Below are 72,089 nucleotides of genomic sequence, written 5' to 3'. Positions count from 1 at the left end.
TTTGCAAAGTGATATTTGGAAGAACACAGAGGGCTATGGTGAAAAAGAAAATATCCTCAGATACACACTGGAAAGAAGCTTTCTGAGAAACTGCTTTGTGTTCTATGAATTCGTCTCACAGAGTTACAGCTTTCCCCTCAAGAGGCCGTTCGCTAAGACGGTTCTTGTGGAATTTGCAAAGTGACATTTTGAAGCCCTTAGAGGGATATGGTAAAATAGAATTTATCCTCCGATAAAAACTGGAAAGAAGCTTTCTGAGAAACTGCTTTGTGATGTGTGACTTCCAATCACTAATTTACAGCTGTATTTCTTCGTGTAGATTGCTGGCCTTATTTCTGTGGAATCTGAGGACTGATATTTCAGATCCCTTTGAAGTCTGAAGGGCCAAAGGAAATATCCTCCGACAAAAATAAGAAAGAAGCTTTCTGAGAAACTTCTTTGTGTTCTGTGTTTTCATCGCACAGAGTTACAGCTTTCCCCTCAGGAAGCCTTTCGCTAAGACTGTTCTTGTGAAATTTGCAAAGTGATATTTGAAAGCCCATGGAGAGCTATGTTGAAAAAGAAAATATCCTCAGATAAAACCTGGAAAGAACCTTTCTGAGAATCTGCTTTCTGTACTGTTAATTCATCTCACAGAGTTACAGCTTCCCCTCAAGAAGCCCTTCGCTAAGACTGTTCTTGTGGAATCTGCAAAGTGATATTTGGAAGCCCTTAGAGGGCTATGGTGAAAAAGAAAATGTCCTCCGTTAAAAATTAGAATGAAGCTTTCTGAGAAATGTCTTTGTGATGTGTGACTTCCACTCACTGAATTCCAGCTGTATTCTTGGTTTGTTTGCTAGCCTTATTTCTGTGGAATGTGAGAACTGATATTTCGGATCCCTTTGAAGACTAAAGGAGCAAAGGAAATAACTTTCGATAAAAATGAGAAAGAAGCTTTCTGAGAATCTTCTTTGTGATCTGTGAATTAATCTCACAGAGTTACAGCTTTACACTCAATAAGTCTTTCGCTAAGACTGTTCTTCTGGAGTTTGCAAAGTGATATTTGAAAGCCCATGGAGAGCTATGGTGAAAAAGAAAATATTCTCAGATAAAACCTTGAAAAAAGCTTTCTGAGAAACTGCTTTGTGTTCTATTAATTCATCTCACAGAGTTACAGCTTTCCGCTCAAGAAGCCATTCGCTAAGACTGTTCTTGTGGAATTTGCAAAGTGATATTCGGAGGCCCTTAGAGAGCTATGGTGAAAAAGAAATTATCCTCCGATAAAAACTGGAAAGAAGTTTTCTGAGAAACTGCTTTGTGATGTGTGACTTCCACTCATTGACTTACAGCTGTATTTCTTGGTGTTGTTTGCTGGCCTTTTTTCTGTGTAATCTGAGAACTGATAATTCGGATCCCTTTGAAGACTATAGGGACAAAGGAAATATCCTCCGATAAAAATGAGAAAGAAGCTTTCTGAGAAACTTCTTTGTGTTCTTTGAATTCATCGCACAGAGATACAGCTTTCCCCTCAGGAAGCCTTTCACAAGATTGTTCTTGTGGATTTTGCAAAGTGATATTTGTAAGCCATTGGATAGCTATGGTGAAAAAGGAAATATCCTCAGATAAAAACTGGAAAGAAGCTTTCTGAGAAACTGCTTTGTGTTCAGTTAATTGATCTCACAGATTTACAGCTTTCCCCTCAAGAAGCCCTTCGCTAAGACTGTTCTTGTGGAACTTGCAAAGTGATATTTGGAAGCCCTTAGAGGGCTATGGTGAAAAAGTAAATATCCTCCGATAAAAATTGGAAAGACGCTTTCTGAGAAACTGCTTTGTGATGTGTGACTTCCATTCACTGAGTTACAGCTGTATATCATGGTGTAGATTGCTGGCCTTATTTCTGTGGAATATGAGAACTGATATTTTGGAACCCTTTGAAGACTATACGGCCAAAGGAAATATCCTCCGATAAAAATGAGAAAGAAGCTTTCCGAGAAACTTATTTGTGTTCTGTGAATTCATCTCACAGAGTTACAGCTTTCCCCTCAGAAAGCCTTTCGCTAAGACTCTTCTTTTGTAATTTAAAAAGTGATATTTGGAAGCCATTGGAGGGCAATGGTAAAGAAGAAAATATCCTCAGTTCAAAACTATAAAGAAGCTTTCTTAGAAACGTCTTTGTGTTCTGTTAATTGATTTCACAGAGTTACAGCTTTCTCGTCATAAACCGTTCATTAAGACTCTTCTTGTGCAATTTGCAAAGTGATATTTGGAAGAACATAGAGGGCTATGGTGAAAAAGAAAATATCTTCAGATACAAACTGGAAAGAAGCTTTCTGAGAAACTGCTTTGTGTTCTGTTAATTCGTCTCACACAGTTACAGCTTTCCCCTCAAGAAGCCGTTCAGTAAGACGGTTCTTGTGGAATTTGCAAAGTGATATTTTGAAGCTCTTAGAGGGCTACGGTGAAATAGAATGTATCCTCCGATAAAAACTGGAAAGAAGCTCTCTGAGAAATTGCTTTGTGATGTGTGACTTCCAATCACTAACTTACAGCTGTGTTTCTTCATGTAGATTGCTGGCCTTATTTCTGTGGAATCTGAGGACTGATATTTCGGATCCCTTTGAAGACAATAGGGCCAAAGGAAATATCCTCCGACAAAAATAAGTAAGAAACTTTCTGAGAAACTTCTTTGTGTTCTGTGTATTCATTTCACAGAGTTACAGCATTCCTCTCAGGAAGCCTTTCGCTAAGACTGTTCTTGTGAAATTTGCAAAGTGATATTTGAAAGCCCATTGAGAGCTATGTTGAAAAAGAAAATATCCTCAGATAAAACCTGGAAAGAACCTTTCTGAGAATCTGCTTTCTGTACTGTTAATTCATCTCAGAGATTTACAGCTTCCCCTCAAGAATCCCTTCGCTAAGACTGTTCTTGTGGAATTTGCAAAGTGATATTTGGAAGCCCTTAGAGGGCTATGGTGAAAAAGAGAATGTCCTCCGTAAAAAATTAGAAAGAAACTTTCTGAGAAACTTCTATGTGATGTGTGACTTCCACTCACTGAGTTACAGCTGTATTTCGGGGACCTGCTGGCTAGCCTGATTACTATAGAATCTGAGAACTGATAACTCGGATCCCTTTGAAGACAATAGGGCCAAAGGAAATATCCTCCAATAAAAATGACAAAGAAGTTCTGAGAAACTTCTTTTTGATCTGTGAATTCATCTCCCAGAGTTACAGCTTTCCTCTCAAGAAGCCGTTCACTAAGACTGTTCTTGTGGAATTTGCAAAGTGATATTTGGAAGCTCATAGTGGGCTATGGTGAAAAAGAAAATATCCTGAGATAAAAACTGGAAAGAAGCTTTCTGAAAAACTGCTTTGTGATGTGTGACTTCCACTCACTGAATTACAGCTGTATTTCGTGGGGTTCTTTGCTAGCCTTATTTCTGTGGAATCTGAGAACTGATATTTCGGATTCCTTTGAAGACTATAGGGAAAAAGGAAATATCCTCCGATAAAAATGAGAAAGAAGCTTTCTGAGAAACTTCTTTGTGATCTGTGAATTCATCTCACAGAGTTACAGCTCTCCCCTCAAGAGGCCTTTCACTAAGACTGTTCTTGTGGAATTTGCAAAGTGATATTTGGAAGCCCATAGAGGGCTATGGTGGAAAAGAAAATATCCTGAGATAAAAACTGGAAAGAAGGTTTCTGAGAAACTGCTTTGTGATGTGTGACTTCCACTCACTGAGTTACAGCTGTATTTCATGGAGCTTTTTGCTAGCCTTATTTTTGTGGAAACTGAGATCTGATATTCGGGATCCATCTGAAGTCTATTGGGTGAAGGAAATATCCACCGATAAAAATGAGAAAGAAGCTTTCTAAGAAACTTCTTTGTGATCAGAGAATTAATCTCACAGAGGTACAGCTTTCCCCTCGAAAAGTTTTTCACTAAGACTGTTCATGTGGAAATTTCCAGGTGATTTTTCGTAGCCCATGGAGGGCTATGGAGAAAAAGAAAATATCCTCACATAAAAACTAGAAAGAAGCTTTCTGAGAAACTGGTTTGTGTTCTATTAATTCATCTCTCTGAATCACAGCTTTCCTCTCAAGAAGCCATTCGCTAAGACTGTTCTTCTGGAATTTGCAAAGTGATATTTGGAACCCCTAGAGAACTACGTTGAAAAAGAAAATATCCTCAGATAAAAAGTGGAAAGAAGCTTTCTGAGAAACTGCTTTGTGACATGTGATTTCCACTCACTGAGTTACAGCAGTATTTCGTGGAGTTGTTTTGTAGCCTTATTTCTGTGGAATATGAGAAATGATATTTCGGATCCCTTTGAAAACAATAGGGCCAAAGGAAATATCCTCCAATAAAAATGAGAAAGAAGCTTTCTGAGAAACTTCTTTGTGATCTGTTAATTCATCTCACAGAGTTACAACTTTCCCCTCAAGAAGCGATTCGCTAAGTCTGTTCTTGTGGAATTTGCAAAGTGATATTTGGAAGCCCATGGAGGGCTATGGGGAAAAGAAAATATCCTAATATAAAAACTGGAAAGAAGCTTTCTAGAAACTGCTTTGTTTTATTAATTGATCTCACAGAGTTACAGCTTTCTCCTCAGGAAGGCGTTCGCCAAGACTGTTCTTGTGGAAGATGCAAACTGATATTTCGAAGCCCATAGTGGTCTATGGTGAAAAAGAAAATATCGTCTGATAAAAACTGGAAAGAAGCTTTCTGAGAAACTGCTTTGTGAAGGGTGACTTCCACTCACTGAGTTACAGCTGTATTTGTTGGAGTTGTTTGCCAGCCTTATTTCTGTGGAACTGAGAACTGATATTTCGGATCCCTTTGAAGACTATAGAGCTAAAGGAAATATCCTAAGGTAAAAATGAGAAAGAAGCTTTCTTGGAAACTTCTTTGTGATCTGTGAATTCATCTCACAGACGTAAAGCTGTCCTCTCAAGAAATCTTTCACTAAAACTGTTCTTGGGGAATTTGCAAAGAGATATTTGGAAGCCCATGGAGGGCTACAGTGAAAAAGAAAATATCCTCAGATAAAAACTGGGAAGAAACTTTCTGAGAAACGGCTTTTTGTTTGGTTAATTCATTTCACAGAGTAACAGATTTCCCCTCAAGAAGCCGTTCGTTAAGACTGTTCTTGTGGAATTTGCAAAGTGGTATTTGGAAGCCATTGGAGGCCTATGGTAAAAAAGAAAATATCCTCAGATAAAGACTGGAAAGAAGCTATCTGAGAAACTGATTTCTATTCTGTTAATTCATCTCACAGAGTTACAGCTTGCCACTCAAGAAGCCGTTCGCTAAGACTCTTCTTTTGGAATTTGCAAAGTGATATTTGGAAGCCCTTAGAGGGCCACGGTGAAAAAGAAAATATCCTCAGATACACACTGGATAGAAGCTTTCTGAGAAACTGCTTTGTGATGTGTGACTTCCAATCACTGAGTTACACCTGTATATTGTGGACCTCTTTGCTAGCCTTCTTTCTATGGAATCTGAGAATTGATATTTCGGATCCCCTTGAAGACAATAGGGCAAAAGGAAATATCAACGATAAAAAAGAGAAACTGCTTTGTGATGTGTGACTTCCACTCACTGAGTTACAGCTGTATTTCGTGGATCTGTTTGCTAGTCTTATTTCTGGGGAATCTGAGAACTGATATTACGGATCCCTTGGAAGTCTATAGGGCAATGGAAATGTCCTCCATTATAAATGAGAAAGAAGCTTTCTGAGAAACTTCTTTGTGATCTGTGAATTCATCTCACAGAGTTACAGCTTTCCCCTCAAGAAGCCTTTCGCTAAGACTGTTCTTGTGGAATTTGCAAAGGGCTATTTGGAAGCCTTAGCGGACTATGGTGAAAAAGAAAACATCATCAGATAAAAACTGCAAAGAAGCTTTCTAGAAACTACTTTGTGTTCTGTTAATTCATCTCACAGAATTACAGTTTTCTCTTCAAGAAGCCGTTCGCTAAGACTCTTCTTGTGGAAATTGCAAATTGGTATTTGGAAGCCCTTAGAGGGCTGTGGTGAAAAAGAAAATATTCTGCATTAAAAACTGGAAAGAAGCTTTCTGAGAAACTGCTTTGTGATGTGTGACTTCCAGTATCAGAGTTACAGCTGTATTTTTTGGAGTTGTTTGCAAGCCTTTTTCTGTGGAATCTGAGAACTGATATTTCGGATCCCTTTGAAGTCTATAGGGCCAAAGGAAATATTTTCCGATAAAAATGAGAAACAAGCTTTCTGAGAAACTTCTTTGTGATCTGTGAATTCATCTCACAGAGTTAAAGCTTTCCTCTCAAGAAATCTTTCACTAACACTGTTCTTGTCTAATTTGCAAAGCGATATTTTGTAGCCCAGGGAGGGCTATGGTGAATAATAAAATATCCTCAGATAAAAACTGGAAAGAAACTTTCTGAGAAACTGCTTTTTGTTATGTTAATTCATTTCACAGAGTTACAGCTTTCCCCTCAAGAAGCCGTTCGCTAAGACTGTTCTTGTGGAATTTGCAAAGTGATATTTGGAAGCCAATAGAGGGCTATGGTGAAAAAGAAAATATCCTCAGATAAAAACTAGAAAGAAGCTTTCTGAGAAACTGCTTTGATGTGTGACTTCCACTAACTCAATTACAGCTGTATTTCGTGGAGTTGTTTGTTACCCTTATTTCTTTGGAATGCGAGAACCGATATTTCGGATCCCTTGGAAGATTATAGGGCCAAAGGAAATATGCTCTGGTAAAATTGAGAAAGAAGCTTTCTGAGAAACTTCTTTGTGATCTGTGAATTCACCTCACAAAGTTACAGCTTTTCCTTCAAGAAGCTTTTCGCTAAGACTGTTCTTGTGGAATTTAAAAAGTGATATTTGGAAGCCATTGGAGGGCTACTGTGAAAAAGAAAATATCCTCAGATACAAACTGGAAAGAAGCTTTGTGAGAATATGCTTTGTGTTGTGTGACTTCCACACACTGTGTTACAGGTGTATTTCGTGGTGCTGTTTGCTAGCCTTATTTCTGTGGAATCTGAGAAGTGATGTTTCACATCCCGTTGAAGATATAGGGCCATAGGAAATATCCTCCAAAAAAAATGAGAAAGAAGCTTTCTGAGAAACTTCTTTGTGATCTGTGAATTCATCTCACAGAGTTACAGCTTTCCCCTCAAGAAGTCTTTCGCTAAGACTATTCTTCTGGAGTTTTCACAGAGATATTTGAAAGCCCATGGACTGTTATGGAAAAAAGGAAATATCCTCAGATAAAAACTGGAAAGAAGCTTTCTGAGAAACTGCTTTGTGTTCTGTGAATTCATCTCAGAGAGTCACAGCTTTCCCCTCAACTAGCCGTTCACTAGGACTGTTCTTGTGGAATTTGCAAAGTGATATTTGGAAGCCCATGGAGGGCTATGGTGAAAAAGAAAATATCCTCAGATAAAAACTGGAATGAAGCTTTCTGAGAAACTGCTTTGTGATCTGTGAATACAACTCACAGAGTTACAGCTTTCCCCTCAGGAAGCTGTTCACTAACACTGTTCTTGTGGAATTTGCAAAGTGATATTTGGAAGCCCTTAGAGGGCTATGGTGAAAAAGAAAATATCCCCAGATAAAAACTGGAAAGAAGCTTTCTGAGAAACTGTTTTATGTTCTCTGAATTCATCTCACAGAGTTACAGCTTTCCCCTCAAGAAGCAGTTCGCTAAGACTGCTCTTCTGAAATTTGCAAAGAGATATTTGGAAACCCATAGAGGACAATGGTGAAAAAGAAAATATACTCAGAAAAAAACTGAAAAGAAGCTTTCTGAGAAACTGCTTTGTGATGTGTGACTTCCACTCTCTCAGATAAAGCCGTATTTCGTGGAGCTGTTTGCCAGCCTTCTATCTGTGGAATCTGAAAAGTGATATTTCGGATCTCCTGGAAGACTATTGGGCAAAAGGAAATATCCTCCGGTGAAAATGAGACAATAGCTTTCTGAAAAACTTGTTTGTGATCTGTGAATGCATGTCATAGAGTTACAGCTTTCCCCTCAAGAAGCTTTTCACTTACACTTGTCTTGAGGAATTTGCAAAGTGATATTTTGAAGCCCTTGGAGGGCTATGGTGAAAAAGTAAATATCCTCAGATAAAAACTGGAAAGAAGCTTTCTGAGAAACTGATTTTTGTTCTCTGAATTCATCTCACAGAGTTACAGCTTTCCCCTCAATAAGCAGTTCGCTAAGACTGTTCTTGTGGAATTTGCAAAGAGATATTTGGAAACCCATAGAGGACAATGGTGAAAAAGAAAATATACTCAGAAAAAACCTGAAAAGAAGCTTTCTGAGAAACTGCTTTGTGATGTGTGACTTCCACTCACTGAGTTACAGCCGTATTTCATGGAGCTGTTTGCTACCCTTATTTCTCTGGAATCTGAGACCTGATATTTGGCATCCCTTGGAAGACTATAGGGTCCAAGGAAATATCCTCCGATAAAAATGAGAAAGAAGCTTTCTGAGAAACTCTTTGTGATCTGTGAATTCATCTCACAGAGTTACAGCTTTGCCCTCAAGAAGCCTTTCGCTAAGACTGTTTTTTTGGAATTTCCAAAGAAATATTTGGAAGACCATGGAGGGCTATGGTGAAAAAGAAAATATCCTCAGATAAAAACTGGAAAGAAGCTTTTTGAGAAACTAATTTGTGATGTGTGACTTCCACTCACTGAGTTACAGCTGTATTTCGTGGATCTGTTTGCAAGCCTACTTTCTGTGGAATCTGAGAACGGATATTTCGGATGCCTTTGAAGACTATAGTGCCAAAGGAAATATCCTCAATAACAAAGAGAAAGAAGCTTTCTGAGAAACTTCTTTGTGTTCTGTGAAATCATCTCACAGAGTTTCAGCTTTCCCCTCTAGAAACCTTTCGCTAAGCCTGTTCTTGTGGAATTTGCAAAGTGATATTTCGATGCCCCTAGAGGGCTACGGTGAAAAAGGAAATATCCTCAGATGAAATCTGGAAAGAAGCTTTCTGAGAAACTGCTTTATCGGAAAGCAAAGGAAATATACTCCGGTGATAATGAGAAGGAAGCTTTCTGAGAAACTTCTTTGTGATCTGTGAATTCATCTCACAGAGTTACAGTTTTCCTCTCAAGAAGCCTTTCACTAAGACTGTTCTTGTGGAATTTGCAATGTGATATTTGGAAGCCCATAGAGGCCTATGGTGATAAAGAAAATATCCTCAGATAGAAACTGGAAAGAAACATTCTGAGAAACTGCTTTGTGATGTGTGACTTCCACTCATGGAGAAACAGCTGTATTTCGTGGACCTGTTTGCTAGCTTCCTTTCTGTGGAATCCGAGAACTAATATGTCGGATCCCCTGGAAGACTATTGGGCCCAAGGAAATATCCTCCGGTCAAAATGAGAAAGAAGCTTTCTGAGAAACTTCTTTGTGATCTGTGAAATCACCTCACAGTGTTACAGCTTTCCCTCAAGAAGCCTTTCGCTAGGACTGTTCATGTTGAATTTGTAACGTGATATTTTGAAGCCCATGGTGGGCTATGGTGAAAAAGAAAATATTTTCCGTTAAAAACTGGAAAGAAGCTTTCTGGGAAACTACTATATGTTCTCTTAATTCATTTCACAGAGTTACAGCTTTCCCCTCAAGAAGCCGTTCGCGAAGACTGTTATTGTGGAATTTGCAAAATGATATTTGGAAGCCCATAGAGGGCTATGGTGAAAAAGAAAATATCCTCAGAAAAAAACGGTAAAGAAGCTTTCTAAGAAACTGCTTTGTGATGGGTGACTTCCACTCACTGAATGACAGCTGTATTTCGTGGATCTGTTTGCTAGCCTTATTTCTGTGGAATCTGAGAACTGATATTTCGGATCCCCTGGAAGACTCTAGTGCCAAAGGAAATATCCTCCGGTGAAAATAAGAAAGAAGCTTTCTGAGAAACTTCTTTGTGATCTGTGAATTCACCTCACAGAGTTACAGCTTTCCTCTCAAGAATCCTTTCCTTAAAACTGTTCTTGTGGAATTTGCAAACTGATACTTGGAAGCCCATAGACGGCTACGGTGAAAAAGAAAATATCCTCAGAAAAAAAACTGAAAAGAAGCTTTCTGAGAAACTGCTTTGTGATGTGTGACTTCCACTCACTGAGTTACAGCTTCGTGGAGCTGTTTGCTAGCCTTCTTTCTGTGGAATCTGAGAACTAATATTTCGGATCCCTTGGAAGACTATAGGGCCAAAGGAAATATTGTCCGATAAAAATTAGAAAGAAGCTTTCTGAGAAACTTCCTTGCGATCTGTGAATTCATCTCGTAGAGTTACAGCTTTCCCCTCAAGAAGTTTTTCGCTAAAACTATTCTTGTGGAATTTGCAAGGTGATATTTTGAAGCCCATGGAGGGCTACGGTGAAAAAGAAAATATCCGCAGATATAAACTGGAAAGAAGCTTTCCGAGAAACTGATTTGTGTTCTGTTAATTCATCTCATAGAATTACCCTCAAGAAGCCGTTTGCTAAGACTGATCTTGTGGAATTTGCAAAGTGATATTTGGAAGCCCATTGAGGACTACAGTGAATAAGAAAATATCCTCATAAAAACTGGAAAGAAGCTTTCTGAGAAACTGCATTGTGAGGTGTGACTTCCACTCAATGAGTTACAGCTGTATTTCGTGGAGCTGTATGCTAGCCTTCTTTCTGTGGAATCTGAGACCTGATATTGCTAACCTTCTTTCTGTGGAATCTGAGACCTGATATTTCGGATCCCCTGGAAGACTCTAGGGCCAAAGGAAATATCCTCCGTTGAAAAGGAGAAAGAAGCTTTCTGAGAAACTTCTTTGTGATCTGTGAATTCACCTCACAGAGTTACAGCGTTCCCCTCAAGAATCCTTTCGCTAAGACTGTTCTTGTGGCATTTGCAAACTGATACTTGGAAGCCCATAGAGGGCTACGGTGAAAAAGAAAATATCCTCAGAAAAAAACTGAAAAGAAGCTTTCTGAGAAACTGCTTTGTGATGTGTGTCTTCCACTCACTGAGTTTCAGCTGTATTTCGTGTAGCTGTTTGCTAGCCTTCTTTCTGTGGAATCTGAGAACTAATATTTCGGATCCCTTGGAAGACTATAGGGCCAAAGGAAATGTTGTCCGATAAAAATGAGAAAGAAGCTTTCTGAGAAACTTCCTTGTGATCTGTGAATTCATCTCATAGAATTATAGCTTTCCCCTCAAGAAGCTTTTTGCTAAAACTATTCTTCTGGAATTTACAAGGTGATATTTTGAAGCCCATGGAGGGCTACGGTGAAAAAGAAAATATCCAAAGATATAAACTGGAAAGAAGCTTTCCGAGAAACTGATTTGTGTTCTGTTAATTCATCTCATAGAATTACAGCATTTCCCTCAAGAAGCCGTTCACTAAGACTGTTCTTGTGGAACTTGCTAAGTGATATTTGGAAGCCCATTGTGGACTACAGTGAATAAGAAAACATCCTCATAAAAACTGGAAAGAAGCTTTCTGAGAAACTGCATTGTGACGTGTGACTTCCTCTCACTGAGTTACAGCTGTATTTCGTGGAGCTGTATGCTAGCCTTCTTTCTGTGGAATCTGAGACCTGATATTGCTAACCTTCTTTCTGTGGAATCTGAGACCTGATATTTCGGATCCCATGGAAGACTCTAGGGCCAAAGGAAATATCCTCCATTGAAAAGGAGAAAGAAGCTTTCTGAGAAACTTCTTTGTGATCTGTGAATTCACCTCACAGAGTTACAGCTATCCCCTCCAGAATCCTTTCGCTGGGATATTTCTTGGGGATTTTACAAAGTGATATTTGGAAGCCCATGGAGGGATATCGTGAAAAAGAAAATATCCGCAGGTAAAAACTGGAAAGAAGCTATCTGAGAAACTGCCTTGTGTTCTGTTAATGCATTTCACAGAGTTACACCCTTCCCCTCAAGAAGCCATACGCTAAGACTGTTCTTGTCGAATTTGCTAACTGCTCCGTGGAAGCCCTTAGAGGGCTCTGGTGAAAAAAAAAAATCCTCAGCGAAAAATTGGAAAGAAGCTTTCTGAGAAACTGCTTTGTGATGTGTGACTTCCACTCACAGAGTTACATCTGTATTTCGTGGATCTGTTTGCTAGCCTTCTTTCTGTGGATTCTGAGAAATGATATTTCGGATCCCTTTGAAGGCTATATGGCCAAAGGAAAGATCCTCCGATAACAAAGAGAAAGAAGCTTTATGAGAAACTTCTTTGTGTTCCATGAAATCATCTCAGAGAGTTACAGCTTTCCCCTCAAGAAGCCTTTCGCTAAGCCTCTTCCTGTGGAATTTGGAAAGTGATATTTCGATGCCCATAAAGGGCTATGGTGAAAAAGAAAATATCCTCAGATATAAACTGGAAAGAAGCTTTCTGAGAAACTGCTTTGTGATGTGTGACTTCCAATCACTGAGTTACAGCTGTATTTCGTGGAGCTCTTTCTTAGCCTTCTTTCTGTGGAATGTGAGAACTGATATTTTGGATCCCCTGGAAGACTCTAGGGCCAAAGGAAATATCCTCCGGGGAAAATGAGAAAGAAGCTTTCGGAGAAACTTTTTTGTGATCTGTGAATTCACCTCCCAGAGTTACAGTTTTCTCTTCAAGAAGCCTTTCGCTAGGACTGTTCTTGTGGAACTTGCAAAGTGATACTTGGAAGCCCATATAGGGCTATGGTGAAATTGAAAATATCCTCAGATATAAACTGGAAAGAAGCTTTCTGAGAAACTGCTTTGTGATGTGTGACTTCCACTCACCGAGTTACAGCTGTATTTCTTGGAGCTGTTAGCTAGCCTTCTTTCTGTGGAATCTCAGAACTGATATTTCAGATCCCTTGGAAGACTCTACGGCCAAAGGAAATATCCTCCGATAAAAATGACAAAGGAGCTTTCTGAGAAACTTCTTTTTGATCTGTAAATGCATCTTACAGAGTTACAGCTTTTCCCTCAGGAAGCCTTTCGCTAGGACTGCTCTTGTGGAATTTTCAAAGTGATATTTGCAAGCCCATGGAAGGCTATGGTGAAAAAGAAAATACCCTCAGGTAAAAACTGGAAAAAACATTCTGAGAAACTGCTTTATGTTCTGTTAATTCATATCACAGAGTTACAGCTTTCCCCTCAAGAAGCCGATCGCTAAGACTGTTCTTGTGGAATTTGCAAAGTGATATTTGAAAGCCAAAGAGGGTTACGGTGATAAAGAAAATATCCTCAGATAAAAACTGGACATAAGCTTTCTGAGCAACTTCTTTGTGATGTGTGACGTCCACTCACTGAGTTACAGCTGTATTTCGTGGAGCTGTTTGCTGGCCTTCTTTCTGTGGAATCTGGGACCTGGTATTTCAGATCCCTTGGAAGATTATAGGGTCAAAGGAAATATCCTCCGATAAAAATGAGAAAGAAGCTTTCTGAGAAACATGTTTGTGATCTGTGAATTCATCTCACAGAGTTACAGCATTCCCCTCAAGAAGCCATTCGCTAAGACTGTTCTCGTGGAATTTGCAAAGTGATATTTGGAAGCCCATGGAGGGCTATGGTGAAAAAGAAAATATCCTCAGATAAAACGTGGAAAAAAGCTTTCTGAGAAACTGCTCTGTGTTCTGTGAATTCATCTCACAGAGTTACAACTTTCCCCTCAGGAAGCCGTTTGCTAAGACAGTTCTGGTGGAATTTGCGAAGAGATATTTGAAAGCCCATAGAGGGCTATGGTGAAAAAGAAAATATCCTCAGATACACACTGGAAAGAAGCTTTCTGAGAAACTACTTTGTGATGTGTGACTTCCAATCACTGAGTTACACCTGTATATTGTGGACCTCTTTGCTAGCCTTCTTTCTATGGAATCTGAGAACTGATATTTCGGATCCCCTTGCAGACAATAGGGCAAAAGGAAATATCAACGATAAAAAAGAGAAACTGCTTTGTGATGTGTGACTTCCACTCACTGAGTTACAGCTGTATTTCGTGGATCTGTTTGCTAGTCTTATTTCTGGGGAATCTGAGAACTGATATTACGGATCCCTTGGAAGTCTATAGGGCAATGGAAATGTCCTCCAATATAAATGAGAAAGAAGCTTTCTGAGAAACTTCTTTGTGATCTGTGAATTCATCTCACAGAGTTACAGCTTTCCCCTCAAGAAGCCTTTCGCTAAGACTGTTCTTGTGGAATTTGCAAAGGGCTATTTGGAAGCCTTAGCGGACTATGGTGAAAAAGAAAACATCATCAGATAAAAACTGCAAAGAAGCTTTCTAGAAACTACTTTGTGTTCTGTTAATTCATCTCACAGAATTACAGTTTTCTCTTCAAGAAGCCATTCGCTAAGACTCTTCTTGTGGAAATTGCAAATTGGTATTTGGAAGCCCTTAGAGGGCTGTGGTGAAAAAGAAAATATTCTGCATTAAAAACTGGAAAGAAGCTTTCTGAGAAACTGCTTTGTGATGTGTGACTTCCAGTATCAGAGTTACAGCTGTATTTTTTGGAGTTGTTTGCAAGCCTTTTTCTGTGGAATCTGAGAACTGATATTTCGGATCCCTTTGAAGTCTATAGGGCCAAAGGAAATATTTTCCGATAAAAATGAGAAACAAGCTTTCTGAGAAACTTCTTTGTGATCTGTGAATTCATCTCACAGAGTTAAAGCTTTCCTCTCAAGAAATCTTTCGCTAACACTGTTCTTGTCTAATTTGCAAAGCGATATTTTGTAGCCCAGGGAGGGCTATGGTGAAAAATAAAATATCCTCAGATAAAAACTAGAAAGAAACTTTCTGAGAAACTGCTTTTTGTTATGTTAATTCATTTCACAGAATTACAGCTTTGCCCTCAAGAATCCGTTCCCATTGGGGGCGGAGCAAGATGGCCGAATAGGAACAGCTCCAGTCTCCAACTCCCAGCGCGAGCGACACAGAAGACCGGTGATTTCTGCATTTTCAACTGAGGTACTGGGTTCATCTCACTGGGGAGTGCCGGACGATCGGTGCTGGTCAGCTGCTGCAGCCCGACCAGCGAGAGCTGAAGCAGGGCGAGGCATTGCCTCACCTGGGAAGCGCAAGGGGGAAGGGAATCCCTTTTCCTAGCCAGGGGAACTGAGACACACAACACCTGGAAAATCGGGTAACTCCCACCCCAATACTGTGCTTTAAGCAAACAGGCACACCAGGAGATCATATCCCACACCTGACCGGGAGGGTCCCACACCAACGGAGCCTCCCTCATTGCTAGCACAGCAGTCTGCAATCTACAGCTGAGGGTCCTGACGGTTAGAAGGAAAACTATCAAACAGGAAGGACTCCTACACAAAACCCCATCAGTACATCACCATCATCAAAGACCAGAGGCAGATAAAACCACAAAGATGGGGAAAAAGCAGGGCAGAAAAGCTGGAAATTCAAAAAATAAGAGCGCATCTCCCCCGGCAAAGGAGCGCAGCTCATCGCCAGCAACGGATCAAAGCTGGACGAAGAATGACTTTGACGAGATGAGAGAAGAAGGCTTCAGTCCATCAAACTTCTCAGAGCTAAAGGAGGAATTACGTACCCAGGGCAAAGAAACTAAAAATCTTGAAAAAAAAGTGGAAGAATTGATGGCTAGAGTAATTAATGCAGAGAAGGTCATAAACGAAATGAAAGAGATGAAAACCATGACACGAGAAATACGTGACAAATGCACAAGCTTCAGTAACTGACTCGATCAACTGGAAGAAAGAGTATTTGCGATTGAGGATCAAATGAATGAAATGAAGAGAGAAGAGAAACCAAAAGAAAAAAGAAGAAAAAGAAATGAACAAAGCCTGCAAGAAGTATGGGATTATGTAAAAAGACCAAATCTTCGTCTGTTTGGGGTGCCTGAAAGTGAGGGGGAAAATGGAACCAAGTTGGAAAAAACTCTTCAGGATATCATCCAGGAGAACTTCCCCAACCTAGTAGGGCAGGCCAACATTCAAATCCAGGAAATACAGAGAACGCCACAAAGATACTCCTGGAGAAGAGCAACTCCAAGACACATAATTGCCAGATTCACCAAAGTTGAAATGAAGGAAAAAATCTTAAGGGCAGCCAGAGAGAAAGGTCGGGTTACCCACAAAGGGAAGCCCATCAGGCTAACAACAGATCTCTCGGCAGAAACTCTCCAAGCCAGAAGAGAGTGGGGGCCAATATTCAACATTCTTAAAGAAAAGAATTTTAAACCCAGAATTTCATATCCAGCCAAACTAAGTTTCATAAGTGAAGGAGAAATAAAATCCTTTACAGATAAGCAAATGCTTAGAGATTTTGTCACCACTAGGCCTGCCTTACAAGAGACCCTGAAGGAAGCACTAAACATGGAAAGGAACAACCGGTACCAGCCATTGCAAAAACATGCCAAAATGTAAAGACCATCGGGGCTAGGAAGAAACTGCATCAACTAACGAGCAAAATAACCAGTTAATATCATAATGGCAGGATCAGCTTCACACATAACAATCTTAACCTTAAATGTAAATGGACTAAATGCTCCAATTAAAAGACACAGACTGGCAAACTGGATCAAGAGTCAAGACCCATCAGTCTGCTGTATTCAGGAGACCCATCTCACACGCAGAGATATACATAGGCTCAAAATAAAGGGATGGAGGAAGATTTACCAAGCAAATGGGGAACAAAAAAAAGCGGGGGTTGCAATACTAGTCTCTGATAAAACAGACTTTAAACCATCAAAGATCAAAAGAGACAAAGAAGGCCGTTACATAATGGTAAAGGGATCAATTCAACAGGAAGAGCTAACTATCCTAAATATATATGCACCCAATACAGGAGCACCCAGATTCATAAAGCAAGTCCTTAGAGACTTACAAAGAGACTTAGACTCCCATACAATAATAATCGGAGACTTCAACACTCCACTGTCAACATTAGACAGATCAACGAGACAGAAAGTTAACAAGGATATCCAGGAATTGAACTCATCTCTGCAGCAAGCAGACCTAATAGACATCTATAGAACTCTCCACCCCAAATCAACAGAATATACATTCTTCTCAGCACCATATCGTACTTACTCCAAAATTGACCACGTAATTGGAAGTAAAGCACTCCTCAGCAAATGTACAAGAACAGAAATTATAACAAACTGTCTCTCAGACGACAGTGCAATCAAACTAGAACTCAGGACTAAGAAACTCAATCAAAACCACTGAACCACATGGAAACTGAACAATCTGCTCCTGAATAACTACTGGGTACATAACGAAATGAAGGCAGAAATAAAGATGTTCTTTGAAACCAATGAGAACAAAGATACAACATACCAGAATCTCTGGGACACATTTAAAGCAGTGTGTAGAGGGAAATTTATAGCACTAAATGCCCACAAGAGAAAGCAGGAAAGATCTAAAATTGACATTCTAACATCACAATTAAAAGAACTAGAGAAGCAAGAGCAAACACATTCGAAAGCTAGCAGAAGGCAAGAAATAACTAAGATCAGAGCAGAACTGAAGGAGATAGAGACACAAAAAACCCTCCAAAAAATCAATGAATCCAGGAGTTGGTTTTTTGAAAAGATCAACAAAATTGACAGACCACTAGCAAGACTAATAAAGAAAAGAGAGAAGAATCAAATCGACGCAATTAAAAATGATAAAGAGGATATCACCACCAACCCCACAGAAATACAAACTACCATCAGAGAATACTATAAACACCTCTACGCAAATAAAGTAGAAAATCTAGAAGAAATGGATAATTTCCTGGACACTTACACTCTTCCAAGACTAAACCAGGAAGAAGTTGAATCCCTGAATAGACCAATAGCAGGCTCTGAAATTGAGGCAATAATTAATAGCCTGCCAACCAAAAAAAGTCCAGGACCAGATGGATTCAAAGCTGAATTCTACCAGAGGTACAAGGAGGAGCTGGTACCATTCCTTCTGAAACTATTCCAATCAATAGAAAAAGAGGGAATCCTCCCTAACTCATTTTATGAGGCCAACATCATCCTGATACCAAAGCCTTGCAGAGACACAGCAAATAAAGAGAATTTTAGACCAATAACCCTGATGAACATCGATTCAAAAATCCTCAATAAAATACTGGCAAACCGGATTCAGCAACACAGCAAAAAGCTTATCCACCACGATCAAGTGGGCTTCATCCCTGGGATGCAAGGCTGGTTCAACATTCGCAAATCAATAAACATAATCCAGCATATAAACAGAACCAAAGACAAGAACCACATGATTATCTCAATAGATGCAGAAAAGGCTTTTGACAAAATTCAACAGCCCTTCAAGCTAAAAACGCTCAATAAATTCGGTATTGATGGAACGTATCTCAAAATAATAACAGCTATTTATGACAAACCCACAGCCAATATCATACTGAATGGCCAGAAACTGGAAAAATTCCCTTTGAAAACTGGCAGAAGACAGGGATGCCCTCTCTCACCACTCCTATTCAACATAGTGTTGGAAGTTCTGGCTAGGGCAATCAGGCAAGAGAAAGAAATCAAGGGTATTCAGTTAGGAAAAGAAGAAGTCAAACTGTCCCTGTTTGCAGATGACATCATTGTATATTTAGAAAACCCCATTGTCTCAGCCCAAAATCTCCTTAAGCTGATAAGCAACTTCAGCAAAGTCTCAGGATACAAAATTAATGTGCAAAAATCTCAAGCATTCTTATACACCAGTAACAGACAAACAGAGAGTCAAATCATGAATGAACTTCCATTCACAATTGCTTCAAAGAGAATAAAATACCTAGGAATCCAACTTACAAGGGATGTAAAGGACCTGTTCAAGGAGAACTACAAACCACTGCTCAGTGAAATAAAAGAGGACACAAACAAATGGAAGAACATACCATGCTCATGGATAGGAAGAATCAATATCGTGAAAATGGCCATACTGCCCAAGATAATTTATAGATTCAATGCCATCCCCATCAAGCTACCAATGAGTTTCTTCACAGAATTGGAAAAAACTGCTTTAAAGTTCATATGGAACCAAAAAAGAGCCCGCATCTCCAAGACAATCCTAAGTCAAAAGAACAAAGCTGGAGGCATCACGCTACCTGACTTCAAACTCTACTACAAGGCTACAGTAACCAAAACAGCATGGTACTGGTACCAAAACAGAGATATAGACCAATGGAACAGAACAGAGTCCTCAGAAATACTACCACACATCTACAGCCATCTGATCTTTGACGAACCTGAGAGAAACAAGAAATGGGGAAAGGATTCCCTATTTAATAAATGGTGCTGGGAAAATTGGCTAGCCATAAGTAGAAAGCTGAAACTGGATCCTTTCCTTACTCCTTATACGAAAATTAATTCAAGATGGATTAGAGACTTAAATGTTAGACCTAATACCATAAAAATCCTAGAGGAAAACCTAGGTAGTACCATTCAGGACATAGGCATGGGCAAAGACATCATGTCTAAAACACCAAAAGCAACGGCAGCAAAAGCCAAAATTGACAAATGGGATCTCATTAAATTAAAGAGCTTCTGCACAGCAAAAGAAACTACCATCAGAGTGAACAGGCAACCTACAGAATGGGAGAAAATTTTTGCAATCTACTCATCTGACAAAGGGCTAATATCCAGAACCTACAAAGAACTCAAACAAATTTACAAGAAAAAAACAAACAGCCCCATCAAAAAGTGGGCAAAGGATATGAACAGACATTTCTCAAAAGAAGACATTCATACAGCCAACGGACACATGAAAAAATGCTCATCATCACTGGCCATCAGAGAAATGCAAATAAAAACCCCAATGAGTTACCATCTCACTCCAGTTAGAATGGTGATCATTCAAAAGTCAGGAAACAACAGGTGCTGGAGAGGATGTGGAGAAATAGGAACACTTTTACACTGTTGGTGGGATTGTAAACTAGTTCAACCATTATGGAAAACAGGATGGCGATTCCTCAAGGATCTAGAACTAGATGTACCATATGACCCAGCCATCCCATTACTGGGTATATACCCAAAGGATTATAAATTATGCTGCTATAAAGACACATGCACATGTATGTTTATTGCAGCACTATTCACAATAGCAAAGACTTGGAATCAACCCAAATGTCCATCAGTGACAGATTGGATTAAGAAAATGTGGCACATATACACCATGGAATACTATGCAGCCATAAAAAAAGATGAGTTTGCGTCCTTTGTAGGGACAAGGATGCAGCTGGAAACCATCATTCTTAGCAAACTATCACAAGAACAGAAAACCAAACACCGCATGTTCTCACTCATAGGTGGGAACTGAACAATAAGATCACTTGGACTCAGGAAGGGGAACATCACACACAGGGGCATATCATGGGGAGGGGGGAGAGGGGAGGGATTGCATTGGGAGTTATACCTGATGTAAATGATGAGTTGATGGGTGCGGCACACCAACATGGCACAAGTATACATATGTAACAAACCTGCAGGTTATGCACATGTACCCTACAACTTAAAGTATAATAATAATAAATAAATTGAAGAAAAAAAAAAAAGAAGTCGTTCGCTAAGACTGTTCTTGTGGAATTTGCAAAGTGATATTTGGAAGCCAATAGAGGGCTATGGTGAAAAAGAAAATATCCTCAGATAAAAACTGGAAAGAAGCTTTCTGAGAAACTGCTTTGATGTGTGATTTCCACTAACTGAATTACAGCTGCATTTCGTGGAGTTGTTTGTTACCCTTATTTCTTTGGAATGTGAGAACCGATATTTCGGATCCCTTGGAAGATTATAGGGCCAAAGGAAATATGCTCTGGTAAAACTGAGAAAGAAGCTTTCTGAGAAACTTCTTTGTGATTTGTGAATTCACCTCACAAAGTTACAGCTTTTCCTTCAAGAAGCCTTTCACTAAGACTGTTCTTCTGGAATTTAAAAAGTGATATTTGGAAGCCATTGGAGGGGTACTGTGAAAAAGAAAATATCCTCAGATACAAACTGGAAAGAAGCTTTGTGAGAATATGCTTTGTGTTGTGTGACTTCCACACACTGTGTTACGGCTGTATTTCATGGTGCTGTTTGCTAGCCTTATTTCTGTGGAATCTGAAAAGTGATGTTTCACATCCCGTTGAAGATATAGGGCCATAGGAAATATCCTCCAAAAAAAATGAGAAAGAAGCTTTCTGAGAAACTTCTTTGTGATCTGTGAATTCATCTCACAGAGTTACAGCTTTCCCCTCAAGAAGTCTTTCGCTAAGACTATTCTTCTGGAGTTTTCACAGTGATATTTGAAAGCCCATGGACTGTTATGGCAAAAAAGGAAATATCCTCAGATAAAAACTGGAAAGAAGCTTTCTGAGAAACTGCTTTGTGTTCTGTGAATTCATCTCACAGAGTTACAGCTATCCCCTCAAGAAACCATTCGCTAAGACTGTTCTTGTGGAATTTGCAAAGTGATATATGGAAGCTGTTGGAGGGCTATGGTGAAAAAGAAAATATCCTCAGTTAAAAACTGGAAAGAAGCTTTCTGAGAAACTGCTTTGTGTTCTGTGAATTCATCTCAGAGAGTCACAGCTTTCCCCTCAACTAGCCATTCGCTAGGACTGTTCTTGTGGAATTTGCAAAGTGATATTTGGAAGCCCATAGAAGGCTGTGGTGTAAAAGAAAATGTCCTCAGATAAAAACTGGAAAAAGCTTTCTGAGAAACTGCTTTGTGATGTGTGACTTCCCCTCACTGAGTTACAGCTGTATTTCATGGAGCTGTTTGCTAGCCTTATTTCTGTGGAATTTGAGAACTGATATTTCGGATTCCTTTGAAGACTATATTGCCAAAGGAAATATCCTAAGATAAAAATGAGAAAGAAGCTTTTGAAGAAACTTCTTTGTGATCTGTGAATTCTTCTCACAGAGTTACAGCTTACCCCTCAAGAATCCATTCGCTAAGACTATTCTTCTGGAGTTTGAAAAGTGATATTTGAAAGCTCATGGAGAGCTATGGTGAAAAAGAAAATATCCTCAGATAAAAACTGGAATGAAGCTTTCTGAGAAACTGCTTTGTGATCTGTGAATTCATCTCACAGAGTTACAGCTTTCCCCTCAGGAAGCTGTTCGCTAACACTGTTCTTGTGGAATTTGCAAAGTGATATTTGGAAGCCCTTAGAGAGCTATGTTGAAAAAGAAAATATCCCCAGATAAAAACTGGAAAGAAGCTTTCTGAGAAACTGCTTTGATGTGTGACTTCCACTAACTGAATTACAGCTGTATTTCTTGGTGTTGTTTGCTAACCTTATTTCTGTGGAATGTGAGAACTGATATTTCAGATCCCTTTGAAGTCTATATGGACAAAGGAAATATCCACCGATAAAAATGAGAAGAAAGCTTTCTGAGAAACTTCTTTGTGATCTATGAATTCATCTCACAGAGTTACAGCTTTCCTCTCAAAAAGCCTTTCGCTAAGACTGTTTTTCTGGAGTTTGAAAAATGAAATTTGAAAGCCCTTGGAGAGCTATGGTGAAAAAGAAAATTTCCTCAGATAAAAACTTGAAAGAAGCTTTCTGAGAAACTGCTTTGTGTTCTGTTAATTCATCTCACAGAGATACCGCTTTCCCCTGAGGAAATTTTTCGCAAAGACTGTTCTTGCGGAATTTAAAAAGTGATTGTTGGAAGCCTTAGGAGGACTATGGTGAAAAAGAAAATATCCTCAGAGAAAAACTGGAAAGAAGCTTTCTGAGAAACTGCTTTGTGATGTGTGACTTCCACTCACTGAGTTACAGCTGTATTTCTTGTTGGTATTTGCTAGCCTTATTTCTGTGGAATGTGAGAACTGAGATTTCGGATTCCTTTGAAGACTATAGGGCCAAAGGAAATACCCTCTGATAAAAATGAGAAAGAAGCTATCTGAGAAACTTCTTTGTGATCTGTGAATTCATCTCACAGAGATACAGGTTTCCCTTCAAGAAGCCTTTCGCTAAGACTGCTCTTCTAGTTTTTGAAAAGTGACATTTTAAAGCCCATAGAGAGCTATGGTGAAAAAGAAAATATCCTCAGATAAAAACTTGAAAGAAGCTTTCTGAGAAACTGCTTTGTGTTCTATTGAATCATCTCACAGAGTTACAGCATTCCCCTCAGGAAACCTTTCACTAAGACTGTTCTTCTGGAAAATAAAAAGTGATATTTGGAAGCCATTGGAGGGCTATGGTGAAAAAGAAAATATCCTCAGATAAAAACTGGAAAGAAGCTTTCTGAGAAACGTCTTTGTGTTCAGTTAATTGATCTCAGAGAGATACAGCTTTCTCCTCATAAGCCGTTCGCTGAGACTGTTCTTGTGGAATTTGCAAAGTGATATTTGGAGGTCGATAGAGTTCTATGATGAAAAAGAAAATATCCTCAGATAAAAACTGGAAAGAAGCTTTCTGAGAAACTGCTTTGCAATGTATGACTTCCACTCACTGAGTTACACCTGTATTTCTTGGAGTTGCTTGCTAGCCTTATTTCTGTGGAATCTGAGGACTGATATTTCGGATCCCTTTGAAGATTATAGGGCCTAAGGAAATATCCTCCAATAAAAATGAGAAAGAAGCTTTCTGAGAAACTTCTTTGTGATCTGTGAATACATCTCACAGAGTTACAGCTTTCCCCTCAGGAAGCCTTTCGCTAAGACTGTTCTTGTGAAATTTGCAAAGTGATATTTGAAAGCCCATGGAGAGCTGTGGTGGAAAACAAAATATCCTCAGATAAAAACTGGAAAGAATCTTTCTGAGAAAGTTCTTTGTGATCTGTGAATTCATCTCACAGAGTTACAGCTTTCTCCTCAACAAACCTTTTGCTAGGTCTCTTCTTGTGGAATTTGCAAAGTGATATTTGGAAGCCCATGGAGAGCTATAGTGAAAAAGAAAATATCCTCAGATATAAACCGGAAAGAAGCTTTCTGAGAAACTGCTTTGCGATATGTGAATTAAAGTCACTAAGTTACACCTGTATTTCATGGAACCATTTGTTAGCCCTTTTTTTGTGGAATCTGGGAACTGATATTTTGGATCGATTTGAAGACTCTATGGCGAAAGTTAATATCCTCAGATGGAAATGAGAAAAAAATTTTATGAGAAACTTCTTTGTCATCTGTGAACTGATCTCTCAGAATTCCACCTATCTGTTCATGAATCCGTTTGCAAACACTGTTTTTGTGGAATCTGCAAAGTGATATTTGGGAGCACACTGAGGGCTCTGGTGAAAAAGGAAATATCCTCTGATAAAAACTGGAAAGAAACGATCTGAGAAGCTTCTTTGTGAAGTGTGAATGCAACCCAAATAGTTACACATTTATTTTCATTGATCAGTTTGCTAATTGTGATTTCTTGAAATCTGCAATGGGATATTTCTTAGCGCAATGAACCTTATGGTGACAATGGAAATATTCTCAGAAAAAAAGTAGAAAGAAGTTTTCTGAGAAACTGCTTTGTGATGTGTGGATTCAACTCACTAAGTTACACCTGTGTTTCATGGAGCCGTTTCCTAGCCCTGTTTTTGTGGAATCTGAGAACTGACATTTCGGATTGCTTTGAAGACAATATGGCCTAAGAGAATATCCTCAGATATAAAAGAGAGGAAGTTTTCTGAGAAATTTGTTTCTGTTCTGTGAATTCATTTCACAGAGTTTCACCTATCTCTTCATGAAGCTGTTTGCTAATAGTGTTTTCGTGGCATCTGCAAAGAGATATTTCTGAGTGCACTGAGAACTATGGTGGAAAAGGAAATATAATCAGATAAAAACGAGAAAGAAGCTTTCTGAGAAACTTCTTTGTGATCTGTGAATTCATCGCACAGAGTGCCACCTTTCTGTTCATTAAGCTGTTTGCTAATATGGTTCTCGTGTAATCTGCAAAGCGATATTTGGGAGCGCACTGAGGGCTATGTGGAAAGGAAGTATAATCAGATAAAAACGAGAAAGAAGCTTTCTGAGAAACTTCTTTGTGATCTGTGAATTCATTTAACAGTGTTCCACCTTTGTGTTCATGAAGCCTTTGCTAACACTGTTCTCGTGGAATCTGCAAATTGATATATGGGAGGGCATTGAGGGCTATGGTGGAAAAGAAAATATATTCAGATAAAAACTAGTAAGAAGCTTTCTGAGAAACTTCTTTGTGATCTGTGAATTCATCTCACAGGATTCCACCTTTCTGTTCCAGAAGCCATTTGCTAACACTGTTCTCATGGAAACTGCAAAGTGATATTTGGGAGCACTTTGTGGGCTATGGTGGAAAAGGAAATGTAATCAGACAAAAACGAGAAAGAAGGTTTCCAAGAAACTTCTTTTTGATCTGTGAATTCGTCTCTCAGAGTTCCACTTTTCTGTTCATTAAGCCGTTTGCTAACCCTGTTTTCGTGGAAACCGTAAAGTGATATTTGGGAGCCCATTGAGTGCTATGGTGAAAAAGGAAATATTCTCAGATAAAAACTGGAAAGAAGCTTACTTAGAAAATGCTTTGTGAAGTATGAATGCAACTCACAGAGTTACATTTTTCTTTTCATTGATCAGTTTGCTAATTCTGTTTTCTTGAAATCTGCAATGAGATATTTCTTAGTGCAATGAAGCTTACAGTGAGCAAGGAAATATCCTCAGATAAAAAGGAGAAAGAAGCTTTCTGATAAACTTCTTTGTGTTCTGTGAATTCAATTGACTGAGTTACAACTGTATTTCATGCAGCCGTTTGGTAGCCTTGTTTTTGTGGAATCCGAGAAATGATATTTCAAATCACATTGAAGACAATATGGAAAGTGGAAATATCCTCAAGTAAGAACGAGAAAAAAGTTTTCTGAGAAATTCCTTTCTGTTCTTTGAATTCATCTCACAGAGTTCCACCTTAGTGTTAATGAAACTGTTTGCTAATACTGTTCTCGTGGAATCTGCAAAGTGATATTTTGAAGTGCATTGAGGGCTATGGTGGAAAAGGAAATATAATCAGATAAAAACAAGATAGAAGCTTTCTTAGAAACTTATTCGTGATCTGCGAATTCATCACAGAGTTCCACCTTTCTGTTAATGAAGCCATTTGCTAACACTGTTCTCGTGGAATCTGCAAAGTGATATTTGTGAGTGCATTGGGGGCTATGGTGACAAACGAAATATCCACAGATAAAAACTGTAAAGAAGCGTTCTGAGAAACTGCTTTGTGACATATAAATGCAACTCATATAGTTACACTTTTCTTTTCATTGATCAGTTTGCTAATTCTGTTTTCTTGAAATCTGCAATGGGATGTTTCTTAGTGCAATGAAGCTTATGGTGACAAAGGAACTATTCTCAGATAAAAAGTAGAAAGAAGTTTTCTGAGAAACTGCTTTGTGATGTGTGAATTCAACTCACTGAGTTACACGTGTATTTCATGGGGCTGCACTGTTTTTGTGCAATCTGAAAACTGACATTTCAAACTGCTTTGAAGACCACATGGAAAAAGTAAATATCCTCAGACAAAAAAGAGAAAAAATTTTTCGGAGAAATTTCTGTCTGTTCTGTGAATTCATCTCACAGATTTCCACCTTTCTTTTTTTTTTTTTTTTTTTTTTTTTTTTTAATTTATTTATTATTATTATACTTTAAGTTGTAGGGTACATGTGCATAACGTGCAGGTTTGTTACATATGTATACTTGTGCCATGTTGCTGTGCTGCACCCATCAACTCGTCATTTACATCAGGTATAACTCCCAATGCAATCCCTCCCCCCTCCCCCCTCCCCATGATAGGCCCCGGTGTGTGATGTTCCCCTTCCTGAGTCCGAGTGATCTCATTGTTCAGTTGCCACCTATGAGTGAGAACATGCGGTGTTTGGTTTTCTGTTCTTGTGATAGTTTGCTAAGAATGATGGATTCCAGCTGCATCCAAGTCCCTACAAAGGACTCAAACTCATCCTTTTTTATGGCTGCATAGTATTCCATGGTGTATATGTGCCACATTTTCTTAATCCAATCTGTCACTGATGGACATTTGGGTTGATTCCAAGTCTTTGCTATTGTGAATAGTGCTGCAATAAACATACGTGTGCATGTGTCTTTATAGCAGCATAATTTATAATCCTTTGGGTATATACCCAGTAATGGGATGGCTGGGTCATATGGTACATCTAGTTCTAGATCCTTGAGGAATCGCCATACTGTTTTCCATAATGGTTGAACTAGTTTACAATCCCACCAACAGTGTAAAAGTGTTCCTATTTCTCCACATCCTCTCCAGCACCTGTTGTTTCCTGACTTTTTAATGATTGCCATTCTAACTGGTGTGAGATGGTATCTCATTGTGGTTTTGATTTGCATTTCTCTGATGGCCAGTGATGATGAGCATTTTTTCATGTGTCTGTTGGCTGTATGAATGTCTTCTTTTGAGAAATGTCTGTTCATGTCCTTTGCCCACTTTTTGATGGGGTTGTTTGTTTTTTTCTTGTAAATTTGTTTGAGTTCTTTGTAGGTTCTGGATATTAGCCCTTTGTCAGATGAGTAGATTGCAAAAATTTTCTCCCATTCTGTAGGTTGCCTGTTCACTCTGATGGTAGTGTCTTTTGCTGTGCAGAAGCTCTTTAGTTTAATGAGATCCCATTTGTCAATTTTGGCTTTTGCTGCCGTTGCTTTTGGTGTTTTAGACATGAAATCTTTGCCCATGCCTATGTCCTGAATGGTACTACCTAGGTTTTCCTCTAGGATTTTTATGGTATTAGGTCTAACATTTAAGTCTCTAATCCATCTTGAATTAATTTTCGTATAAGGAGTAAGGAAAGGATCCAGTTTCAGCTTTCTACTTATGGCTAGCCAATTTTCCCAGCACCATTTATTAAATAGGGAATCCTTTCCCCATTTCTTGTTTCTCTCAGGTTTGTCAAAGATCAAATGGCTGTAGATGTGTGGTATTATTTCTGAGGACTCTGTTCTGTTCCATTGGTCTATATCTCTGTTTTGGTACCAATACCATGCTGTTTTGGTTACTGTAGCCTTGTAGTAGAGTTTGAAGTCAGGTAGCGTGATGCCTCCAGCTTTGTTCTTTTGACTTAGGATTGTCTTGGAGATGCGGGCTCTTTTTTGGTTCCATATGAACTTTAAAGCAGTTTTTTCCAATTCTGTGAAGAAACTCATTGGTAGCTTGATGGGGATGGCATTGAATCTATAAATTACCTTGGGCAGTATGGCCATTTTCACAATATTGATTCTTCCTATCCATGAGCATGGTATGTTCTTCCATTTGTTTGTGTCCTCTTTGATTTCACTGAGCAGTGGTTTGTAGTTCTCCTTGAAGAGGTCCTTTACATCCCTTGTAAGTTGGATTACTAGGTATTTGATTCTCTTTGAAGCAATTGTGAATGGAAGTTCATTCCTGATTTGGCTCTCTGTTTGTCTGTTACTGGTGTATAAGAATGCTTGTGATTTTTGCACATTAATTTTGTATCCTGAGACTTTGCTGAAGTTGCTTATCAGCTTAAGGAGATTTTGGGCTGAGACGATGGGGTTTTCTAAATATACAATCATGTCATCTGCAAAGAGGGACAATTTGACTTCTTCTTTTCCTATCTGAATACCCTTGATTTCTTTCTCTTGCCTGATTGCCCTAGCCAGAACTTCCAACACTATGTTGAATAGGAGTGGTGAGAGAGGGCATCCCTGTCTTGTGCCAGTTTTCAAAGGGAATTTTTCCAGTTTTTGCCCATTCAGTATGATATTGGCTGTGGGTTTGTCATAAATAGCTCTTATTATTTTGAGGTACGTTCCATCAATACCGAATTTATTGAGCGTTTTTAGCATGAAGGGCTGTTGAATTTTGTCAAAAGCCTTTTCTGCATCAATTGAGATAATCATGTGGTTCTTGTCTTTGGTTCTGTTTATATGCTGGATTATGTTTATTGATTTGCGAATGTTGAACCAGCCTTGCATCCCAGGGATGAAGCCCACTTGATCATGGTGGATAAGCTTTTTGATGTGTTGCTGAATCCGGTTTGCCAGTATTTTATTGAGGATTTTTGCATCGATGTTCATCAGGGATATTGGTCTAAAATTCTCTTTTTTTGTTGTGTCTCTGCCAGGCTTTGGTATCAGGATGATGTTGGCCTCATAAAATGAGTTAGGGAGGATTCCCTCTTTTTCTATTGATTGGAATAGTTTCAGAAGGAATGGTACCAACTCCTCTTTGTACCTCTGGTAGAATTCAGCTGTGAATCCATCTGGTCCTGGACTTTTTTTGGTTGGTAGGCTATTAATTGTTGCCTCAATTTCAGAGCCTGCTATTGGTCTATTCAGGGATTCAACTTCTTCCTGGTTTAGTCTTGGAAGAGTGTAAGTGTCCAGGAAAATATCCATTTCTTCTAGATTTTCCAGTTTATTTGCGTAGAGGTGTTTATAGTATTCTCTGATGGTAGTTTGTATTTCTGTGGGGTCGGTGGTGATATCCCCTTTATCATTTTTAATTGCGTCGATTTGATTCTTCTCTCTTTTCTTCTTTATTAGTCTGGCTAGTGGTCTGTCAATTTTGTTGATCTTTTCAAAAAACCAACTCCTGGATTCATTGATTTTTTGGAGGGTTTTTTGTGCCTCTATCTCCTTCAGTTCTGCTCTGATCTTAGTTATTTCTAGCCTTCTGCTAGCTTTCGAATGTGTTTGCTCTTGCTTCTCTAGTTCTTTTAATTGCGATGTTAGAGTGTCAATTTTACATCTTTCCTGCTTTCTCTTGTGGGCATTTAGTGCTATAAATTTCCCTCTACACACTGCTTTAAATGTGTCCCAGAGATTCTGGTATGTTGTATCTTTGTTCTCATTGGTTTCAAAGAACATCTTTATTTCTGCCTTCATTTCGTTATGTACCCAGTAGTCATTCAGGAGCAGGTTGTTCAGTTTCCATGTAGTTGAGCGGTTTTGAGTGAGTTTCTTAGTCCTGAGTTCTAGTTTGATTGCACTGTGGTCTGAGAGACAGTTTGTTATAATTTCTGTTCTTGTACATTTGCTGAGGAGTGCTTTACTTCCAATTACGTGGTCAATTTTGGAGTAAGTATGATGTGGTGCTGAGAAGAATGTATATTCTGTTGATTTGGGGTGGAGAGTTCTATAGATGTCTATTAGGTCTGCTTGCTGCAGAGATGAGTTTAATTCCTGGATATCCTTGTTAACTTTCTGTCTCGTTGATCTGTCTAATGTTGACAGTGGAGTGTTGAAGTCTCCCATTATTATTGTATGGGAGTCTAAGTCTCTTTGTAAGTCTCTAAGGACTTGCTTTATGAATCTGGGTGCTCCTGTATTGGGTGCATATATATTTAGGATAGTTAGCTCTTCCTGTTGAATTGATCCCTTTACCATTATGTAATGGCCTTCTTTGTCTCTTTTGATCTTTGATGGTTTAAAGTCTGTTTTATCAGAGACTAGTATTGCAACCCCCGCTTTTTTTTGTTCTCCATTTGCTTGGTAAATCTTCCTCCATCCCTTTATTTTGAGCCTATGTATGTCTCTGCGTGTGAGATGGGTCTCCTGAATACAGCAGACTGATGGGTCTTGACTCTTGATCCAGTTTGCCAGTCTGTGTCTTTTAATTGGAGCATTTAGTCCATTTACATTTAAGGTTAATATTGTTATGTGTGAACTTGATCCTGCCATTATGATATTAACTGGTTATTTTGCTCATTAGTTGATGCAGTTTCTTCCTAGCCTCAATGGTCTTTACATTTTGGCATGTTTTTGCAATGGCTGGTACCGGTTGTTCCTTTCCATGTTTAGTGCTTCCTTCAGGATCTCTTGTAAGGCAGGCCTAGTGGTGACAAAATCTCTAAGCATTTGCTTATCTGTAAAGGATTTTATTTCTCCTTCACTTATGAAACTTAGTTTGGCTGGATATGAAATTCTGGGTTGAAAATTCTTTTCTTTAAGAATGTTGAATATTGGCCCCCACTCTCTTCTGGCTTGTAGAGTTTCTGCTGAGAGATCTGCTGTTAGTCTGATGGGCTTCCCTTTGTGGGTAACCCGACCTTTCTCTCTGGCTGCCCTTAAGATTTTTTCCTTCATTTCAACTTTGGTGAATCTGGCAATTATGTGTCTTGGAGTTGCTCTTCTCGAGGAGTATCTTTGTGGTGTTCTCTGTATTTCCTGGATTTGAATGTTGGCCTGCCCTACTAGGTTGGGGAAGTTCTCCTGGATGATATCCTGAAGAGTGTTTTCCAACTTGGTTCCATTTTCCCCCTCACTTTCAGGCACCCCAATCAGACGTAGATTTGGTCTTTTTACATAATCCCATACTTCTTGCAGGCTTTGTTCATTCCTTTTTCTTCTTTTTTCTTTTGGTTTCTCTTCTCGCTTCATTTCATTCATTTGATCCTCAATCGCTGATACTCTTTCTTCCAGTTGATCAAGTCGGTTACTGAAGCTTGTGCATTTGTCACGTATTTCTCGTGTCATGGTTTTCATCTCTTTCATTTCGTTTAGGACCTTCTCTGCATTAATTACTCTAGCCATCAATTCTTCCACTTTTTTTTCAAGATTTTTAGTTTCTTTGCGCTGGGTACGTAATTCCTCCTTTAGCTCTGAGAAATTTGATGGACTGAAGCCTTCTTCTCTCATCTCATCAAAGTCATTCTCCGTCCAGCTTTGATCCGTTGCTGGCGATGAGCTGCGCTCCTTTGCCGGGGGAGATGCGCTCTTATTTTTTGAATTTCCAGCTTTTCTGCCCTGCTTTTTCCCCATCTTTGTGGTTTTATCTGCCTCTGGTCTTTGATGATGGTGATGTACTGATGGGGTTTTGGTGTAGGTGTCCTTCCTGTTTGATAGTTTTCCTTCTAACAGTCAGGACCCTCAGCTGTAGGTCTGTTGGAGATTGCTTGAGGTCCACTCCAGACCCTGTTTGCCTGGGTATCAGCAGCAGAGGCTGCAGAAGATAGAATATTTCTGAACAGCGAGTGTACCTGTCTGATTCTTGCTTTGGAAGCTTCCTCTCAGGGGTGTACTCCACCCTGTGAGGTGTGGGGTGTCAGACTGCCCCTAGTGGGGGATGTCTCCCAGTTAGGCTACTCAGGGGTCAGGGACCCACTTGAGCAGGGAGTCTGTCCCTTCTCAGATCTCAACCTCCGTGTTGGGAGATCCCCTGCTCTCTTCAAAGCTGTCAGACAGAGTCGTTTGCGTCTGTGCAGAGGTGTCTGTGTGTCTTAGTTTACTGTGCCCTGTCCCCAGAGGTGGAGTCTACAGAGACAGGCAGGTTTCCTTGAGCTGCTGTGAGCTCCACCCAGTTCGAGCTTCCCAGCAGCTTTGTTTACCTACTTAAGCCTCAGCAATGGCGGGCGCCCCTCCCCCAGCCTCGCTGCTGCCTTGCCGGTAGATCACAGACTGCTGCGCTAGCAACGAGGGAGGCTCCGTGGGTGTGGGACCCTCCCGGCCAGGTGTGGGATATGATCTCCTGGTGTGCCTGTTTCCTAAAGCGCAGTATTGGGGTGGGAGTTACCCGATTTTCCAGGTGTTGTGTGTCTCAGTTCCCCTGGCTAGGAAAAGGGACTCCCTTCCCCCTTGCGCTTCCCAGGTGAGGCGATGCCTCGCCCTGCTTCAGCTCTCGCTGGTCGGGCTGCAGCAGCTGACCAGCTCCGATCATCCGGCACTCCCCAGTGAGATGAACCCAGTACCTCAGTTGAAAATGCAGAAATCACCGGTCTTCTGTGTCGCTCGCGCTGGGAGTTGGAGACTGGAGCTGCTCCTATTCGGCCATCTTGCTCCGCCTCCAAGAGCAGATTTCCACCTTTCTGTAAATGAAGCTGTATGCTAATATTGTTCTCGTGGAATCTACATGGAGATATTTCAGAGCGCATTGAGGGCTATGTTGGAAAATGAAATATAATCAGATAAAAACGAGAAAGAAGCTTTCTGAGAAACTTCTTTGTAATCTGTGAATTCATCTCAGAGAATTCCACTTTTCTGTTCATGAAGCCGTTTGCTAACACTGTTCTGGTGGAATCTGAAAAGTGATATTTTGGAGCGCATTGAGGGCTTTGGTGAAAAATGAAATATCCTCAGATAAAAACTAGAAAGAAGCCTTCTGAGAAACTGCTTTGTGATGAGTTAATGCAACTCACAGAGTTACACATTTCTTTTCATTGATTAGTTTGCTAACTCTGTTTTCTTCAAATCTGCAATGGGATATTTCTTAGTGCAATGAAGCTTACAGTGACAAAGGAAAGATGCTCAGACAAAAAGTAGAAGGAAGATTTCTGAGAAACTGCTTTGTGATGTGTGAATTCAACTCACTAAGTTACACCTGTATTTCCAGTACCCGTTTGCCAGCCCTGTTTTTGTAGAATCTGAGAAGTGATATTTCGAATCGCTTTGAAGACTATATGGAAAAAGGAAATATCCTCAGGTGAAAATGAGAAAGAAGCTTTCTGAGAAACTCCTTTGCAGTCTGTGAATTCATCTCACAGTATTCCACCTATCTGTTCATGAATCCGTTTGGTAACACTGTTTTCATTGAATCTGAAAAGTGATATTTGGGATCGCATTGAGGGCTATGGTGGAAAAGGAAATATAATCAGATAAAAACGAGAAAGAAGCTTTCTGAGTAACTTCTTCATGATCTGTAAATTCATCTCACAGAGTTCCACCTTTGAGTTCATGATACTGTTCGCTATCACTGTACTCGTGGAATCTCCAAAGGGATATTTGGGAGCGCACTGAGGGCTACAGTGAAAAAGGAAATAGCTTCAGATAAAAACTGAAAAGAAACATTCTGAGAAACTGCATTGGGACGTGTGAATGCAACTCACAGAGTTACAGTTTTCTGTACATTGATCAGTTTGCTACACAGTTTTCTTCAAAACTGCAGTTGGATATTTCTTTGCCCAATGAAGCTTACGGTGACAAAGGAAATATCTTCAGATAAAAAGTAGAAAGAAGCTTTCTGAGAAACTGCTTTTTGATGTGTGAATTCAACTCACTGAGTTACAGCTGTATTTCATGGAGCTGTTTGCTAGTCCAATTTTTGTGGAATCTGAGAACTGATATTTTGGATCGCTTTGAAGAGTATACAGCCAAAGGAAATATCCCCAGATAAAAACGAGAAAGAAGTTTTCTGAGAAATGTCTTTCTGACCTCTGAATTAATCTCACAGAGTTCCACCTTTCTGTTCATGTAGCTGTTTGCTAACAATCTTCTCATGCAATCTGCAAAGTGATATTTGGGAGTGCATTGGGGGCTCTGGTGAAAAAGGAAATATCCACAAATAAAAACTGGAAAGAAGCGTTCTGAGAAACTGCATTCTGGCGTGTGAATGCAACTCACAGAGATAAACTTTCCTATTCATTGATTAGTTTGCTAGAACAGTTTCCTTGAATTCTGTAATTGGATACTTCTCAGCGTAATGAATCTTAGCATGACAAAGGAAATATCCTCTGAAAAAAACTAGAAAGAAGCTTTCTGAGAAACTACTTTGTGATGTGTGAATTCAACTCATTGAGTTACACCTGTATTTCTTGGAGCCGTTTGCTAGCCCTTTTTTTGTGGAATCTGAGAACTGATATTTCGGATCGCTTTGAAGAGTATAAGGACAAAGGAAATATCCTCAGATAAAAACGTGAAAGAAGCTTTCTGAGAAATTTCTTTGTGATATCTGAATTCATCTTCCAGAGTTAAAACTTAGTCTTCATGAAGCATTTTGCTAACACTGGTCTCCTGGAATCTGCAAATTGATATTTGGGAGCGCTTTGGGGCCTGTGGTGAAAAAGAAAGTATCCTCAGATAATAACTAGAAAGAAGCTTTCTGAGACTTTCTTTCAGATTTGTGAATTCATCACACAGAGATTCTCCTTTCCCTTCTCTTAGCAGTTGGCTAACACTGTTTTCGTGGAATCTGTAAAGTGATATTTGGGAGAGCATTGAGTCCTATGGTTGGAAAGGAAATACCCACAGATAAAAACATCAAATAAGCGTTCTGAGAAACTGCATTGTGATGTGTGAATGCAACTCGCAGAGATACACGTTCCTTTTCATTGATCAGTTTGCTAACACAGTTTTCTTGCAATCTGCACTCGGATACTTCTTAGTGCAATGAAGCTAAGGGTGACATAGAAAATATCTCACACAAAAACTAGAAAGAAGCTTTCTGAGAATCTGCTTTGTGAAATGTGAATTCCACTCACTGAGTTACACCTGTATTTCATGGAGCCGTTAGCTAGCCCTTTTTTTTTTTTGTGGAATCTGAGAACTGATATTTCGGATCACTTTGAAGAATATAAGGACAAAGGAAATATCCTCAGATAAAAACGGGAAACAAGCTTTTTGAGAAACTTCTGTGTGATATATGAATTCATCTCCCAGAGTTACAACTTAGTCTTCATGAGGCAGTTTGCTAACACTGTTCTCCTGGAACTGCAAATTGATATTTGGGAGCGCTTTGCGGCCTATGGTGAAAAAGGAAGTATCCTCAGATAATAACTAGAAAGAAGCTTTCTGAGAACTTGCTTTCTGACATGTGAATTCATCACACAGAAATTCACCTTTCCCTTCTTGTAGCAGTTTGCTAACACTCTTTATGTGGAATCTGTAAAGTGATATTTGGGAGCGCATTTGAGGCCTATGGTGAAAAAGTAAATATCCACAAATAAAAACTGGAAAGAAGCGTTCTGAGAAACTTCTCTGTGATATATGAATTCATCTCCCAGAGTTACAACTTAGTCTTCATGAAGCAATTTGTTAACACTGTTCTCATGGAATCTGCCAAGTGATGTTTGGGAGCACATTGGGGGCTCTGGTGAAGAAAGAAGTATCCACAAATAAAAACTGGAAAGAAGTGTTCTGAGACGTGTGAATGCAACTCACAGAGATACACTTTCCTATTCATTGATTAGTTTGCTAGAACAGTTTCCTTGAAATCTGCAATCGGATACTCCTTAGCTCAAAGAATCTTAGCGTGACAAAGGAAATATCCTCTGAAAAAGAAGGGTATCTCAGAAGGGAAATTTTTGATCACTATGAAGACTCCTCAGACAGAGGAAACAACCTCAGATAAAAACCAGAAAGAAGCTTTCTGAGAAATTGATTTGTGATGTGTGAATTCATCTCACAGAGTTACACCTTTCTCTTCATGAAGAAGTTTGCTAAAAGTGTTTTCGTGGAATGTTCAAAGTGATATTTGGGAGCGCATTGAGGCTTATGGTGAAACAGGTAATATCCTTAGATGAAAACTAGAAGGAAGCTTTCAAAGATACCGCTTTATGATGTATGAGTTCATTTTAGAGAGTTATAAATTCACATCATGGAGCCGTGTATTACCACTGTCTTTGGGGAATGTGAGAAGGGCTATATTGGATTGTATTGAGGCCTATGCTGAGAAAGGAAATATCTTCAATTAAAACGTGAAAGAAGCTTTCTGAGAAACTTCTTTGTGGTGCATTAATTCGTCTCAGAGAGTTACACCTAAGTCTTCACGGAGCAGTTTGCTAACACTGTTTTCGTGGAAACTGCAAAGTGATATTTGGGAGCGCATTGGGGCCTGAGGTGACAAAGGAAATATCTTCAGATAAAAAGTAGAAAGAAGCTTTCTGAGAAACTGCTTTGTGATGTGTGCATTCAACTCACTGAGTTACAGCTGTATTTCGTGGAGCTGTTTGCTAGTCCTGGTTTTGTGGAATCTAAGACCTGATATTTTGGATCACTTTGAATACTATACGGCCAAAGGAAATATCCTCACATAAAAACGAGAAAGAAGTTTTCTGAGAAATTGCTTTCTGATCTGTAAATTCATCTCACAGAGTTCCACCTTTCTGTTCCTGAAGCTGTTTGCTAAGACTCTTCTCGTGGAATCTGCAAAGTGATAATTGGGAGCACATTGAAGGCTATGGTGGAAAAGGAAATATAATCAGATAAAAACGAGAAAGAAGACTCATGGCGGAGCAAGATGGCCGAATAGGAACAGCTCCAGTCTCCAACTCCCAGGGCGAGTGACACAGAAGACAGGTGATTTCTGCATTTTCAACTGAGGTACTGGGTTTATCTCACTAGAGAGTGCCTGACAATCAGTGCTGGTCAGCTGCTGCAGCCTGACAAGAGAGAGCTGAAGCAGGGCGAGGCATCGACTCACCTGGGAATTGCAAAGGGGAAGGGAATCCCTTTTCCTGGCCAGGGGAACTGAGACACACAACACCTGGAAAATCGGGTAACTTCCACCCCTATACTGTGCTCTACCAAGGATCTTAGCAAACGGCCACACCAGGAGACTATATCCCACACCTGGCCGGGAGGGTCCCACACCCATGGACTCTCCCTCATTACTAGCACAGCAGTCTGTGATCTCGCGGCAAGGCAGCAACGAGGCTGGGAGAGGGGCGCCCGCCATTGCTGAGACTTAAGTAGATAAACAAAGTGGCTGGGAAGCTCGAACTGGGTGGAACTCACAGCAGCTCAAGGAGTCCTGCCGGTCTCTGTAGATTCCACCGCTGGGGACAGGGCACAGCTAAATAACAACAACAACAACAACAAGCAGCTGAAACTTTTGCAGATGCAAACGACTCTGTCTGACAGCTTTGAAGTGAGCAGTGGATCTCCCACAGGGAGGCTGAGATCTGAGAATGGAAAGACTACCTGCTGAAGTGGATCCCTGACCCCTGAGTAGCCTAACTGGAAGACATCCCCCACTAGGGGCAGACTGACACACCCACACCTCAAACAGTGGACTACAACCCTGAGAGGAAGCTTCCGTACCAAGAATCAGACAGGTGCACTCGCTGTTCAGAAATATTCTATCTTCTGCAGCCTCGGCTGCTGATACCCAGGCAAACAAGGTCTGGAGTGGACCTCAAGCAATCTCCAACAGACCTTCAGCTGAGGGTCCTGACTTTTAGAAGGAAAACTAACAAACAGGAAGGACACCCACACCAAAATCCCATCAGTACGTCACAATCATCAAAGACCAGAGGCAGATAAAACCACAAAGATGGGGAAAAAGCAGGGCAGAAAAGCTGGAAATTCAAAAAATAAGACCGCATCGTCCCCTGCAAAGGAATGCAGCTCATCGCCAGCAACGGATCAAAGCTGGACGGCAAATGACTTTGACGAGATGAGAGAAGAAGGCTTCAGTCCATCAAATTTCTCAGAACTAAAGGAGGAATTACGTACCCAGTGCAAAGAAACTAAAAATCTTGAAAAAAAAGTGGAAGAATTGATAACTAGAATAATTAATGCAGAGAAGTCCATAAACGAATGGACAGAGATGAAAACCATGGCACTAGAAATACGTGACAAATGCACAAGCTTCAGTAACCGACTCGATCAACTGGAAGAAAGAGTATCAGCGATTGAGGATCAAATGAACGAAATGAAGAGAGAAGAGAAACCTAAAGAAAAAAGGAGAAAAAGAAATGAACAAAGCCTGCAAGAAGTATGGGATTATGTAAAAAGACCAAATCTACATCTGACTGGGGTACCTGAAAGTGAGGTGGGAAAATGGAACCAAGTTGGAAAACACTCTTCAGGATATCATCCAGTAGAACTTCCCCAACCTAGTAGGGCAGGCCAACATTCAAATCCAGGAAATTCAGAGAACGCCACAAAGATACTCCTTGAGAAGAGCAATTCCAAGACACATAATTGCCAGATTCACCAAAGTGGAAATGAAGGAAAAAATCTTAAGGGCAGCCAGAGAGAAAAGTTGGGTTACTCACAAAGGGAAGCCCATCAGACTAACAGCAGATCTCTAGGCAGAAACTCTACAAGCCAGAAGAGAGTGGGGGCCAATAGTCAACATTCTTAAGAAAAGAATTTAAAACCCAGAATTTCATATCCAGCCAAACTAAGTTTCATAAGTGAAGCAGAAATAAAATCCTTTACAGATAAGCAAATGCTTAGAGATTTTGTCACCACCAGGCCTGCCTTACAAGAAACCCTGAAGGAAGCACGAAACATGGAAAGAAACAACCGGTACCAACCATTGCAAAAACATACCAAAATGTAAAGACCATCGAGGCTAGGAAGAAACTGCATCAACTAACGAGCAAAATAACCAGTTAATATCAAAATGTCGGGATCAAGTTCACACATAACAATCTTAACCTTAAATGTAAATGGACTAAATGCTCCAATTAAAAGACACAGACTGGCAAACTGGATAAAGAGTCAAGACCCATCAGTCTGCTGTATTTAGGAGACCCACTCACATGCAGAGACATACATAGACTAAAAATAAAAGGATGGAGGAAGATCTACCAAGCAAATGGAGAACAAAAAAAAGCAGGGGTTTCAATACTAGTCTCTGATAAAACAGACTTTAAACCACCAAAGATCAAAAGAGACAAAGAAGGCCATTGCATAATGTTAAAGGGATCAATTCAACAGGAAGAGCTAACTATCCTAAATATATATGCACCCAATACAGGAGCACCCAGATTCATAAAGCAAGTCCTTAAAGACTTACAAAGAGACTTAGACTCCCATACAATAATAATGGGAGACTTCAACACTCCACTGTCTACATTAGACAGATCAATGAGACAGAAAGTTAACAAGGATATCCAGGAATTGAACTCATCTCTGCAGCAAGCAGACCTAGTACACATCTATAGAACTCTCCACCCCAAATCAACAGAATATACATTCTCCTCAGCACCACATCACACTTATTCCAAAATAGACCACATAATTGGAAGTAAAGCACTCCTCAGCAAATGTACAAGAACAGAAATTATAACAAACTGTCTCTCAGACCACAGTGCAATCAAACTAGAACTCAGGACTAAGAAACTCAATCAAAACCGCTCAGCTACATGGAAGCTGAATAACCTACTCCTGAATGACTACTGGGTACATAACGAAATGAAGGCAGAAATAAAGATGTTCTTTGAAACCAATGAGAACAAAGATACAACATACCAGAATCTCTCGGATACATTTAAAGCAATGTGTAGAGGGAAATTTATAGCACTAAATGCCCACAAGAGAAAGCAGGAATGATCTAAAATTGACACTCTAACATCACAATTAAAAGATCTAGAGAAGCAAGAACAAACACATTCAAAAGCTAACAGAAGGCAAGAAATAACTAAGATCAGAGCAGAACTGAAGGAGATAGAGACACAAAAAACCCTCCAAAAAATCAATGAATTCAGGAGTTGTTTTTTTGAAAAGATCAACAAAATTGATAGACCTCTAGCAAGACTAATAAAGAAGAAAAGAGATAAGAATCAAATAGATCCATTAAAAATGATAAAGGGGATATCACCACCAACCCCACAGAAATACAAACTACCATCAGAGAATACCATAAACACCTCTACGCAAATAAACTGGAAAATCTAGAAGAAATGGATAATTTCCTGGACACTTACACTCTCCCAAGACTAAACCAGGAAGAAGCTGAATCCCTGAATAGACCAATAGCAGGCTCTGAAATTGAGGCAATAATTAATAGCTTACCAACGAAAAAAAGTCCAGGACCAGATGGATTCACAGCTGAATTCTACCAGAGGTACAAGGAGGACCTGGAACCATTCCTTCTGAAACTATTCCAATCAATAGAAAAAGGGGGAGTCCTCCCTAACTCATTTTATGAGGTCAACATCATCCTGATACCAAAGCCTGGCAGAGACACAACAAAAAAAGAGAATTTTAGACCAATATCCCTGATGAACATCGATGCAAAAATGCTGAATAAAATCCTGCAAACCAGATCCAGCAGCACATCAAAAAGCTTATCCACCATGATGAAGTGGGCTTCATCCCTGGGATGCAAGGCTGGTTAAACATACGGAAGTCAATAAATGTAACCCAACTTATAAACAGAACCAAAGACAAAAACCACATGATTATCTCAATAGATGCAGAAAAGGCCTTTGACAAAATTCAACAGCCCTTCATGCTAAAAACTCTCAATGAATTCGGTATTGATGGAATGTATCTCAAAATAATAAGAGCTATTTATGACAAACCCACAGCCAATATCATAGTGAATGGCCAAAAACTGGAAAAATTCCCTTTGAAAACTGGCACAAGACAGGGATGCCCTCTCTCACCACTCCTATTCAACATAGTGTTGGAAGTTCTGGCTAGGGATCAGGCAAGAGAAAGACATAAAGGGTATTCCGTTCAGAAAAGAAGAAGTCAAATTGTCCCTGTTTGCAGATGACATGATTGTATATTTAGAAAACCGCATCGTCTCAGCCCACAATCTCCTTAAGCTGATAAGCAACTTCAGCAAAGTCTCAGGATACAAAATTAATGTGCAAAAATCACAAGCATTCTTATACACCAGTAACAGACAAACAGAGAGCCAAATCATGAATGAACTTCCATTCACAATTGCTTCAAAGAGAATGAAATACCTAGGAATCCAACTTACTAGGGATGTAAAGGATCTCTTCAAGGAAAACTACAAACCACTGCTCAGTGAAATTAAAGAGGACACAAACAAATGGAAGAACATACCATGCTCATGGATAGGAAGAATCAATATCATGAAAATGGTCATACTGCCCAAGGTAATTTATAGATTCAATGCCATCCCCATCAAGCTACCAATGAGTTTCTTCACAGAATTGAAAAAAACTGCTTTAAAGTTCATATAAAACCAAAAAAGAGCCCGCATCTCCAAGACAATCCCAAGTCAAAAGAACAAAGCTGGAGGCATCACGCTACCTTCAAACTATACTACAAGGCTACAGTAACCAAAACAGCATGGTACTGGTACCAAAACAGAGATATAGACCAATGGAACAGAACAGAGTCCTCAGAAATAATAGTACACATCTACAGCCATCTGATCATTGACAAACCTCAGAAAAACAAGAAATGGGAAAAGGATTCCCTATTTAATAAATGGTGCTGGGAAAATTGGCTAGCCATAAGTAGAAATCTGAAACTGCATCCTTTCCTTACTCTTTATACGAAAATTAATTCAAGATGGATTAGAGACTTAAATGTTAGACCTAATACCATAAAAAACCCTAGAAGAAAACCTACATAATTCCATTCAGGACATAGGCATGGGCAAGGACTTCACGTCTAAAACACCAAAAGCAACGGCAGCAAAAGCCAAAATTGACAAATGGGATTTAATTAAACTAAAGAGTTTCTGCACAGCAAAAGAAACTACCATCAGAGTCAACAGGCAACCTACAGAATGGGAGAAAAGTTTTTGCAATCTACTCATCAGACAAAGGGCTAATATCCAGAACCTACAAAGAACTCAAACAAATTTACAAGAAAAAAACAAACAGCCCCATCAAAAAGTGGGCAAAGGATATGAACAGACAGTTCTCAAAAGAAGACATTCATACAGCCAACAAACACATGAAAAAATGCTCATCATCACTGGCCACCAGAGAAATGCAAATCAAAACCACAATGAGATACCATCTCACACCAGTTAGAATGGCAATCATTCAAAAGTCCGGAAACAACAGGTGCTGGAGAGGATGTGGAGAAATAGGAACACTTTTACACTGTTGGTGGGATTGTAAACTGGTTCAACCATTATGGAAAACAGTATGGAGATTCCTCAAGGATCTAGAACTAGAAGTACCATAGGACCCAGCCATCCCATTACTGGGTATATACCCAAAGGATTATAAATTATGCTGCTATAAAGACACATGTACACGTATATTTATTGTGGCACTATTCACAATAGCAAAGACTTGGAATCAACCCAAATGTCCATCAGTGACAGACTGGATTGAGAAAACATGGCACATATACACCATGGGATACTATGCAGCCATAAAAAAGGATGAGTTTGTGTCCTTTGTAGGGACATGGATGCAGCTGGAAACCATCATTCTTAGCAAACTATCACAAGAACAGAAAACCAAACACCGCATGTTCTCACTCATAGGTGGGAACTGAACAATGAGATCACTTGGACTCGGGAAGGGGAACATCACACACCGGGGCCTATCACGGGGAGGGGGGAGGGGGGAGGGATTGCATTGGGAGTTATACCTAATGTAAATGACGAGTTGATGGGTGCTGACGAGTTGATGGGAGCAGCATGCCAACATGGCGCAGGTATACATATGTAACAAACCTGCACATTATCCACATGTACCCTAGAACTTAAATTATAATAAAAAAAAAAGAAAATATAAAGATAAAATACAAAAAAAAAAATTTACTCATGTAACCAACCACCACCTGTTCCCCATAAACCTATGGAAATACAACTAAATAATTATATAGCTAACTATCTACATATTAATCTAAACTCTAAGAGACTTTGAAGAAACTTTATTTTATTTTATTTTATTTCATTTATTTATTTATTTTGAGATGGAGTTTCACTCTTGTTGCCCAGGCTCGATCTCGGCTCACTGCAACCTCCACCTCTGGGGTTCAAGCGGTTCTGCCTTAGCCTCCCGAGTCACTGGGATTGAGGCATGTGCCACCATGCCCAGCAAATTTTGTATTTTTTAGTACAGATGGGATTTCTCCATGTTGGTCAGGCTGGTCTCAAACTCCTGACCTCAGGTGATCTGCCCACCTCGGCCTTGCAAAGTGCTAGGATTCCAGGTGTGAGCCACCGTGCCTGATCTGAAGAAAATTTTTATGAGTGAAAATTCCATAATAGTTTAATGGAAAGAGAAAAGTCACATGTTAGATGGACCTCTTTTATAAACTTTCTTTATATTCTTGTAAAAAACCTTACCTCTTCTGTTTATTGTTTGGTTGAAAACTATATTTTTCAGAAGATATAAGTTAACCAAAAGTGTTTGGCACTTCTCTTCAGAAAAGAAGCACTAAACACATAGTTTTCTCACTTACTTAACTTCAAATAAATATTTCAACTGTATTTTGTTCAAGAAAAATTTCTCTTTTTTTCAGAGACGAGGTCCAGGTTACTAATAAGAAGCTTTTTATTAGTCTGACTGTGACCTCATTGTAAGAGGCCTGTTTTATTTGTTTATTTTTTACTGATTTTTAGAAGGATTTGAAGTTTGCATTTACACTTTAAAGTTCGAAGTAATAATTGCCAGTGTTCAGGGATGTGTGAGGGACTGGTGAGTGTATTACTAAAAGTTAATAGGAGGCAGATTTTTGTATTTATGAAGTAGGTCTGTATCCTGATTGCAGGGATAATTACAAAAATCTACACTTGTGATTAAATGACATAGAACAATGATACATCAGTAAAATAACATTGTTATCAATGTGGATTTCCTTGTTTAGCTATTATACTATAATTATTTAATATGTATCCATTGGGAGATGAATAAGAAATTGATACACAGAACCTCTCCGTCCCTATCTTTCCAACCTTCTATGAATCTACAAGCCTTTCAAAATAAAAAAGTTAAAAAATTAACAAACAAACAAAAACAAAAAAACAAGAAAGAAGCTTTCCGAGAAACTTCTCTGTGATCTGTGAATTCATCCCAGAGATTTCCAACTTTGGGTTCATGAAGCCGTTTGCTAACACTGTTCTCGTGGAAACTGCAAAGGGATATGTGGGAGCGCATTAGTGCTGTGGTGAAAAAGGAAATATTCACAGATAAAACCAGGAAAGAAGCTTTCTGAGAAACTATTTTGTGAAGTGTGAATGCAACTCACAAAGTTACACATTTCCTTTCATTGATCAGTTTGCTAACTCTCTTTTCCTCAAATCTGCAATGGGATATTTCCTTGCACAATGAAGCTTGCGCTGACAAAGGAAATATACTCAAACAAAAAGTAGAAAGAAGCTTTCTGAGAAACTGCTTTATGATGCGTGAATTCAACTCACTGAGTTACAGCTGTATTACATGGAGCTGTTTGCTAGTCCTGTTTTTGTGGAATCTGAGAACTGATATTTCGGATCGCTTTGAAGAGTATAGAGCCAAAGGAAATATCCCCAGATAAAAACGAGGAAGAAGTGTTCTGAGAAATGTCTTTCTGACCTCTGAATTCAACTCACAGAGTTCCACCTTTCTGTTCCTGGAGCTGTTTGCTAACTCTCTTTTTGTGGTATCTGCAAAGTGATATTTTGGAGTGCATTGAGGGCCACAGTGATAAAGGAAATATCTTCAGATAAAAACTGAAAAGAAGCATTCTGAGAAACTGCATTGTGGCGTGTGAATGCAACTCACAGAATTACACTTTGATGTTCATTGATCAGTTTGCTAACACAGTTTTCTTCAATTCTGCAATGGGATATTTCTATGCCCAATGAAGCTTATGGTGACAAAGGAAATATCTTCAGATAAAAAGTAGAAAGAAGCTTTCTGAGAAACTGCTTTGCAATGTGTGAATTCAACTCACTGAGTTACAGCTGTATTTCGTGGAGCTATTTTCTAGTCCTGCTTTTGTGGAATCTGAGAAATGATATTTCGGATCGCTTCGAAGAGTATACGGCCAAAAGAAGTATCCCCACATAAAAAAAAGAAAGAAGTTTTCTGAGAAACTTCTTTGTGATCTGTGAATTCATCGCACAGAGATACGCCTTTGTGATCATGAAGCCGTTTGCTAACACTGTTCTCCTGGAAACTGCAAAAGGATATTTGGGAGCCCATTAGGGCTATGGTGAAAAAGGAAATATCCACAGATAAAACCTGGAAAGAAGCGTTCTGAGAAACTGCATTGTGACGTGTGAATGCAACTCACAGAGTTACACTTTTCTGTTCCTTGATCAGTTTGCTAACACAGTTTTTTTCAAATCTACAATGGGATATTTCTTTGCCCAATGAAGCTTACGGTGACAAAGGAAATATCTTCAGAAAAAAACTAGAAAGAAGCTTTCTGAGAAACTGTTTTGCGATGTGTGAATTCAACTCACTGAGTTACAGCTGTATATATGGAGGTGTTTGCTAGTACTGTTTTTGTGGAATGTAAGACCTGATATTTCGGATGGCTTTGAAGAGTATACAGTCGAAGGAAATATACCCAGATAAAAATGAAAAAGAAGTTTTCTGAGAAATGTCGTTCTGATCTCTGAATTTAACTCACAGAGTTCCACCTTTCTGTTAATGTAGCTGTTTGCTAACACTCTTCTCTTAGAATCTGCAAACTGATATTTGGGAGCACATTGGGGGTTAATGTGAAAAAGGAAATATCTTCAGACAAAAACTGAAAAGAAGCGTTTTGAGAAACTGCATTGTGACATTGAATGAAACTCACAGAGTTACACTTTTCAGTTCCTTGATCAGTTTGCAAACACAGTTTTCTTCAATTCTACAATGGGATATTTCTTTGCCCAATGAAGCTTATGGTGACAAAGGAAATATCTTCAGATAAAAAGTAGAAAGAAGCTCTCTGAGAAACTGCTTTGTGATGTGTGAATTCAACTCACTGAGTTACAGCTGTATTTCGGGGAGCTGTTTGCTAGTCCCGTTTTTGTGGAATGTAAGACATGAAATTTCGGATCGCTTTGAAGAGTATACAGCCAAAGGAAATATCCGCAGAAAAAAACGAGAAAGAACTTTTCTGAGAAATGTCTTTCTGTTCTCAGAATTCATCTCACAGAGTTCCACCTTTGTGTTCATGTAGCTGTTTGCTAACACTCCGCTTTTGGAATCTGCAAAGTGATATTTGGGAGCATATAGAGGGCTACAGTGAAAAAGGAAATATCTTCAGATGAAAACTGAAAAGAAGCAGTCTGAGAAACTGCATTGTGAAGTGTGAATGCCACTCACAGAGATACACTTTTCTGTTCCTTGATCAGTTTGCTAACACAGTTTTCTTCAAATCTACAATGGGATATTTCTTTGCCCAATGAAGCTTACGGTGACAAAGGAAATATTTTCAGATAAAAAATAGAAAGAAGCTTTCTGAGAAACTGCTTTGTGATGTGTGAATTCAACTCACTGAGTTACTGCTGTATTTCGTGGACTTGTTTGCTAGTCCTATTTTTGTGGAATGTAAGACCTGATATTTCAGATCGCTTTGAAGAGTATATTGCCAAAGAAAATATCCCCAGATAAAAACGAGAAAGAAGTTTTCTGAGAAATGACTTTCTGATCTCTGAATTCATCTCACAGAGTTCTACCTTTCTGTTCATGTAGCTGTTTGCTAACCTTCTTCTCGTGGAATCTGCAAAGTGATATTTCGGAGCCCATTGAGGGCTGCAGTGAAAAAGGAAATATCTTCAGATAAAAGCTGAAAAGAAGCGTTCTGAGAAAATGCATTGTGACGTGTGAATGCAAATTACAGAGTTACACTTTCTGTTCATTGTTCAGTTTGCTAACACAGTTATCTTCAAATCTACAATGGGATATTTCTTTGCCCAATGAAGCTAATGGTGACAAAGGAAACATCTTCAGATAAAAAGTAGAAAGAATCTTTCTGAAAAACTGTTTTTTGATGTGTGAATTCAACTCACTGAGTTACATCGGTAGTTTGTGGAGCTGTTTGCTACTCCTGTTTTTGTGGAATGTAAGACATGATATTTTGGATCGCTTTGAAGAGTATACAGCCAAAGAAAATATCCCCAGATAAAAACGAGAAAGAAGTTTTCTGAGAAATGTCTTTCAGATCTCTGATTTCATCTCACAGCGTTCCACCTTTCTGTTCATGTTACTGTTTGCTAACACTCTTTTCTTGGAATCTGCAAAGTGATATGTGGGAGCGCACTGAGGGCTACAGTGAAAAAGGAAATATCTTCAGATAAAAACTGAAAAGAACCGTTCTGAGAAACTTCATTGTGACATGTCAATGCAACTTACAGAGTTACACTTCTCTGTTCATTGATCAGTTTGCTATCACAGTTTTCTACAAATCTGCAATGGGATATTTCTTTGCCCAATGAAGCTTACGGTGACAAAGGAAACATCTTCAGATAAAAAGTAGAAAGAAAATTTCTGAAAAACTGCTTTTTGATGTGTGAATTGAACTCATTGAGTTACATGTATATTTCTTGGAGCTGATGGTAGTCCTGTTTTGGTGGAATGTAAAACCTGATATTTCCGATCACTTTGAAGAGTATACAGCCAAAGGAAATATCCCCAGAAAAAAACGAGACAGAAGTTTTCTGAGAAAGGTCTTTCTGATCTCTGAATTCATCTCACAGAGTTCTACCTTTCTGTTCATGTAGCTGTTTGCTAAACTCTTCTCGTGGAATCTGCAAAGTGATATTTGGGATCGCATTGAGGGCTATAGTGAAAAAGGAAATATCTTCAAATAAAAATATCTTCAAGTAAAGAAGCCTTCTGTGAAACTGCATTGTGACGTGTGAATGCAACTCACAGAGTTACACTTTTCTGTTCATTGATCAGTTTGCTAAAAGTCTTTTCTTCAAATCTGCAATGAGATATTTCTTTTCCCAATGAAGATTACCGTGACAAAGGAAACATCTTCAGATAAAAAGTAGAAAGAAGCTATCTGAAAAACTGCTTTGTGATGTGTGAATTCACCTCACTGAGATACATCTGTATTTCGTGGAGCTGATGCTAGTCCTGTTTTGCAGAATCTAAGACCTGATAATTCGGATCGCTTTGAAGAGTATACAGCCAAAGGAAATATCCCCAGATAAAAACGTGAAAGTTTTCTGAGAAATGACTTTCTAATCTTTGAATCAATCTCACAGAGTTCCACCTTTCTGTTCATGGAGCTGTTTGTTCACACTTTTCTCGTGGAATCTGCAAAATGATATTTGGGAACACATTGAGGACTACAGTGAAAAATGAAATATCTTCAGATAAAAACTGAAAAAAACCGTTCTGAGAAACTGCATTGTGACGTGTGAATGCAAGCCACAGAGTTACACCTTTCTGTTCATTAATCAGTTTGCTAACACAGTTTTCTTCAAACCTGCAATGGGATAATTCTTTGCCCAATGAAGCTTATGGTGACAATGGAAACAACTTCAGAAAAAAAGTACAAAGAAGGTTTCTGAAAAACTGCTTTGTGATGTGTGAATTCAACTCGCTGAGTTACATCTGTATTTCGTGGAGCTGATGCTAGTCCTGTTTTGCAGAATCTAAGACCTGATCATTCGGATCGCTTTGAAGAGTATACAGCCAAAGGAAATATCCCCAGATAAAAACGAGAAAGAAGTTTTCTGAGAAATGTCTTTCTGATCTCTGAATTCATCTCACAGGGTTCCACCTTGCTGTTCATGTAGCTGTTTGCTAACACTCTTCTCTTTGAATGTGCCAAGTGATATTTGGGAGCGCATTGAGGGCTACTGTGAAAAAGGAAATACCTTCATATCAAAATTAAAAAGAAGCGTTCTGAGGGGGGCGAAGCAAGATGGCCGAATAGGAACAGCTCCAGTCTCCAACTCCCAGCGCGAGCGACACAGAAGACCGGTGATTTCTGCATTTTCAACTGAGGTACTGTGTTCATCTCACTGAGGAGTGCCGGACGATCGGTGCTGGTCAGCTGCTGCAGCCCGACCAGCGAGACCTGAAGCAGGGCAAGGCATTGCCTCACCTGGGAAGCGCAAGGGGGAAGGGAATCCCTTTTCCTAGCCAGGGGAACTGAGACACACAACACCTGGAAAATCGGGTAACTCCCACCCCAATACTGTGCTTTAAGCAAACAGGCACACCAGGAGATCATATCCCACACCTGGCCGGGAGGGTCCCACACCAACGGAGCCTCCCTCATTGCTAGCACAGCAGTCTGCAATCTCGTGGCAAGGTAGCAGCGAGGCTGGGGGAGGGGCGCCCACCATTGCTGAGGCTTAAGTAGTTAAATAAAGCTGCTGGGAAGCTCGAACTGGGTGGAGCTCACAGCAGCTCAAGGAAACCTGCCTGTCTCTGTAGACTCCACCTCCGGGGACAGGGCACAGTAAACAATAACAAACGCAACAGAAACCTCTGCAGACGCAAGCGAATCTGTCTGACAGCTTTGAAGAGAGCAGTGGATCTCCCAACACGGAGGTTGAGATCTGAGAAGGGACAGACTGCCTGCACAAGTGGGTCCCTGACCCCTGAGTAGCCTAACTGGGAGACATCCCCCACTAGGGGCAGTCTGACACCCCACACCTCACAGGGTGGAGTACACCCCTGAGTGGGAGCTTCCAAAGCAAGAATCAGACAGGTACACTCGCTGTTCAGAAATATTCTATCTTCTGCAGCCTCTGCTGCTGATACCCAGGCAAACAGGGTCTGGAGTGGACCTCAAGCAATCTCCAACAGACCTACAGCTGAGGGTCCTGACGGTTAGAAGGAAAACTATCAAAAAGGAAGGACTCCTACACAAAACCCCATCAGTACATCACCATCATCAAAGACCAGAGGCAGATAAAACCACAAAGATGGGGAAAAAGCAGGGCAGAAAAGCTGGAAATTCAAAAAATAAGAGCGCATCTCCCCCGGCAAAGGAGCGCAGCTCATCGCCAGCAACGGATCAAAGCTGGACGGAGAATGACTTTGACGAGATGAGCGAAGAAGGCTTCAGTCCATCAAATTTCTCAGAGCTAAAGGAGGAATTACGTGCCCAGTGCAAAGAAACTAAAAATCTTGAAAAAAAAGTGGAAGAATTGATAACTAGAATAATTAATGCAGAGAAGGTCATAAACGAAATGAAAGAGATGAAAACCATGACACGAGAAATACGTGACAAATGCACAAGCTTCAGTAACCGACTCGATCAACTGGAAGAAAGAGTGTCAGCGATTGAGGATCAAATGAATGAAATGAAGCGAGAAGAGAAACCAAAAGAAAAAAGAAGAAAAAGAAATGAAAAAGCCTGCAAGAAGTATGGAATTATGTAAAAAGACGAAATCTACGTCTGATTGGGGTGCCTGAAAGTGAGGGGGAAAATGGAACCAAGTTGGAAAACACTCTTCAGGATATCATCCAGGAGAACTTCCCCAACCTAGTAGGGCAGGCCAACATTCAAATCCAGGAAATACAGAGAACGCCACAAAGATACTCCTCGAGAAGAGCAACTCCAAGACACATAATTGCCAGATTCACCAAAGTTGAAATGAAGGAAAAAATCTTAAGGGCAGCCAGAGAGAAAGGTAGGGTTACTCACAAAGGGAAGCCCATCAGGCTAACAGCAGATCTCTTGGCAGAAACTCTCCAAGCCAGAAGAGAGTGGGGGCCAATATTCAACATTCTTAAAGATAAGAATTTTAAACCCAGAATTTCATATCCAGCCAAACTAAGTTTCCTAAGTGAAGGAGAAATAAAATCCTTTACAGATAAGCAAATGCTTAGAGATTTTGTCACCACTAGGCCTGCCTTTAAAGAAACCCTGAAGGAAGCACTCAACATGGAAAGGAACAACCGGTACCAGCCATTGCAAAAACATGCCAAAATGTAAAGACCATCGAGGCTAGGAAGAAACTGCATCAACTAACGAGCAAAATAACCAGTTAATATCATAATGGCAGGATCAAGTTCACACATAACAATCTTAACCTTAAATGTAAATGGACTAAATGCTCCAATTAAAAGACACAGACTGGCAAACTGGATAAAGAGTCAAGACCCATCAGTCTGCTGTATTCAGGAGACCCATCTCACATGCAGAGACATACATAGACTAAAAATAAAGGGATGGAGGAAGATTTACCAAGCAAATGGAGAACAAAAAAAAGCAGGGGTTTCAATACTAGTCTCTGATAAAACAGACTTTAAACCATCAAAGATCAAAAGAGACAATGAAGGCCGTTACATAATGGTAAAAGGATCAATTCAACAGGAAGAGCTAACTATCCTAAATATATATGCACCCAATACAGGAGCACCCAGATTCATAAAGCAAGTCCTTAGAGACTTACAAAGAGACTTAGACTCCCATACAATAATAATGGGAGACTTCAACACTCCACTGTCAACATTAGACAGATCAACAAGACAGAAAGTTAACAAGGATATCCAGGAATTGAACTCATCTCTGCAGCAAGCAGACCTAATAGACATCTATAGAACTCTCCACCCCAAATCAACAGAATATACATTCTTCTCAGCACCATATCGTACTTACTCCAAAATTGACCACGTAATTGGAAGTAAAGCACTCCTCAGCAAATGTACAAGAACAGAAATTATAACAAACTGTCTCTCAGACCACAGTGCAATCAACCTAGAACTCAGGATTAAGAAACTCAATCAAAACCACTCAACCACATGGAAACTGAACAATCTGCTCCTGAATGACTACTGGGTACATAACGAAATGAAGGCAGAAATAAAGATGTTCTTTGAAACCAATGAGAACAAAGATACAACATACCAGAATCTCTGGGACACATTTAAAGCAGTGTGTAGAGGGAAATTTATAGCACTAAATGCCCACAAGAGAAAGCAGGAAAGATCTAAAATTGACACTCTAACATCACAATTAAAAGAGCTAGAGAAGCAAGAGCAAACACATTCGAAAGCTAGCAGAAGGCAAGAAATAACTAAGATCAGAGCAGAACTGAAGGAGATAGAGACACAAAAAACCCTCCAAAAAATCAATGAATCCAGGAATTGGTTTTTTGAAAAGATCAACAAAATTGACAGACCACTAGCAAGACCAATAAAGAAGAAAAGAGAGAAGAATCAAATCGACGCAATTTAAAATGATAAAGAGGATATCACCACCAACCACACAGAAATACAAACTACCATCAGAGAATACTATAAACACCTCTACGCAAATAAACTAGAAAATCTAGAAGAAATGGATAATTTCCTGGACACTTACACTCTTCCAAGACTAAACCAGGAAGAAGTTGAATCCCTGAATAGACCAATAGCAGGCTCTGAAATTGAGGCAATAATTAATAGCCTGCCAACCAAAAAAAGTCCAGGACCAGATGGATTCACAGCTGAATTCTACCAGAGGTACAAGGAGGAGTTGGTACCATTCCTTCTGAAACTATTCCAATCAATAGAAAAAGAGGGAATCCTCCCTAACTCATTTTATGAGGCCAACATCATCCTGATACCAAAGCCTGGCAGAGACACAACAAAAAAAGAGAATTTTAGACCAATATCCCTGATGAACATCGATGCAAAAATCCTCAATACAATACTGGCAAACCGGATTCAGCAGCACATCAAAAAGCTTATCCACCATGATCAAGTGGGCTCCATCCCTCGGATGCAAGGCTGGTTCAACATTTGCAAATCAATAAACATAATCCAGCATATAAACAGAATCAAAGACAAGAACCACATGATTATCTCAATAGATGCAGAAAAGGCTTTTGACAAAATTCAACAGCCCTTCATGCTAAAAACGCTCAATAAATTCGGTATTGATGGAACGCACCGCAAAATAATAAGAGCTATTTATGACAAACCCACAGCCAATATCATAGTGAATGGCCAAAAACTGGAAAAATTCCCTTTGAAAACTGGCACAAGACAGGGATGCCCTCTCTCACCACTCCTATTAAACATAGTGTTAGAAGTTCTGGCTAGTGCAATCAGGCAAGAGAAAGAAAGCAAGGGTATTCCGTTCAGAAAAGAAGAAGTCAAATTGTCCCTGTTTGCAGATGACATGATTGTATATTTAGAAAACCGCATCATCTCAGCCCACAATCTCCTTAAGCTGATAAGCAACTTCAGCAACGTCTCAGGATACAAAATTAATGTGCAAAAATCACAAGCATTCTTATACACCAGTAACAGACAAACAGAGAGCCAAATCATGAATGAACTTCCATTCACAATTGCTTCAAAGAGAATAAAATACCCAGGAATCCAACTTACAAGGGATGTAAAGGACCTGTTCAAGGAGAACTACAAACCACTGCTCAGTGAAATAAAAGAGGACACAAACAAATGGAAGAATATACAATGCTCATGGATAGGAAGAATCAATATCGTGAAAATGGCCATACTGCCCAAGATAATTTATAGATTCAATGCCATCCCCATCAAGCTACCAATGAATTTCTTCACAGAATTGGAAAAAACTGCTTTAAAGTTCATATGGAACCAAAAAAGAGCCCGCATCTCCAAGACAATCCTAAGTCAAAAGAACAAAGCTGGAGGCATCACGCTACCTGACTTCAAACTATACTACAAGGCTACAGTAACCAAAACAGCATGGTACTGGTACCAAAACAGAGATATAGACCAATGGAACAGAACAGAGTCCTCAGAAATAATACCACACATCTACAGCCATCTGATCTTTGACGAACCTGAGAGAAACAAGAAATGGGGAAAGGATTCCCTATTTAATAAATGGTGCTGGGAAAATTGGCTAGCCATAAGTAGAAAGCTGAAACTGGATCCTTTCCTTACTCCTTATACGAAAATTAATTCAAGATGGATTAGAGACTTAAATGTTAGACCTAATACCATAAAAACCCTAGAAGAAAAAATAGGTAGTACCATTCAGGACATAGACGTGGGCAAGGAGTTCATGTCTAAAACACCAAAAGCAACGGAAGCAAAAGCCAAAATTGACAAATGGGATCTCATTAAACTAAAGAGCTTCTGCACAGCAAAAGAAACTACCATCAGAGTGAACAGGCAACCTACAGAATGGGAGAAAATTTTTGCAATCTACTCATCTGACAAAGGGCTAATATCCAGAACCTACAAAGAACTCAAACAAATTTACAAGAAAAAAACAAACAACTCCATCAAAAAGTGGGCAGAGGATATGAACAGACATTTCTCAAAAGAAGACATTCATACAGCCAACAGACACATGAAAAAATGCTCATCATCACTGGCCATCAGAGAAATGCAAATCAAAACCACAATGAGATACCATCTCACACCAGTTAGAATGGCAATCATTAAAAAGTCAGGAAACAACAGGTGCTGGAGAGGATGTGGAGAAATAGGAACACTTTTACACTGTTGGTGGGATTGTAAACTGGTTCAACCATTATGGAAAACAGTATGGAGATTCCTCAAGGATATAGAACTAGATGTACCATATGACCCAGCCATCCCATTACTGGGTATATACCCAAAGGATTATAAATCATGCTGCTATAAAGACACATGCACACGTATGTTTATTGTGGCACTATTCACAATAGCAAAGACTTGGAATCAACCCAAATGTCCATCAGTGACAGATTGGATTAAGAAAATGTGGCACATATACACCATGGAATACTATGCAGCCATAAAAAAGGTTGAGTTTGTGTCCTTTGTAGGGACATGGATGCAGCTGGAAACCATCATTCTTAGCAAACTATCACAAGAACAGAAAACCAAACACCACATGTTCTCACTCATAGGTGGGAACTGAACAATAAGATCACTTGGACTCAGGAAGGGGAACATCACACACCGGGGCCTATCATGGGGAGGGGGGAGGGGGCTAGGATTGCATTGGGAGTTATACCTGATGTAAATGACGAGTTGATGGGTGCAGCACATCAACATGGCACAAGTATACATATGTAACAAACCTGCACGTTATGCACATGTACCCTACAACTTAAAGTATAATAATAATAAATAAATTTAAAAAAAAAGAAGCGTTCTGAGAAACTGCATTGTGACATGTGAATGCAATTCACAGTGTTACACTTTTCTGTTCATTGATCAGTTTGCTAACACAGTTTTCTCCAAACCTGCAATGGAATATTTCTTTGCCCAATGAAGCTTACGGTGAAAAAGGAAATATCTTCACATAAAACTACAAAGAAGCGTTCTGAGAAAATACATTGTGACGTGTGAATGCAAGTTACAGAGTTACACTTTTCCATTCATTGATCAGTTTGCTAACAGAGTTTTCTTCAATCTGCAATGGGATATTTCTTTGCCCAATGAACCTTACGATGACAAAGGAAACATCTTTGCATAAAAACTACAAAGAAGCTTTCTGAGAAACTGCTTGGTGATGTGTGAATTCAACTCACGGAAATACATCTGTATTTCGTGGACCTGCTTCATAGTACTGTTTCTGTGGAATCTAAGACCTGATATTTCGCATCACTTTAAAGAGTATACAGCCAAAGGAAATATCCTAAGATAAAAAGGAGAAAGAAGTTTCCTGACAAATGTCTTTCTGATCTCTGAATTCATCTTACAGAGATCCACCTTTCTGTTCATGTAGCTGTTTGATAACACTCTTCTCGTGCAATCTACAAGAGATATTTGGGAGCACATTAAGGGTTACAGTGAAAAAGGAAATATCTTCAGATAAAAATTGAAACGAAGCGTTCTGAGAAACTTTATTGTGACGTGTGAATGCAATTCACAGAGTTTCACTTTTCTGTTCTTTGATCAGTTTGCTAACACAGTTTTCTTCAAATCTGCAGTGGGATATTTCTTTGCCCAGTGAAGTTTACGGTGACAAAGGAAACAACTTCAGATAAAAAGTAGAAAGAAGCTTTCTGAGAAACTGCTTGGTGATGTGTGAATTCAACTCACTGAATTACATCTGTATTTCATGGACCTGTTTGGTAGTCCTGTTTCTGTGGAATCTAACAACTGATATTTCCGATCGCTTTGAAGAGTATACAGCCAAAGGAAATATCCCCAGATAAAAATTAGAAAGATGTTTCCTGAGAAATGTCTTTCTGATCTCTGAATTCTTCTCACAGAGTTCCACCCTTCTGTTCATGTAGCTGTTTGCTAACACTATTCTCGTGGAATCTGCTAAGTGATATTTGGGAGCACATTGAGGGCTACCGTGAAAAAGGAAATATCTTCAGATAAAAACTGAAAAGAAGCCTTCTGAGAAACTGCATTGTGACGTGTGAATGCAACACACAGAGTTTCGCTTTTCTGTTGATTGATCAGTTTGCTAACACAGTTTTCTTCAAATCTGCAATGGGATATTTCTTTGCCCAATGAACCTTACGGTGACAAAGGAAACATCTTCAGTTAAAAACTAGAAAGAAGCTTTCTGTGAAACTGCTTTGTGATGTGTGAATTCAGCTCGCTGAGTTACATCTGTGATTCATGGAGCTGTTTGCTAGTCCTGTTTTTGTGGAATCTAAGACCTGATATTTCAGCTCGCTTTGAAGAGTATACAGCCAAAGGAAATATCCCCAGATATAAACGAGAAAGAAGTTTTCTGAGAAGTGTCTTTCAGATCTCTGAATTCATCTCACAGAGTTCCACCTTTCTGTTCATGTAGCTGTTTGCTAACACGGTTCTCGTGCAATCTGCAAAGTGATGTTTGGGAGCACCTTGAGGGCTACAGTGAAAAAGGAAATATCTTCAGATAAAAACTGAAAAGAAGCGTTCTGAGAAACTGCATTGTGACGTGTGAATGCAACTTACAGAGTTACACTTTTCTGTTCTTTGACCAGTTTGCTAACACAGTTTTCTTCAAACCTGCAATGGGATATTTCTTTACCCAATGAAGCTTACGGTGACAAAGGAAACATCTTCTGATAAAAACTAGAAAGAAGCTTTCTGAGAAACTCCTTTGTGATGTGTGAATTCAGCTCACTGAGTTACATCTGTATTTCGTGGAGCTGTTTGGAAGTCCTGTTTTTGTGGAATCTAAGACCTGATATTTCAGCTCGCTTTGAAGAGTATACAGTCAAAAAAAAATCCCCAGATAAAAACGAGAAAGAAGTTTCCTGAGAAATATCTTTCTGATCTCTGAATTCATCTCACAGAGACCCACCTTTCTGTTCATGAAGCTGTTTGCTAACACGGTTCTCATGGAATCTGCAAAGTGATATTTGGGAGCGCATTGAGGGCTACAGTGAAAAAAGAAATATCTTCAGATAGAAACTGAAAAGAAGCGTTCTGAGAAACTTCATTGTGACGTGTGAATGCAATTCATAGAGTTACACTTTTCTCTTCTTTGATCAGTTTGCTAACACAGTTTTCTTCAAATCTGCAATGGGATATTTCGTTGCCCAATGAAGCTTACGGTGACAAAGGAAACATCTTCAGATAAAAACTAGAAAGAAATTTTCTGAGAAACTGCTTTGTGATGTGTGAATTCAACTCACGGAATTACATCTGTATTGCGTGGACGTGTTTGGTAATACTGTTTCTGTGGAATCTAAGACCTGATATTTCGGATTGCTTTGAAGAGTATACAGCAAAAGGAAATATCCCCAGATAAAAATGAGAAAGAAGATTTCTGAGAAATGCCTTTCTAATCTCTGAAATCTTCTTACAGAGTTCCACCTTTCTGTTCATGTAGCTGTTTCCTAACACTATTCTCGTGGAATCTGCAAAGTGATATTTAGGAGCAAATTGAGTGCTAGAGTGAAAAAGGAAATATCTTCAGATAAAAACTGAAAGGAAAGGTTCTGAGAAATTTCTTTGTGATCTGTGCATTCATCTCACAGAGTTCCACCTTTCTGTTCATGTAACTGTTTCGTAACATTCTTCTCATGGAATTTCCTAAGTGATGTTTGGGAGCGCTTTGACCGTTACAGTGAAAAAGGAAATATCTTCAGATAAATACTGAAAAGAACCGTTCTGAGAAACTGCATTGTGACGTGTGAATGCAACTCACAGAGTTACACTTTTCTGTTCATTGATCAGTTTGCTAACACACTTTTCTTGAAATTTGCAGTGGGATATTTCTTTGCCCAGTGAAGATTACGGTGACAAAGGAAATATCTTCAGATAAAAAGTAGAAAGAAGCTTTCTGAGAAACTGCTTTGTGTTGTGTGAATTCAACTCACTGAGTTATAGTTGTATTTCATGGAGCTGTTTGCTAGTCCAGTTTTTATTCAATCTGAGAACCGATATTTCGCATCACTTGGAGGAGTATACAGCCAAAGGAAATATCCCCAGGTAATAACGAGAAAGAAAATTTCTGAGAAATGTCTTTCTGACCTCTGAGCTCAAGTCACAGAGTTCCACCTTTCTCTTCATGTACCTCTTTGCTAACACTATTCTCGTGGAATCTGCAAAGTGATATTTGGGAACGCATTGAGGGCTACAGTGAAAAAGGAAATATCTTCAGATAAATACTGAAAGGATGCGTTCTGAGAAACTTCTATGTACCCTATGCATTCATCTCCCAGAGTTACACCTTACTGTTTATGTAGCTGTTTGCTCACACTCTGCTCATGGTATCTGCTAAATGATATTTGGGAGCCCATTGAGGGCTACAGTGAAAAAAGAAATATCTTCAGATAAAAATTGAAAAGAAGCGTTCTGAGAAACTGCATTGTGACGTGTGAATGCAACTCACAGAGTTACACTTTTCTGTTCATTGATCAGTTTGCTAACACAGTTTTCTTCAAAACTGCAGTGGCATATTTCTTTGCCCAATGGTGACAAAGGACAATCTTCAGATAAAAAGTAGAAAGAAGTTTTCTGAGAAACTGCTTTGTGATGTGTGAATTCAACTCACTGAGTTACAGCTGTATTTCAGGGAGCTGTTTGTTAGTCCAGTTTTTGTTGACACTGAGAACTGATATTTCAGATCACTTGGAGGAATATATAGCCAAAGGAAATATCCCCTTCAGTTTGGTAACACAGTTTTCTTTCTACTTTTTATCTGAAGATATTTCCTTTTTCACTGTAGCTCTCAATGTACTCCTAAATATCACTTTCCAGATTCCACGAGAAGTTTGTTAGCAAACAGCTACATGAAAAGAAAGGTGGATCTCTGTGAGATGAATTCAGAGATCAGAAAGACATTTCTCAGGAAACTTCTTTCTCCCTTTATCTGGGGATATTTCCTTTGGATGAATATTCTTCAATGCGAGGTGAAATATCAGGTCTTAGACTCCACAAGAACAGGACTAGCAAACAGATCCACAAAATACAGATGTAACTCAGTGAGTTGAATTCACACATCACAAAGCAGTTTCTCAGAAAGCTTCTTTCTACTTTTTATCTGAAGATGTTTCCTTTGTCCCCGTAAGCTTCTTTGGGCAAAGAAATATCCCATTGCAGAATTGAAGACAACTGTGTTAGCAAACCGATCAATGAACAGAAAAGTGTAACTCTGTGAGTTGTGTGAACACGTCACAATGAACTTTCTCAGAACGCTTCTTTTCAGTTTTTATCTGAAGATATTTCCTTGTTCACTGTAGCCCTCAATGTGCTCCGAAATATCACTTTGCAGATTCCAGGAGAAGAGTTTTAGGAAACAGCTACATGAACAGAAAGGTGGAACTCTGTGAGATGAATTCACAGATCAGAAAGACATTTCTCAGAAAACACATTTTTCGTTTTTATCTGGGGATATTTCCTTTGGCTGTATACTCTTCAAAAGGATCCGAAATATCGGGTCTTAGATTCCACAGAAACAGGACTACCAAACAGCTCCATGAAATACAGATGTAACTCAAGAGCTGAATTCACACATCACAAAGCAGTTTCTCAGAAGGCTTCTTTCTACTTTTTATCTGAAGATGTTTCCTTTGTCATGGTAAGCTTCATTGGGCAAAGAAATATCCCATTGCAGATTTGAAGTAAACTGTGATGGCAAACTGATCAATGAACAGAAAAGTATAACTCTGTGAGTTGCATTCACACGTCACAGTGCAGTTTCTCAGAACGCTTCTTTTCAGTTTTTATCTGAAGATATTCCTTTTTCACTGTAGCCCTCAATGTGCTCCCAAATATCACTTTACAGATTCCACCAAAAGAGTATTAGCTAACAGCTACATGAACAGAAAGGTTGAACTCTATGAGACAAATGCACAGGACACAAAAGTTTCTCAGAACGCCTTCTTTCAGGTTTTCTCTGAAGATATTTCCTTTTTCACTGTAGCTCTCAATGAGCCCCCAAATTATCTTTGCAGATTCCACAAGAGTGTTAACAAACAGGAACATGAACAGAAAGGTGGAACTCTGTGAGATGAACTCAGAGATCAGAAAGACATTTCTCAGAAATCCTCTTTCTCGTTTATATCTGGGGATTTTTCTTTTAACTATATACTCCTCCAAGCCATCCCAAATATCGGTTCTCAGATTCAACAAAAACTGGACAAGCAAACAGCTCCATGACATACAGCTGTGACTCAGTGAGTTGAATTCACACATAACAAAGCAGTTTCTCAGAAAGCTTCTTTCTACTTTTTATCTGAAGATATTTACTTTGTTGCCATCAGCTTCATTGGGCAAAGAAATATCCCACTGCAGATTTCAAGAAAAGTGTGTTAGCAAACTGATCAATGAACAGAAAAGTGTAACTCTGTGAGTTGCATTCACACATCACAACGAAGTTTCTCAGAACTCTTCTTTTCAATTTTTATCTGAAGATATTTCCTTTTTCACTGTAGCCGTCAAAGTGCTCCCAAATATCACTTAGCATATTCCACGAGAAGAGTGTTAGCAAACAGCTATATGAAAAGAAAGGTGGAACTCTGTGAGACGAATGTACAGTCACATAGAAGTTTCTCAGAACGCTTCCTTTCAGTTTTTATTTAAGGTATTTCCTTTTTCACTGTAGCCCTCAATGCGCTCCCAAATATCACTTTGCAGATTCCACGAGAAGAGTGTTAACAAACAGCTACATGGACAGAAAGATGGAACTCTGTGAGAAACTCATAGATCAAAAGACATTTCTCAGAAATGTTCTCCCTCGCTTTTATCTGGGGATATTTGCTTTGGCTGTATACTCCTTCAAGTGATCCGAAATATCGGTTCTCAGATTCAACAAAAACTGGACTAGCAAAGACCTCCATGAAATACAGCTGTAACTCAGTGGGTTGAATTCACATATCACAAAGCAGTTTCTCTGAAATCTTCTTTCTACTTTTTATCTGAAGATATTTCCTTTGTTACCATCAGCTTCATTGGGCAAAGAAATATCCCACTGCAGATTTCAAGAAAACTGTGTTAGCAAACTGATCAATGAACAGAAAAGTGTAACTCTGCGAGTTGCATTCACACGTCACAATGCAGTTTCTCAGCATGCTTCCTTTCAGTTTTTATGTGAAGATATTTCCTTTTTCACTGTAGCCGTCAATGTGCTCTCAAATATTACTTAGCATATTCCACAAGAAGAGTGTTAGCAAACAGCTATATGAACAGAAAGGTGGAACTCTGTGAGATGAATCTACAGTCACATAGAAGTTTCTCAGAAAGCTACCTTTCGGTTTTTATTTGAAGATATTTCTTTTTTCACTGTAGCCCTCAATGCGCTCCCAAATATCACTTTGCAAATTCCACGAGAAGAGTTTTGGCAAACAGCTACATGAACAGAAAGGTGGAACTCTGTGAGATGAACTCAGTGATCAGAAAGACTTTTCTCAGAAATCTTCTTTCTCGTTTTTATCTGGGGATATTTTCTTTGGCTGTATACTCCTCCAAGCGACCGAAATATCGGTTCTCAGATTCAACAAAAACTGGACTAGGAAACAGCTCCATGAAATACAGCTGTAACTCAGTGAGTTGAATTCACACATCACAAAGCAGTTTCTCAGAAAGCTTCTTTCTACTTTTTATCTGCAGATATTTCCTTTGTCACCGTCAGCTTCCTTGGCAAAGAAATATCCCACTGTAGATTTCAAGAAAACTGTGTTAGCTAACTGATCAATGAACACAAAAGTGTTCCTCTGTGAGTTGCATTCACTCGTCACAATGCAGTTTCTCAGAACGCTTCTTTTCAATTTTATCTGAAGTTATTTCCTTTTTCACTGTAGCCGTCAACGCACTCCGAAATATCACTTAGCAGATTCCACGAGAAGAGTGTAAGCAAACAGCTACATGAACAGAAAGGTGGAACTCTGTGAAGTGAATTCACAGTTCACATAGAAGTTTCTCAGAATGCTTCCATTCAGTTTTTATCTGAAGATATTTCCTTTTTCACTGTAGCCCTCAGTGTGCTCCAAAATATCACTTAGCAGTTTCCACGAGAAGAGTGTTACCAAACGGCTACATGAACAAAAAGGTGGAACTCGCTGAGATGAATGCAAAGGTCACATAGAAATTTCTGAGAACGTTTCCTTTCAGTTTTTATCTGAAGATATTTTCTTTTTCACTGTAGCCCTCTGTGTGCTCCCAAATATCACTTTGCAGATTCCACGAGACGAGTGTTAGCAAACAGCTACATGAACAGAAAGATGGAACTCTGTGAGAAGAATGCAGAGGTCACAGAGAAGTTTCTCAGAACGCTTCCTCTCAGTTTTTATCAGAAGATTTTCCTTTTCCACTGTATCCTTTAATGCGCTCAAAAATATCACTTAGCAGATTCCACAAGAAGAGTTTTAGCCAACAGCTACATGAACACAAAGGTGGAACTCTGTGAGATGAACTCAGAGATCAGGAAGACATTTCTCAGAAGTCTTCTATCTCGTTTTTATCTATTGATATTTCCTTTGGCTATATACTCCTCCAAGCAATCCGAAATATCGGTTCTCAGATTCAACAAAAACTGGACTACCAAACAGCTCCATTAAATACAGTTTTAACTCAGTGAGTTGAATTCACACATCACAAAACAGTTTCTCAGCAAGCTTCTTTCTACTTTTTATCTGAAGATATTTCCTCTGTCACCATAAGCTTCATTGGGCAAAGAAATATCCCACTGCAGTTTTGAACAAAATTGTGTTAGCAAACTGATCTATGAACAGAAAAGTGTAACTCTGTGAGTTGCATTCACACGTCATGATGAAGTTTCTCAGAATGCTTCTTTTCAATTTTTTTCTGAAGATATTTCCTTTTACCCTGTAGCCTTCAATGTGCTCTCAAATATCACTTTGTAGATTCCACGAGAAGAGTGTTAGCAAACAGCTACATGAACAGAAAGGTGAAACTCTGGGAGATGAATGCACTGGTCACATAGAAGTTTCTCAGCATGCTTCCTTTCAGTTTTTATGTGAAGATATTTCCTTTTTCACTGTAGCCGTCAATGTGCTCTCAAATATCACTTAGCATATTCCACAAGAAGAGTGTTAGCAAACAGCTATATGAACAGAAAGGTGGAACTCTGTGAGATGAATCTAAAGTCACATAGAAGTTTCTCAGAACGCTACCTTTGGGTTTTTATTTGAAGATATTTCCTTTCTCACTGTAGCCCTCAATGCGCTCCCAAATATCACTTTGCAAATTCCACTACAAGAGAGTTAGCAAACAGCCACATTAACAGAAAGTTGGAACTCTGTGAGATGAATGCACAGGTCACATAGAAGTTTCTCAGAACGCTTCCTTTCAGTATTTATCTGAAGATATATCCTTTTTCACTGTAGCCCTCAATGCGATCTCAAATATCACTTTGCAGATTCCATGAGACGAGGGTTAGCAAACACCTACATGAACAGAAAGATGGAACTCTGTGAGATGAAGGCATAAATCAGATAGAAGTTTCTCAGACCGCTTCCTTTCAGTATTTCAAATTCAACAAAAACTGGACAAGCAAACAGCTCCATGAACTACAGCTGTATCTCAGTGAGTTGAATTCACACATCACAAAGCAGTTTCACAGAAAACTTCTTTCTACATTTTACTTGAAGATATTTCCTTTGTCACCGTAAGCTTCATTGGGCAAAGAAATATCCCACTGCAGATTTCAAGAAAACTGTGTTAGCAAACTGATCAATGAACAGAAAAGTGTAACTCTGCGAGTTGCATTCACAAGTCACAATGCAGTTTCTCAAAACGCTTCTTTTCAGCTTTTATCTGAAGATATTTCCTTTTTCACTGTAGCCGTCAATGCGCTCCCAAATGTCACTTAGCAGATTCCACGAGAAGAGTGTTAGCAAACAGCTACATGATCAGAAATGTGGAACTCTTTGAGATGAAATCCGAGATCAGAAAGACATTTCTCAGAAAATTATTTCTCGTTTTTATCTGGGGATATATCCTATAGCTGTATAATCCTCCAAGTGATCCGAAATATCGGTTCTCAGGTTGAACAAAAACTGGACTAGCAAACAGCTCCAAGAAATACAGTTGTAACTCAGTCAGTGGAATTCACACATCACAAAGCAGTTTCTCAGGAAGCTTCTTTCTACTTTTTATCTGAAGATATTTCCTTTGTCACCATCAGCTTCATTGGGCAAAGAAATATCCCACTGCAGATTTCAAGAAAACTGTGTTAGCAAACTGATCAATGAACAGAAAAGTGTAACTCTGCGAGTTGCATTCACACGTCACAATGCAGTTTCTCAGAACGCTTCTTTTCAGTTTTTATCGGAAGATACTTCCTTTTTCACTGTAGCCATCAGTGCACTCTCAAATATCACTTAGCAGATTCCACAAGAAAAATGTTAGCAGAGATCTACATGAACAGAAAGGTGGAACTCTGTGAGATGAATGCACAGGTCACATGGAAGTTTCTCAGAACGCTTCCCTTCGTTTTTATCTGAAGATATTTCCTTTTTCACTGTAGCCCTAAATGTGCTTCCAAATATCACTTTGCAGATTCCAAGAGAAGAGTGTCAGCAAACAGCTACATGAACAGAAACTTGGAACTCGGTGAGGTGAATTCACAGACCTCATAGAAGTTTCTGAATACGCTTCCTTTCAGTTTTTACCTGAAGATATTTCTTTTTTCACTTTAACCCTCAATTTGCTCCCAAATATCACTTTGCAGATTCGATGAGAAGAGTGTTAGCAAACAGCTACCTGAACAGCAAGGTGGAACTCAGGGAGATGAATTCAGAGATCAGAAAGACATTTCTCAGAAATCATTTTTCTCGTTTTTATCTGGGGATATTTCCTTTGGCTGCATACTCCTCCATGTGATCCAAAATATCTGTTCTCAGATACAACAAAAACTGGACTAGCAAACACTTCCATGAAATACAGCTGTAACTCAGTGATTTGAATTCCCACATCACAAAGCAGTTTCTCAGAAAGCTTCTTTCTACTTTGTATATGAAGATATTTCCTTTGTCACCATAAGCTTCACTGGGCAAAGAAATATCCCACTGCTGTTTTGAAGCAAACTGTGTTAGCAAACTCATCAATGAACAGAATAGTGTAACTCTGTGAGTTGCAGTCACACGTCACAATGCAGTTTCTCAGAACGCTTCTTTTCAGCTTTTATCTGAAGATATTTCCTTTTTCACTGTAGCCCTCAAAGCGCCCCAAATATCACTTTGCAAATCCCATGAGAAGAGTGTTAGCAAACAGCTACATGAAGAGAAAGGTGGAATTCTGTGAGATGAATGCACAGGTCACATAGATGTTTCTCAGAACGCCTCCTTTCAGTTTTTATCTGAAGATATTTCCTTTTTCAGTGTATTCCTTAATGCGCTCAAAAATACCACTTAGCAGATTCAACGAGAAGAGTGTTAGCAAACAGCTACATGAACAGAAATGTGGAACTCTGTGAGATGAACTGAGAGAACAGAAAGACATTTCTCAGAAGTGTTCTTTCTCGTTTTTATCTGGGGATATTTCCTTTGGCTGTATACTCCTCCAAGCAATCCGAAATATCGGTTCTCAGATTCAACAAAAACTGGACTAGCAAACAGCTCCATGAAATACAGCTGTCACTCAGTGAGTTGAATTCACACATCACAAAGCAGTTTCTCAGAAATATTCTTTCTACTTTTTATCTGAGGATATTTCCTTTCTCACCATAAGCTTCATTGGGCAAAGAAATATCCCACTGCAAATTTCAAGAAAACGGTGTTAGCAAACTGGTCAATGAACAGAAAAGTGTAACTCTGTGAGTTGCATTCACACGTCACAATGCGTTTTCTCAGAACGCTTCTTTTCAGTTTTTATCTGAAGATATTTCCTTGTTCACTGTAGCCGTCAATGCGCTCCCAAACATCACTTAGCAGATTCCACGAGAAGAGTGTTAGCGAACAGCTACATGAACAGAAAGGTGGAACTCCGTGAGATGAATGCATAGGTTATGTAGAAGTTTCTCTGAACGCTTCATTTCTGTATTTAGCTGAAGATATTTTCTTTATCACTGTAGCCCTCAATGTGCTCCCAAATATCACTTTGCAGATTCCACGAGAAGAGTGTTAGCAAACAGTTACATGAACAGAAAGGTGGAACTCTGGGAGATGAATGCGTAGGTCACATAGAAGTTTCTGTGAACGCTTCCTTTTAGTATTTATCTGAAGATATTTCCTTTTTCACTGTAGACCTCAAAGGGCTCCCAAATATCACTTTGCAGATTCCACGAGAAGAGTGTTAGCAAACAGCTACATGTACAGAAAGGTAGAAATCTGTGAGATGAACACAGAGATCAGAAAGACATTTCTCAGAAGTATTCTTTCTCGTTTTTATCTGAGAATATTTCCTTTGGTTTCATACTCCTACCAGCGATCCGAAATATCAGTTCTCAGATTCAACAGAAACTGCACTAGCAAACAACTCCAAGAAATACAGCTGTAACTCAGTGAGTTGAATTCACACATCACAAAGCAGTTTCCCAGAAAGCTTCTTTCTACTTTTTACCTGAAGATATTTCCTTTGTAACAAAAAGCTTCATTGGGGAAAAAAAAAAAAAATCCCACTGCAGATTTCAAGAAAACTCAGCTAGTAAACAGATGAACAAAAGAGTGTAACTCTGTGGGTCGCATTCACACGTCACAATGCAGTTTCTCAGAACGCTTGTTTTCAATTTTTATCTAAAGGTATTTCCTTTTTCACTATAGCCGTCAATGGGCTCCCAAATATCACTTAGCGGATTCCACGAGAAGATTGTTAGCAAACAGCTACATGAACAGAAAGGTGGAACTCTGTGAGGTGAATGAACAGGTCACACAGAAGTTTCTCAGAAAGCTTCCTTTCAGTTTTTATCTGAAGATATTTCCTTTTTCACTGTAGCCATCAAGGCGCTCCCAAATATCACTTTGCAGATTCCATGAGAAGAGTGTTACCAAACAGCTACGTGAACAGAAAGGTCGACCTCTGTGAGATGAATGCATAAATCAGATAGAAGTTTCTCACATCGCTTCCTTTCAGTATTTATCTGAAAATATTTCCTTTTTCACTGTAGCAATCAATGCGCTCCCAAATATCACTTTGCAGATTCCACGAGAAGAGTGTTAGCAAACAGCTACATGAACACAAACGTGGAACTCTGTGAGATGAACTCGGAGATCAGAAAGACATTTCTAAGAAATCTTCTTTCTCGTTTTTATCTCGGGATACTTCCTTTGGCTGTATACTCCTCTAAGCAATCCGAATTATCTGATCTCAGATTCAACAAAAACTGGACAAGGAAACAGCTCCAGGAAATACAGCTGTATCTCAGTGAGTTGAATTCACACATCACAGAGCAGTTTCTCAGAAAACTTCTTTCTACGTTTTACATGAAGATATTTCCTTTGTCACCGTAATCTTCATTGGACAAAGAAATATGCCACTGCAGTTTTGAAGGAAACTGTGCTAGCAAACTCATCAATGAACAGAATAGTGTAACTCTGTGAGTTGCATTCACACGTCACAATGCAGTTTCTCAGAACGCTTCCTTTCAGTTTTTATCTGAAGATATTTCCTTTTTCACTGTAGCCCTCAATGGGCTCCCAAATATCACTTTGCAGATTCCATGAGAAGAGTGTTAGCAAACAGCTACATGAACAGAAAGGTAGAACTCTGTGAGATGAACTCAGAGAACAGAAAGATATTTCTCAGGAAACTTCTTTCTCTTTTTTATCTGGGGATATTTCCTTTGGCTGTATATCCTTCCAAGTGAACTGAAATATCAGGTCTTAGATTACACAAAAACAGGACTACCAAACAGCTCCAAAAAATACAGATGTAATTCAGTGAGTTGAATTCACACATCAGAAAGCAGTTTCTCAGAAAGCTTCTTTCTACTTCTTATCTCAAGATGTTTCCTTTGTCACCGAAAGCTTCATTGGGCAAAGAAATATCCCACTGCAGATTTCAAGAAAACTGTGTTAGCAAACTGATCAATGAACAGAAAAGTGTAACTCTGTGAGTTGCATTCACACGTAACAACGCAGTTTCTCAGAACGCTTCTTTTCAGTTTTTATCTGTAGATATTTCCTTTTTCACTGTAGCCGTCAATGTGCTCCCAAATATCACTTTGCAGATTCCACGAGAAGAATGTTAGCAAACAGCTACATGAACAGAAAGGTGGAATTCTGTGAGGTGAAAGCACAGGTCACATAGAAGTTTCTCAGAACGCTTCCTTTCAGTTTTTATCTGAAGATATTTCCTTTTTCACTGTAGCCCTCAATGTGCTACCAAATATCACATTGCAGATTCCAGGAGAAGAGTGTTAACAAACAGCTACATGATGAGAAATGTGGAACTCTGTGAGGTGAATGAACAGGTCACATAGAAGTTTCTCAGAACGCTTCCTTTCAGTGTTTATTCTGAAGATATTTACTTTTTCAATGTAGCCCTCAATGCGCTCCCAAATATCACTTTGCAGATTCCACGAGAAGAGTTAACAAACAGCTATATGAACAGAAAGGTGGAACTCTGTGAGATGAACTCAGAGATCAGAAAGACATTTTTCAGAAAAATTCTTTTTTGTTTTTTTTCTGGGGATATTTCCTTTGGCTGTATACCTCTCCAAGTGATCCGAAAGATCGGTTCTCAGATTCAACAAAAACTGGACTGGCAAACAGCTCCCTAAAATACAGCTGTAACTCAGTGAGTTGAATTCACACATCACAAAGCAGTTCCTCAGAAAGCTTCTTTATATTTTTTATCTGAAGATATTTCCTTTGTCACCATAAGCATCATTGGGCAAAGAAATATCCCACTGCTGATTTCAAGATAACTGTGTTAGCAAACTGATCAATGAACAGAAAAGTATAACTCTCTGAGTTGCATTCAAACGTCACAAAGCAGTTTCTCAGAATGCTTCTTTTCAGTTTCTATCTGAAGATATTTCCTTTTTCACTGTAGCCCTCAATGCGCTCAAAATATCACTTAGCGGATTCCACGAGAAGAATGTTAGCGAACAGCTACATGAACAGAAAGGTGGAACTCTGTGAGATGAATGCACTGGTCACATAGAAGTTTCTCACAATGCTTTCTTTCAGTTTTTATCTGAAGATATTTCCTTTCTCACAGTAGCCCTCAATGTGCTACCAAATATCTCTTTGTAGATTCCACGAGAAGAGTGTTAACAACCAGCTACATGAACAGAATAGTGTAACTCCGTGAGATGAATGCACAGGTCATATAGAAGTTTCTCAGAACACTTCCTTTCAGTTTTTATCTAAAGATATTTCCTTTTTCACTGTAGCCCTCAATGTGCTCCCAAATATCACTTGGCTGTTTCCATGAGAAGAGTGTTAACAAACAGCTACATGAACAGAAAGGTGGAACTCTGTGAGGTGAATGCACAGGTCACATAAAGGTTTCTTAGGACGCTTCCTTTCAGTTTTTATCTGAAAATATTTCCTTTTTCACTGTAGCAATCAATGCGCTCCCAAATATCACTTTGCAGGTTCCACGAGAGGAGTGCTAGCAAACAGCTTCATGAACACAAAGGTGGAACTCTGTGAGATGAACTCAGAGATCAGAAAGACAGTTCTCAGAAATCTTCTTTCCCGTTTTTATCTGGGGATATTTCCTTTGGCTGTATACTCTTCCAAGTGATCCGAAATATCGGTTCTAAGATTCAACAAACACTGGATTAGCAAACAGCTCCATGAAATACAGCTGTAACTCAGTGAGTTGAATTCAAACATCACAAAGCAGTTTCTCAGAATCTTCTTTCTACTTTTACCTGAAGATATTTCCTTTGTTACCGTAAGCTTCATTCGAAAAGGAAATATCCCACTGCAGATTTGAAGAAAATTGTGCTAGCAAACTCACCAATGAACAGAAAAGTATAACTCTGTGAGTTGCATTCACACGTCACAAAGCAGTTTCTCAGAACGCTTCTTTTCAGTTTCTATCTGAAGATATTTCCTTTTTCACTGTAGCCGTCATAGTGCTCAAAATATCACTTTGCGGATTCCACGAGAGGTATGTTAGCGAACAGCTACATGAACAGACAGGTGGAAATCTGTGAGATGAGTGCACTGGTCACATAGAAGTTTCTCAGAACGCTTCTTTTCAGTTTTTATCTGAAGGTATTTCCTTTCTCACAGTAGCCCTCAATGTGCTACCAAATATCACTTTGCAGATTCCACGAGAAGAGTGTTAGCAAACAGCTACATGAACAGAAAGGTGGAACTCTGTGAGATGAATGCACAAGTCACATGGAAGTTTCTCAGAACACTTCCTTTCAGTTTTTATCTGAAGATAATTCCTTTTTCACTGTAGCCCTCACTGTGCTCCCAAATATCACTTTGCAGATTCCACGAGAAGAGTGTTAGCAAACACCTACATGAACAGAAAGGTAGAACTCTGTGAGATGAACTCACGGATCAGAAAGACATTTCTCAGAAATCTTCTTTCTTGTTTTTATCTGGGGATATTTCCTTTGCCTGTATACTCCTCCAAGTGATGCGAAATATTGGTTCTCAGATTCAACAAAAACTGGACTAGCAAACAGAACCATGAAATACAGCTCTAACTCAGTGAGTTGAATTCACACATCACAAAGCAGTTTCTCAGGAAGCTTCTTTCTACTTTTAATCTGAAGATATTTCCTTTGTCACTGTAAGCTTCATTGGGCAAAGGAATATCCCAATGCAGTTTTGAAGTAAACTGTGTTAGCAAACTGATCAGTGAATAGAAAAGTGTAACTCTGTGAGTTGCATTCACACTTCGCAATGCAGAACTCTGTGAGATGAATGCACAGGTCACAAAGAAGTTTCTCAGAACGCTTCCTTTCAGTATTTATCTGAAGATATTTCCTTTTTCACTGTAGCCCTCAATGGGCTCCCAAATATCAATTTGCAGTTTCCACGAGAAGAGTGTTAGCAAACATCTACATGAATAAAAGGTAGAACTCTGTGAGATGAACTCAGAGATCAGAAAAACATTTCTCAGATATCTTCTTTCTCGTTTTTATCTGGGGATATTTCCTTTGGCTGTATACTCCTCCAAGTGATCCGAAATATAGGTTCTCAGATTCAACAAAAACTGGAGTAGCAACCAGATCCATGAAATACAGCTGTAACTCAGTGAATTAAATTTACACATCACAAAGCAGTTCCTCAGGAAGATTCTACTTTTTCCCTGAAGATATTTCCTTTGTCACAATAAGCTTCATTGAGCAAAGAAATATCCTACTGCACTTTCGACGAAAACTGTGTCAGCAAACTGATCAATGAAAAGTGTAACTCTGTGAGTTGCATTCACACGTCATAATGCAGTTTCTCAGAACGCTTCTTTTCAGTTTTTATCTGAAGATATTTCCTTTTTCACTATAGCCGTCAATGGGGTCCCAAATATCACTTAGCAGATTCCATGAGAAGAGTGTTAGGAAACAGCGACATGAACAGAAAGTTGGAACTCTGTGAGATGAATGCACAGGTTACAGAGAATTTTCTCAGAACGCTTCCTTTCAGTGATTATCTGAAGATATTTCCTTTTTCACTGTAGCCCTCAATGTTCTCCCAAATATCACTTTGCAGCTTCGACACGAAGAGTGTTATCAAACAGCTACATGAACAGAAAGGTAGTACTCTGTGAGATGAACTCAGAGATGA

This window comes from Macaca fascicularis, chromosome 7, assembly GCF_037993035.2.
Source record: "Macaca fascicularis isolate 582-1 chromosome 7, T2T-MFA8v1.1".
NCBI lineage: Eukaryota > Metazoa > Chordata > Mammalia > Primates > Cercopithecidae > Macaca > Macaca fascicularis.
Note: the sequence above shows the minus strand (reverse complement) of the source record.